The 58,694-nt window shown below is 39.5% G+C and overlaps 4 protein-coding genes across 7 annotated transcripts; 2 read left to right on the top strand and 2 right to left on the bottom strand.

Moving 5' to 3' along the window:
• Positions 1–692: 692 nt before the first annotated feature.
• On the bottom strand, positions 693–19,483 carry rab15 (RAB15, member RAS oncogene family). Of its 2 annotated transcripts, none has more exons than XM_066676836.1 (7): positions 19,393–19,483; positions 8,631–8,691; positions 8,066–8,126; positions 7,473–7,550; positions 6,631–6,720; positions 4,499–4,564; positions 693–4,293 (listed from the first exon to the last, which is right to left on the bottom strand). In XM_066676836.1, exons 1-7 carry the CDS (start codon positions 19,403–19,405, stop codon positions 4,135–4,137), a joined length of 528 nt encoding a protein of 175 aa, XP_066532933.1. In that variant the 5' UTR covers positions 19,406–19,483; the 3' UTR covers positions 693–4,134. The 2 variants fall into 2 exon arrangements, with proteins under 2 accessions (XP_066532933.1, XP_066532932.1); XM_066676835.1 differs by lacking the exon at positions 19,393–19,483 and adding an exon at positions 16,179–16,481.
• On the top strand, positions 18,638–34,500 carry fntb (farnesyltransferase, CAAX box, subunit beta). Its single transcript, XM_066676834.1, has 12 exons — positions 18,638–18,893; positions 22,599–22,663; positions 26,916–26,988; positions 27,802–27,893; positions 28,490–28,636; positions 28,729–28,812; positions 29,779–29,865; positions 31,081–31,210; positions 32,687–32,819; positions 33,063–33,174; positions 33,543–33,657; positions 34,025–34,500. Exons 1-12 carry the CDS (start codon positions 18,789–18,791, stop codon positions 34,145–34,147), a joined length of 1,266 nt encoding a protein of 421 aa, XP_066532931.1. The 5' UTR covers positions 18,638–18,788; the 3' UTR covers positions 34,148–34,500.
• Positions 34,501–35,100: 600 nt separating this feature from the next.
• Positions 35,101–45,931, bottom strand: max (myc associated factor X). 3 transcript variants are annotated; one of them, XM_066677580.1, is made up of 4 exons: positions 45,714–45,931; positions 39,308–39,415; positions 36,946–37,096; positions 35,101–36,498 (listed from the first exon to the last, which is right to left on the bottom strand). In XM_066677580.1, exons 1-4 carry the CDS (start codon positions 45,747–45,749, stop codon positions 36,311–36,313), a joined length of 483 nt encoding a protein of 160 aa, XP_066533677.1. In that variant the 5' UTR covers positions 45,750–45,931; the 3' UTR covers positions 35,101–36,310. The 3 variants fall into 3 exon arrangements, with proteins under 3 accessions (XP_066533677.1, XP_066533678.1, XP_066533679.1); XM_066677581.1 differs by having other exon boundaries at positions 36,946–37,084; positions 45,714–45,929; XM_066677582.1 differs by having other exon boundaries at positions 36,946–37,069; positions 45,714–45,927.
• Positions 45,932–53,593: 7,662 nt separating this feature from the next.
• slc10a1 (solute carrier family 10 member 1) lies at positions 53,594–58,408 on the top strand. The gene is made up of 4 exons (XM_066677828.1): positions 53,594–53,964; positions 55,423–55,624; positions 56,316–56,494; positions 58,162–58,408. Exons 1-4 carry the CDS (start codon positions 53,600–53,602, stop codon positions 58,406–58,408), a joined length of 993 nt encoding a protein of 330 aa, XP_066533925.1. The 5' UTR covers positions 53,594–53,599.
• The last annotated feature ends 286 nt before the right edge of the window (positions 58,409–58,694 follow it).

Here is a 58,694-nt window from a genome sequence, read left to right as displayed (position 1 = left end):
ATCAGTACATAACCTCAACAGTGGATAACCGCAATCACAGCAAAGTTCTACAATCTTCCCGAGTTCTTAAGTCTTCCCATAGAATTAGAGGCTACTACCGCAGCAAAGGGAGGATAAACAGCTTTTATTTCATTTAGAATCAGTGTCTTTAAAGGGGACGTCTATGATGGTGGGGAAATGCTCTGGTTTGTTTACGTTCAGAAGCCGTGGTAACTGTGGAATTGTGTGTTTTAGGGAAAAAAACACTGCTTGTATGTGGCTGAAGTTTAACCTCTCTGTAAGTTTATATTCACCTTTGAATTACCACAGAAACTCATTTGTAAATCAAGTTCTTTAGGTTTGTAGCATTTTAGTGATTACTTTCGTACAGTTAGCGCTCTCACAAATTTAGAGTCAGTTCCTTCTACAGCAAAAGTAAGTCAATGCTACCCACCTATGGTGCTGGAATAGAGCAATATCCTCACCTCAGTTTATGCTTTTCAACATTTGGCAGTCTCTTCATTGTATAACATCCTCCAGAATGCTTTTCTGCTTTGAGAAGAGAGAGAAAGCCTAGCATACAAGACTGAGATGCTTTTTTTTTAACCAACCTGGGTGAACAAAACTCTTAGTAAGAATTGTAAGCAGGAATAAATGAGCCTACAGTACAATAGTACAATACAACAGTAACATAGAGCAGAAACTATGCTTTTCATTTGTTTTTATTTTGTAAGTCACACTGGATAAGAGTGTCTGCTAAATCCTGTAAATGTAAATCTCTTAGACATCTGCATTTCATGTGTCGTTGATATAGGTCATTGAATGATGAGTGTTACACAACAAAAACCCACAAAGATTTGGATCAATTTTGAGATTGGGATGAAAAAGCCTAATTGTTCTGCCTCCTGGTGGCAGTATGTGACACTGCATATAACAAAACATGATTGATTTATTCAAATTCAATGTAACTACTTCATCCTGATCACGGTCGTGATGTTCCAGAGCCTACCTGGAATCATTGGGTGCAGGCAGGAACACACCATGAACAGGGATCCTATTCATTACATGGCATCACACACTCACAGCTGTTGAGTTTCACGAAATGCCATGTACAAATGTGCAAATAACTTAAACTCCTTATTTGTTTGAAAACAGCACAAAGACATTTTTTTATGTTGAAACTGAGAAAGTTTAGTGTGCATTTGAAAAAAAAATTGAATTTGATTAAATGAACAGGAGCCAAAATGTCAGCGCAGGGGCATGTTTAATACTGAGTGGCATCACCATTTATTTCAACAACACTATATAATAAATATTTGGAAACCGAGAAGACCAACTGCTGTAGAACTTTCCCCATTCTTTCTTGTTATAGCGTATCAGCTGCTCAACATTTCAGGGTCTCCATTACAGTGTATTTCATATGCATTTCATAAAGCACCAATTGTTTTCGGTGGGTGACAGGTCTGGACTATCCATGCCCTGTATGAAAATAAACAAGGCCTTCCCCAAAAATGACATTGTCTGGATGGCAGCACTTGTATATATCATTCAGCATTAACTGTGCCTTTACAGATGTGCAAGTAACATATGCCTTGTGCACTAATGCACACCCATACCATCATGCATTTTGCTGCCTTGTACTGAGCAATAGCAATAAAGTTGAATCTACCTATCTATCTGTCGGTGCTGGTATTTAAACTGTGAGCTTTTAACAAGCCAAACTGTCCTTTTCCTCTTTACCCCTGAGGATATGGCATCCATATTCAAAACAATTTCAAATATTGGTTATTTGAACCCCACTTCTTCTCAGTCCATCTTAAATGAGCTCAGGCCCAAAAGTAATCCATGAAAACATAAGAAGTGTTTCTGAAATTAAGTGATTTCTAGTACAGAACCATGTCTATTTTTAATTCAGCGCTCAGTCAGTCAATGTTGATTTTGGGCCTTGTACCATGTATTTAGAGATTTCTCCAGATTCTCTAAATCTTTTAATATAATGCACTGTAGATTAAGAAATTCCAAGGTTATTTGTTATTTTCATTTTAGAAACATTATTCTTGAATTCTTACTCTAATTGCTAACAGTCTTTCACAGAATTATGAAATCCTCCCCTTCTTTACTTCTCAGCCTTTCTGAGATGCTCGTTTTTAAACCCATATCACTGAACGAACCTATTTTTATGTAGTATTACACACCCACTCAATTTTTTTGTAATGCGTCCCTGGCATCAAATTCAAAATGGTCATATATTTTTCAAAATAATTTCTCAGTGTCAGCATATGAAATATGTTCAGTAAAAAAGTGTTTAAATTATTTGCACATTGTTATATTGTTTTTATTTACACTTTGCCCACCATCCCAACTTCTCTGTAAATAACTGATATATGCATCATAAGAAGTTTAAAGAAGTGATCCAGTTTTAAATATATTCCAAACAGTAGACATACAAGTTAGCATTATAGTGTATAATAATGCATTCCATACAACATACCATAATACCACTGCACACATGTTTAAGAGCATACTTTACAGTTTCAAGAGATGCATTACAGGAGTTCCAGTGATAGTGCATGTTGCTTTAACATGGGGAAATCTCATTCAGTTTGAAACGTGATACATGTGATTAGACCAGTTAAAATCTAACATTCCCAAAACAATTACAATAGACCTCTTAGTTTACAACAAATCTATCAAACATTTCAGTTTTACAGGGGTAGGAGGGGTACAGAGGGAGGTTATAAAACAGAAGTCTGCAGTTGGCATAGTCTACTGGATAATACCACTGCCTTTCATTTGTGCGGCATGGATTCCATTCACTGCTCTGACAACCCCTCTATGCCAATAAGGTTCCTTAAGCAAGATTTCTTGCTCACATACATCACTAATGTGTGTAAGAGAGTAAACTGCTCTGGGTAAGAGCATCTGTAAACGCGTTAATGTGGGATTAACATTTTATTAAACAAACAAACAAGAAAATGTCTTGCCTTATGCCCCCTCACAGGGACAAGTGCTAAATGAAATCTGAAAATTCATTATTTAACTAAGCTACGCCATGTCAAAAAAATAAATATTATAATAATAAAGAAAAATAATAATCCAATTTCAGAGGCATATTCAGTACAACTCATAGAAATACCCTTTGCCTTCTTCAATTGATGCTTTTGACAATGTTTCTCAAAAACAACAATTATATATCAGTGTAACTATGGGTGACGGTGGGTCGCTGCATTGTGACGTTGGTGGCAGAAACGCCTTGCAAGTCAAACTGAGCGCAGACAGTGCCATCTAGTGGAAAAAGGCAATAGGTGCACACAGAAAGCTCTTACACTTGATTACATTAATGTAAGTCTTTTAGACCTCTGAGGCGTTTTGTAATGGCGTCCAGACGAGCCCCGGGTCTCAATTCTGGAAATGCTGTCTATGCGGCTTTTCAAAAATGTATATAAGTTATATAGTTGAAAAACTGTAAGTTATGTCCTATACACATTTTAAGATACAAAGCATTTAACTGAGGTGCCTATACCTCACATAAATACCTTCTCCCTCCCAAATCATGCTTCACAAGGAATTCTGTTCAATGCTTTGTCTCCATTACACTGTGTGCCCTTCTTCCACAAGCTTTGTGTTAGTTACAGAGAAATTCCTCAGGTGTCTGCCACTTTCTACAAAAATAAAACACTGAGATCTAAACAACATGCTCCAGAGTGGTTTGATGTGAAATGGTTAATTCTTTTAAAAAATAAATCAATTACTGACCCATATATTCACAGCATGGGAATATGAACCTTGAAATGTGCAGGCAATGTAGATATATTTGTATTTGATTTGAATTTATTTAAGATGTAATGTAACTTCCTGGAGCAATAAGTGTTTATTCTGGAAGGTTTGTAGGATGCACAAGGGCTGAATTTGGACAAAAAAATAGAGGTTTCCCACAGAGACAAAACAGCCCGGACTCTGAAGCCTAACATAAAGCATGTCTTCAGAACGACACACAACCTCAGAGGTCTACAATTCTGTCTTCATTCGTTACAGATGATGAACTGGAAGGCACCAAACCCAGCCTCACAATGAACATTAGCAATGATGGCACTGAAAAAGATTGTCCAACAGGAACACATGGTCAGTTTAAGAAGGAAACATCCTGTCCGGTCCTCAGCACCAGCAGGCCTTTTGGTCGTCCCTGCTGCTGTCACACACTCCATCCTCATCCTCAAAGGCTGCAAGATTGAGCTTGTCATCAACAGACACCCGCAGGAGTTCAAGGTCCTTTTTATTGGCCTGCAAGACCAGCTCGGCCAATCGGGTAAAGGACTGGAGGGGGGGGGGGGGGGGGTATAAATACAGTGTCAGAAACAACATACATAGCCCCGTAGCTCCATTGCAAAGGGACAAAGGGAAGAAGCAGAAATTTACACACAGACACACCTATCTAAATATACAGTTCTCATGTTCTCAGTTCAGTCAAAGCATTGTCACAGAAAACGAAACGGAGGAAACCAAGAGATAAAACACATACCTCTGTAATGTTGTGATTTGTAAAGGCACTTGTCTCAAAGAAATCCATTCCATAGGCTTTAGCCAACTGCCATTGAATGAAAGGGGAAAAAAAAGTTAGTTTACTGACATTAGGGTTGGGCGGTATGACAATAATACTGTATGCCATGGTTTTTTAAAAATGTGGACGTTATCTCAAAATCAGGGCGGAATTTATGACGTGTGGTGTGACATATTTCTGTTCTGTGTCTTCAAGAATGTGGCTAAAATGTTCATGTGCATTTAACAGAACCACAGGGAGGGGGCGCTGTGGGAGCTCAATGACTGCTGATGTCACGGTCTGAAAACGGGTGGAGAAAAGCACAAGCCCAGTAGCCCACCGCAGGTGTAAGTTTAGCGCAGAGTTTGGGTTAAAAAAGAGAGGAAGAAAGCTGTAAACAGACAAAACATTCGACTGTGTTCACAGGCTTTATCCTCTAAATACGTGTGTTTTGAGTCTCAGTTCACTGAAAAATCTGCTGTGGTGTGCTATAACACAAGTGCCTCTTAGGGCCAGCTTATTTTCAAACTATTCTGTTCCTCTAGCACCAGTCACTAAAATTTGCTCTCTCTCAGAAACTGGTTTTTATCTTCAACACGTGTCGGTGTGCACTGTCGGGCTAAATTCACTCGAAATTCACTCGAAATTCACGGCAATACCGTATACTGCAATAATATTTTGAGAGAAATATGTGGGTACTGCCCATCCCTAACTCACATCCTGTAATTCAGTTTTAAACAACACGGCTTGTATAAGTTTCTTCCACACTTCAGTATGAATAATAATAATAATAATTCACTCAATACAGGTACATGCCAATCAGCTCTTTGAATGCAAGTGATACCAGTAATTAAAGACAAGTTGCTTTAAAAAAAGTCCAGCAGCCAATCACACGAAAGTAGACTCCTCAGATTGTATCTGACCTTTTCTCTCTCCAAAACATTGGTTAACATGATTTAGGTGTGATGCATAAAAAACGCTGCACAAGTTAATATCCCACTGTATTATCTGGGTAATAAGTAAAATTTAATGTGGAGTATTTTTATGTTTCACTAAAATAAGTAAATATTCATTCATTATCTGTAAGCGCTTATTCAGTTCAGGGTCACGGTGGGTCCAGAGCCTACCTGGAATCATTCGGCGCAAGGCAGGAACACACCCTGGAGGGGGCGACAGTCCCTCACAGGGCAACACAGACACACACTCACACCTACGGACACTTTTGGGTCGCCAATTCACCTACCAACGTGTGTTTTTGGACTATGGGAGGAAACCGGAGCACCTGGAGGAAACCCACGCGGACACGGGGAGAACACACCAACTCCTCACAGACAGTCACCCGGAGCGGGAATTGAACCCACAACCTCCAGACCCCTGGAGCTGTGTTACTGCAACACTACCTGCTGCGCCACCGTGCCGCCCTTAAGTATATATAATAAACGCAAAAGTAAAAAAAAAAAGTAGTAAAGCAATAATAAAATGATTAATTACACAGATAAGACGATGAACAACAGAAAGACAAAAACATTAAGTCTAATATTTCTTTACTTAGGATATTAGATTTACTTATAAAATATTCACCAAAAATGAAAATATTCTACAGTTGGACCCTCCGCATATGACCTGAGAGAACATTGAGCCAGTGTTAGCGTACCACATATCAGACACAGCATGCATTGTGGTTAAAATTGCTAAATGTTCAAAAAGAATGGACGTGTCACTTTTTTAGTACTTAAAATAGCTTATGAAAATATAAGATCTGACATCAGTGATTTTTAACCGTCCTCCTGACTTCTCTTGTAGTGGATAACGGAGTACGTAATCACCCTAATGATGTGTCACTGCTGATCAAAAGGTTAAAGACACCAGCTCACTCAACATTTCTTCTGAGATTAAGGGGCCTCAGGCTTGGCCCAGAGGGACTTTGTGCTACTTTTGCTGCAGTGGAAAATTATGCGATTGCATTCAGCAACAAAACCATTAGAGCATGACTCTGAGCATCCTCCTGACCTTTCCTGTCCATGAAGGTGGACATACGGTCAGTCACCTTAACGATGAGTGATGGCTGTAGAGCGAGACTGATGGTAGAAATGGTGGAGTGAATTAACACCCACCTTGTTCCCCTGCTCTGTGGCCACTTGCCTCTTCTGCTCCTCGTCCGATTTATTCCCGACCAAAATCTTTTGCACTTTGTCAGGAGCATACTGATCACAGGGAGGAAGGGTATTAGCATAAAAGATTCAGGAGAAAGCATGAGTTCTGAGGCAGAGAGGCAAAAAGACACTCGGCTAAGCTTGACAGCGGAAGGGTGGGAGGCGGGGTGTTGCGGGGGTCTCGAGGGGTGGGGGGAGTGTGTCAGATTAGAGAGCTTCTCAGCTTAGCCCTACTGGAAGTGATACAAGCTGTAAGAATATTCACTAAGCTTCCAGATTAATAGGTACACCAACCAACCCTGATTGTGCCTAATGAACACATTCCAGTACGTGAAATGCTAACATGATGCTACTACATAGTCAAACATTTTGAACACCACAGTATGGGCATGATGATCTTGGGCAGCTGCTCTACAGCATGCCCTTCTAGTTGTCAAGGCTTGTTATTTTTGCTCCTGGGCTCCCTTTACAGCTGCCAAGTGTCGTTCGCTTTTACAGCACTGCTCTGCAGGGTGATGGAGTGAAAAAGTTACACCTCCAAAAGTTACATAATGCAATTTCTGCAGTGCTGAGCCCAGAGTAGCAACAAACTCTATTCATCCTAATACAGGTGATAACTAGGGAATTTACACAGGGGCTACAGTCAGTAATTATTACACTAGTAATTGTGTGGCAGGTCTTTCTTTCAAGAAAACTAAGCCAGGCATTTGAACTGAACTCCAAGCACAACATTAATAATCAGCTTATGTTGTTGTTTTTCTTTTTATGTGTGAAGCCATGCGTGTTCTTTGGGGAAGACTCGCCTCGTCTACATCACTAGCCCACTTCATGATGTGCTGAAAAGATCGCTCACTCGTGATGTCGTACACCAGAAAGATTCCCTGAGGAGGGGAAATATATCATGACTCAAACCAATCACGATAAACCAAGAATTTGTGAAAGAAAATAAGGACAAAAGACAACAAAACAGTTGTGAAACTAGTTACTGTGAGCATCTTATAAGTGCTCTCCCCTGAGCATGAACTGTCCAGGTTACAGCATTTTGAAAAGGCAGTAGCTGACGTTAAGAAAGAAAAACATCTGTTAGCCTTCACTCTCCCAGTTTGGCAAAACCATGTAAAAAGAGGATAACTCACTGATCAACACTGATCATAAACAAGTTGAAGACAACAATGGGGGCTTTGGGTAGTGTGACAGGTTAGTAACATTAAACTGGGTTAACTTTAAATGTTAACATGACCATCTAAAACTGTGTGAATATTAAAATTACTGTTAATATTCTGCTCTCCCTAACAGACACGTGGTTAAATTACTGAAAGGAGAAAAGCAGACAGACACACGGGAGCACAATGATGTGCTTCAGAAGGCCTTTGACCTGTGGGTGTGAGAAACTCACCTGTGCTCGTCTGTAGTACTGCTTAGTAATGGTCTGATATCTCTCCTGACCCGCTGTGTCCCTACAGAGGACCAACGCATGACATGATTACTGTCTGCTTACAGGTAATAAAAGCTAAAAATTAAAAGAGCAGTAGGTCATTTTCACCAGCAAAAATGAGCACACAATGTGCGTTTCATCATTTATTCATGTTCTGTAACCACTTTTCCGGGGTTGCAGTGGATCCGGAGCCCACCCGAAGTCATTGAAACACACCCTGGACAGTGGCCAGTCCATTGCAGGACACCACACATTCACACCTATAGACACCTTCTGAACAGCCAATTCTGCTACCAGCGTGTGTATGTGAATTAAGAGAGAAGAAACCCACGAAGACACAGGGAGAACACCCCAAACTTGAATGAAACCCAAGATGGGGTGTCGATATAATTGCTGTTTCATAACATGAAGAAAAGTCACTGGAGTGATACATAAAAATATTTGTTGTAGAGCAAAAACAAAGCAGTAGCAGCCTTCCTGAAGCCAGGGTTTTGTTTTTACTGTTATTCAAATTCCCCTTACGTACCATATCTGTATTCTCACTTTGATGCCATCTATCTCTAGCGTCTTCATTTTAAAATCCACCCCTGGAAATTAAGAGAAAAACATAAGGGTCACAGACAAATGAAACTACAGCAACACATATATATGTGTGTGTGTGTGTGAGAGAGAAACCTTGACTTGCGGGTGAACAACTCATGAATTTTCATATATACGAGCCGTCGCTCGGTCGATATTTTGCATTATGATGCGAACCAAGATCTGCGTTAAGAAGCTTTCAATTCACATGGTTATCTTGCGGTGCAAGCATCTCTGATACGTGTCGTAGCGCTGTTTTTTTGTAGTATTGTACTATTAAGTGTGTAGCAAGTAAGTTAAGCAGTAGAGTACAAAAAGTAAAACGCCCTCAACCACCTCCATCTCAGCCAGCATCATCCTCTGATCTTCAAGGTAAACACACTTAATAGAACCAGTTTATTTCTTTATATTCTCTTTTATTATGTTTTTTTTTTTTTTTACATAATTTGGTATTTATAAAGTGCATTAGTAGCATTAGAGACTTAGATATTTTATGCACAATATAACAGAGAACCGTCAGCCTACTCTTTTGTGCACAGGGATTTCTCCAGCTTCTATGAACCTTCTGATGTGCTCTGTACAGTCTTCAAAGACTTTGCAATTTACATTGAAGAACATTTTTCTGAAAATACTCCACAATTTCTACATTCAGTGTTTTGCGGATTGGTGAACATCTGCCCATCTGCTTCTGAGAGACTCTAAAATGCTTGTTTTTAATAGTTAGTCATGTGACTTGCAAACTGTTCCTACACTTTTAATTATTACAACTTACTTTTCCAGCCTTGTGTTACCCCTGACCCAACATTTTTGAGATCCACTGCTCCCAACTTTGTAAATGAGCTGTGTTCTACTGTGAATAAAATGTGTGTCTGTGAGATTTGTAAACTATTTAATTCTGTTTTTATTCATATTTATTTACATTTTACACAGCATCCATATTCTTTTGGAATTGGGATTGAGTGCTGACTTCCACCAAATGCATGGCTCCTATCACTCCTGTTCTTTGGCAAAGCCATCGTCTTCCTGTTGAGGCTAGGATTATGTTCAAAATTATTCTTCTAACCTTCAAGGCCCTTCAGGATCAGGCTCTTGTGTATCTCTCTGATCTCATTTCTCTGCATTGTCCATACCTTAGGAGTCAGACCTGTGTTCAGTGCTGCTGCCCCCAAACTTTGGAATTCTCTTCCATGTTCTCTTCGTAACTGCTCGTTCCTGTCGTCCTTCAACTCTTTACTCAAAAATGTAATATCTTCTTTTTTGGATTCATTGTAACCCTCTCCTTTTCCTTCATTTTATTTATTTGTTTATTTTTAACTACGTAAAGCATCCTTGTGTTTGTGAAAGGCGCTATAGAAATTAAATGTATTATCATTAAATGTATAATTAATGACACATTACGTCATGTGAATTATCAAGATACTGCCTACCTCTACTTCTCAAACAAACTGAAATTATTTAAAAAAGGACCCCATGTATGTATTATGTATTATTTCAGCACCAGTGATAAACCATTTCTGTGTCATCAGAGGCCCAGCTGAACTGCTGAAATCACACAAAAACAAGAAGAACTGCAAAACACATTTCTGATAGTGAAAAATATGAATGCGTTTAGACCAAAGATGCTGCTCTAATAAACTACTGCTTTGACTAAACTGTTCAGAGCAGAGACTGGTCACTACAGCTGCCAAGATCTTTTAAATTCTGCTGCTTTCACATGTGGATTTGACAGTTTGCTGGCAGCATCTTTAACTCATTTTAAATCACCCTTAGTTGACCTTGTTATTGCATGTCATTGGTATTATTGAGCTGAATATATCAAACCATGTTTCCAGAAATGTTGGACATTTTGTAAAATTCAATGAGGACAATATACGTGTTAATTCTCTTGATGTTTCAAATATCTGAAAAAAAGCACAAAGAAAAGAATTCCAATGTAAATATAAACTCAATAAGAATTTAATGCCTGCAACACATTCCAAAAACTTTGGGAACTCAGGACACAAATGGTTGCTGTTTTGCAAGAGGAATTTGTGCCCATTCAGGCTTGATACAAGACTTCAGCTGCTCGATGATGCATGAACGTCACTGCCTGATGGCATGATGAGTCATAGGAGACAGATCTGGACTGCAGGCAGGGGCAGTCAAGCACAAGCACACAGTGTCTATGAAATCATGGAATTCCCAAGAAAAGACATTGTCTTAACAGCAACATACATCTCTCTAAAAACTCTCTCTAATGTTTGCCTCCACATCAATGGAAACTCCTCACATTATGCAAATCACCCGTGCCATAGGTATCGATACACCCCAATGCCATGTGAGATGTGGATCTTTGCACCTATCACACTGATAACAAGCTGAAACATGGGTTCCTTTGTCCACAGCACACATTTCTACGGTCTTCGAAACCATCTGAGATGAACTTGGACCCAGAGAAATCATTAGTGGTTCTGCATAGGACTGATGTATAGTTTCTCCTTGTGTTATAGGTTTTATGGTTGCATTTCTTGATGCAGCGGCAGACTATTGAGTGACAAGAATGTTTTGCAGTACTCCCAAACACAGGTGGCCATATTTATCAGTGTAGAACAAAAGGCTGTTTAAGGAGTGCGACCTTTGAGCCCTTAGATGGCACTGCATAAGAGTCTTATCTTAACTAGACTGGTACGTTTCTTTTTACAACATTAAAGGCTAAGCATATGAAAATGTCAAACAAATAAATACAGTGGAATTTGAGTTCCTAACTTGTGTTTATTGATAGTCAGAAAACATGTTATTTCTTACTAATTCAAGGAATAAGGTTTAAAAGACGGTGTTCGGAAACTCTAATAGGCGTCTTGCCTGTGACGTAGATGGTGGACAACAACTCTAGAGGCTGCACTTAATTTAATGCAAAATGACGAAAAGGTGTGTTGTTTTTGGCTGCAATCATTCAATGTACAGTGGGACATCTGTGCACAAATGGCCCAAAGTTCCCAAAATATCCAGAAAATGGACTACATTTGTCAACTTTAATAGGGCACTTTGGACAGGACCATCCGCTCACTCCGTTATCTGTAGCTCATTTCACTGGCTACGTAGGCAATTATGCTTGGCTACGTAGCTGCATTACGGAGGTTTATAGTGTCAGATGAATTCGAGTTCGATCACATTTACAAGAATAACGGTACCTCTAAATTTGAGTTTAGCTTATTGCTAGGCTATTGTCATGAATAATGTTGGTTATTTAGCTAGATACTGTCATAACAGTCCGTCATAACGGTGTTTTACCGCGCCGTTGTTCAGCTGTTGTCCACCAGTGACGTCACGGTTGCGTTCAAGAATTTCCGTAGCGAGCTCGGGTTTTTGCGTCAATTTAATAAAATTGTCAGTTTTAAAGCAAATTAAGCTGCTATTTTCATTTTAATTCATACTTATATATGTCAGTAACTACAATAATGTGAAATATTCATGGAGGTCCATTAAGTGGTGCTTAGCCTTTAAGTAGAGTAGATAATGACCTTAATTCTTGCAATGTTGCATTGAAAAATGTTCTATTTGAACTATATGAAAATTCCCATGAAATTTATCATAATGTGATAAGGAATTTTTTGCTTGTGTGAGCCTTTAGTGAATTCATCTTTTACAATCACCTGCTTCACCAGTGTGACGTATATTGTCTAAACCTTTGACAGTGTTTCCCTAAGAGACATTACTTTTATGAATTATTTTGTCATTTTAAATTAAAGAAATGATACAGCCTCCACCCACAATCCCATCCCCCGCTCCTCTGTGGCATAAAAATAAGTGCAGTTCTGATGGAAGCAACTAAACAGATACATTACATAAAAGCATGAACATAAACACATCATGGTTGATAATACAATATCGTACACGTGAAAGCTTCATTAACTGATAAGCCTGTTGTCATCCTCCTTTAGGCCATGTGAAGGAAGATGGGATGGTCTATCCAAAACATAACTGTTTAATCAAAGTCCAATAATATGAAAGTCTCCTTAATTGACGGTCATCTTGATGGTTTCTTCCACTCATAGAAGACCAGGCTTGTACCTCTTTAAATGGGGATAGAGCTCTAAACCCAAAACTAAAGGCCACATTAACCTTTCAAGAACATATCTGAAGCAGAGGTGATTAGCTCTTTTTACTGCAGATCAGGACCTTCCCTGAAAACAGATGCTAGGTTTGGTATTAGAAATGCACCAAATGCAATTGTATTGGCCGATTCTGATTTCTTTTTTGTTTTCTGAGAATTAAAAATTAAAACATGCAGAAATATTTTGTTCTTCTTTTAGTGGAAACGTTCTACATATAAATCTGAACTAGGTGATAGAACAAACCTTTTCTTTTCACAAACCTCCAAATAAAATAAAGGAAAAACAGCAACATTAATTGAGTAATAGCTGTGGTTTGGAGTTATTCACCAGCAGATCAAATGGTGCATCTCTATTTGGAATTGCAGCATTCGCATTCATTTTGTAACTGGTCATCCATTTCCTCTCTTGTAATGTCTCTGAGCACTATACTGTATTTAGCACTAACTGTAATGCTTTGAATGGGTAGAACTACCCAGGGACACTTAATTCAAGTAAGCAGGAGAGTTCCTGATCTAACATACAGAATTATTGTTCACATGCCTGCAAAACATCAGTACTGGAGGACTGCTTCTTTGTATGTGTGTATCTTCCTCTCACTACCATCTCTGCCCTTTATATTCAAAGCACTTAGGCCCTTGACAGCCTTGTATAATAATATATATGGCTCGCAGGCCTGTCCTACAGCTTATTGAACCATGATCTAGGGCAGGTCTCAAGACAGCTCTCACAGCAATAGGAAGAGATTAATGCTCCAGTCCTTGTGTTAGAGAGCCATATAGCTTCAATAAAAGTTATAGATTAATCAAAACAATGGAATATACAGAGATAAATATCACATTATTAGGAATAAATGCCTCAGTAGGAAGAATCCTCATTCATTTTGCACTACTACTAATCAGAAAAAATATAAAAGTTACAGTAATTTTAACTGTGGAAAGACAGCTAGTAAGTTGTTGCCAGAGAGAGTAATTTAGCAAGTGATTATAATCAGTGGAGACACCTCAGCCAACTGTGAAAAAGAACAGATCCCGTTAATCCAGCACCATACGCAAGTATCTGAGGGACTTTGGCTTCAGGCCTTTCTTGATGAACAGGCCAAGTTACCTGCTGAACAGATTCAGTGGACTGTTTTATCGATATTTTGCAGGGGGGAGTTACAAAACTATCTCCAAGAACATAACAATAAAACTTTCATTATGTGTTGTGTTAAAGGTTATTTTCTGCCTTGACGCTGCCTCCGACGTTTGCGTGGTTCATGTGCCAAAACAGCCTTAATTAATATTTCATGACCATTTTCCAACCTCTATCATTAAGAATTAAACAGGCTGATTTTGTTACTGTGACTGTAATGCTGATATATGTACATAAACTCATGGAAACTGGCCAGTTCCATGTTGTTAGCTAGCATCACAGAGAGAGGACGACCGTACGCAGCCAGAGAGAGCAAGGCCAATGGTTCTCTCTTGAACTCTGGGTCATGCTTGTCTGAGGCATCACTGGAAATTGATGACAGGGCTGTGCTTACACAGTTGCACCTCTTGGGAGATTATAAAACGATGCTTAGGAGCCAGAACGCATTTAAACATCTACTATCTGTATGAAGACGATGATGTTGTTGTTCCTGTAAAGTTTCTAATTAATATTAACCTAGCACAGTGTTTTCCAACTCTGTTCCTGGAGTCCCCCTGCACATTTAATACTTTCCGGTTTTAACAAGCCGACTTCAGCTCAATCAGGGTTTTTATTGAGCTGATTAGTTGAAGCATATGGATTAGAGCAGGGAAAACACTAAACCTGACCTCCTGGATCAGGTTAAAGAAATGCTTACCTAGCAAACCAACAGTATTGTAGTATATTACAGCATTAAAAAGACTTTTTAGCCCAATTTCAGAACTGCGGAATGAATTAAATTGCTATTTGTATTTTGTAGGCTCGCCTGAGTTGCTGTAAAAATGAAATCCAACATGAATAGCCAGTATTATTCAGCAGAGATAATAGCCTGTATTCAAAGAGAAAAATACAGACAGGAATAGAGGGTACACTTTGTTATTGTTGTTATTTATTTGTTCTACTCTTGGAAAATGTTTATCTTCAGTATAAAAATCACACATTTTAACACCGGTTACTAGCTTTTTGTGGCAAACGTCTTCTTGTTGAAAGATGTTGCTCATTTTACATGTTTCTGAAGTAACTACTACTTACAACAAAAAGCATGGAGAAAAGAATGCAGTAAACAAAATTCCTCCGGTGGCCTTAGACTGGTAAAAAGCAAGTCATGTGACAACAACATATTGTACCAAAATGATCGAGAAAGACAAATCCATGCTTCATTCTTCAGATATGCTCTTACTGAATTAAACCAAGGCCACAGCAGAGAACCATAGCATGAAATTCTCCCTGACAACCAGCATTCATTCTCGCTCCAACAGAGTCAATTATAATTGATAACAGGAGTGTAACAATGCATCACAAAACTGTGCTATTGCAACACAAAAATGCATCAAATAAAGTGGATAGCGGCTATTCAAGTCACTATAAGGCCGAATGCAAATTGTAATATACACACTTTTGAGTCACCAATCCACCTACCAACATGTGTTTTTGGGCTGTTGGAAGAAACCCACCTGGTCACAGGGAGAACACACCAAACTCCTCATAGATCACACAGAGCAGGGCTCAAACCCACAACCCAAGGACCCTAAAGCTGCGTGATAGAGACACTACCTGCTCTGTGACGCCCTCAAACACAGCTAAATGTCCCCATTTAAACTTAGGTTTCAAAACATACAATTCCCTGCCAAGTCTACAAAGACTATATATGGGAAATAAGCAGGATATATAGCTAATATTTCTGACATCATCGTTTTTGTGAGGTCCCATTGACATACAGGAGTCTACAAAGCTCACAAAAGTTTAGATTCACCCATTCACACTAAAGTTATAAGCTGGGTTTCATTACGGATTTCACAATAAGAAAAACAGCCAGATAAACACAAAACTCAATTATTTATTACAAAGCAGAATAAAAGATGGTTTAAATCTTAGAGATAGTCATATGATGGAAAATGGAACGTGTTTTTTTTAATGGACTTCAATGAGGAAAATGAAATAAACAGGCTTTCTTTAACATATGTAAATTTATAAATACAAACATTTTTTAAAACAAAAACATTACTGAAATATTATTATAGATACTGCATAGACAGTCATGCGCGTGTCTAACCCACAGCTCAAAATAAGGTTTTGATATATCACAGCTCAATACCCAAGGCATTTAGCTTCAGTGAATGTGTGAATATGGTACCGTTTGCTCCATGTGTCAACAAATGATGCCCTCCCAGGCTGAATATAACAACTTATAAGAGAGGGGATGCAGTGAAAATAAAGTATCGTTTTCTTACCGATAGTGGATATGTGTGAGGGATGAAATTCATTGTCTGTGAATCTGCATAAAAGGCAGGTTTTGCCCACTCCCGAGTCCCCGAGCAGCAGCAGTCTGAAGAGCACATCATACTGTTTGGCCATGGTGTCGTGTGGGAGCAGTTAGCTAAGGCTAATGATTCCCAGCAAAACAGCCACAACCAATGGCTTCATGACTGTACTAAAACACTCCCTTTTAAACAGAAAGAAATGAGCTAGAACCTCGGTAAAGGACTGATAAACGCCGCTGAATTAAGGGTGCGGTGAGAAAGAGATGCTCTCGAGAAATGGGCGGAGACACGAACCTCTGTTTGGATTCTTATTCGCCAGCGCTCTTCTCTAATTTCCCATTCCACCTTAAATGGTGCAGCAGTTGCATTGTGGCTCCTAAGGTGTCATAATGTAACCGCTGCCTCCTTTAAGGTAGGCCGAGAAATTAAGTAACGAACCTCAGAATATAGTATATTAAAAAGAAAAATATGCGGTGTATCTTTATATAACACACATTTACAAACTGTCCGGTTTACTGTGAATGTCAAAGCCACATATATAGCAACTAAAATAAATGACATACTATTTTATTTATTTATTTATTATATAGAGATAAAGCCTTGTGAAACAGGCCCATATGATGTTGGCTGTGTCCAAAACGGAGTCATCTTCACTGTAGAGTGCACTATTTGGGGGTTTTGCCATTTTGTAGTTATGTCCACTATAGAGTGAGTAATGTAGGGAATATTGAGTAGGGGGCCATTTCGAATACAGCTCCATTCTTTCATTACACTCTCATTAATCCTTATAATGAAAGACCTCCTCCAGAGAAAACGAAGGGTTTAACCTTGTTAAAATGTCAGCGTGCTGTTGTTTAAAAGATAAAAGACATATGATGTGTGAAATAAGCACCCAACACCACAGATAATCACTGCTGCTTAGATACTGCAGGGTACCAAAGATGATTTCAGAAAAGACTAATTCATATAGCCAGGGTTACAAATGATATGAACCTAATGGGGGCGGCACGGTGGCAGGTAGTGGGTTCGATTCCCGCTCCGGGTGACTGTTTGTGAGGAGTTGGTGTGTTCTCCCCGTGTCCGCGTGGGTTTCCTCCGGGTGCTCCGGTTTCCTCCCACAGTCCAAAAACACACGTTGCAGGGGCGACTCAAAAAGTGTCCGTAGGTGTGAGTGTGTGTCTGTGTTGCCCTGTGAAGGACTGTCGCCCCCTCCAGGGTGTATTCCCACCTTGCGCCCAATGATTCCAGGTGGACTCTGGACCCACCGCGACCCTGAATTGGATAAGGGTTACAGATAATGAATGAATGAATGAATGAATGAACCTAATGGGACTATCCCATGAACTTGCAGGGTGGGAATTAAGCTTCAGGCGAGCACTGGTGGGGATTGTGGAGATAGGGTCAGGGACTAAAACAAAACTGTATTCATATACGCGGATGAAGTTATATCTAAGGTACATTTATGAAACTAGCTGCAATTCTTTCTTGGAAATAACTTCTAAATCTGTCATTTTGATGAACAGAGATGTGTTTTTAGGGGTGTAAAGGGTTAAGGTGTGTATATTTCACTGTTTGCACCATGATTGTGGAGAAATTATGTTTTATTTAACTGGGTGCTTGTGTAAAGCTAAAATTACAATAAGGCCTGTTTTACTTGAACCTAAACTCCCTGTCTCTAGTTTGTGTATCTTTTTTACATTATTTTCAAACACCACACACACACCAATCCTCAACTTACAATAATTTTTACAACTTTTGTTGTTCTGTTAAATTACCGCTTAAGAAATAAGAGGTTTTTTGATTCTGACACTGATGATATGCAGATGTCATTCATTCATTATCTGTAAGCTCTTATCCAGTTCAGGGTCGCGGTGGGTCCATAGCTTACCTGGAATCATTGGGCACAAGGCGGGATCACACCCTGGGAACACACCCTGGAGGGCGCCAGTCCTTTACAGGGCAACATACACACACACACACACACTCACACGAGTCGCCAATCCACCTACCAACGTGTGTTTTTGGACTGTGGGAGGAAACCGGAGCACCCAGAGGAAACCCATGCAGACACAGGGAGAACACACCAAAAATTTTCTCAGCATGGGGGTGCTACGGGTCACTGTTGGCCTGTGGTCCTGGGTTTGATCCTTGCCTTGGGTCTGTGAGAATAACCACTGCCTGATTCCCAGGATAAAGTGTTTGTAAAAGATAAATTAATGAATTAATATTTTGTATTTTATTTGCACTAGGTAGAGAGTGTGTAGGCATTTGGGATTTGGCTGATTTGCAGAGCTAATGCGTTTTCTTTTACATGGTTTGATCTTTCCGACTTGCCGTAGTGGCCGAACTGTGGCCCAGGCTAATCAGCGCTTCATAACGCAGATCTACAACTCATACTGTCCCTAGAGTCCAGGCGGGTTACAGTTTATAGATCAGCGGAACCGCTCAAAAACAGAGAGAAGACGTAAGGAAGAAAACTATTAGCGCCACATATTAAAGGGGAGAAATACCAACTTTTCTCGCTAAATAACAGGCTTCTCGAGTGTGTATCGTATTGTAACCCTTCGCTGTTTTCTGTCTATGAGTATGGAGCCCGTCTCCGAGCCTCTGCGGTGCTTTAGTGACTCTCACCAGTCGGAGTTGTTTAAAGATGATGGCGTTGAGACAGTCACTTCAGTAGAGCAGGTGAGAGCGGATTAACTCTAGTTTCCACTGTAATACGACTTTAAAGAAGATGTGTATAACTAGCACCGATCTAAACGTTTCTATTAGGGCCGATAATCCAGAGGGAAACAATCAAAATACAGCTAACGGCATGGCACCTGCTAACTTCTTTAACTTAGTTCTCATTGGGATTTGGTGACCACAGTCTGCGTATATGTTTGCTGCAGTATAGTTATCGCTGGCTAATCACAGAGGAGAGTTGATGTTGGTGAATATTTCGCCTGTTCTTTTCCCTATTCCCCAGTCCACCTTAAACGCTACAGTGGTTACCGTTGTGTTGTGGCGCCGTAGCGGTGTATCGTGCCGTTAGCCGAGATTCTCCTCTTTTAACGGTTCAGCCCACAACAAATAAACCCGCCCGAGTCACTTACAGAAAGCACAGTCGCCATTTAGTAACGTAACGGTCAAGTGTCTCACACCTATGACTTGGTACACCATATTGCCAAAAGTGTTCACTCACCCATCCAAATCATTGAATTCAGGTGTTCCAATCTCTTCCATGGCCACAGGTGTGTACATCAAAGCACCTGTGCAACAAGTCCAGTCGTGACATTTCCTCACCACTAAATATTACACAGACAACTGTCAGTGGTATTATAACAAAATGGAAATGATTGGGAATGACAGCAACCTATCCACAAAGTGGCTTGTAAAATGACAGAGTGGGGTCAGCTGATGCTGAGACCCATAGGTCGCCAAATTTCTGCCGAGTCAATTGCTACAGACCTCCCAGTTCATGTGGCCTAAATGTTAGATCAAGACAAGTGCATAGAGAGCTTCATGGAATGGGTTTCCATGGCCTAGCAGCTGCATTCAAGCCTACATCCCCCAAATCAAGGCAAAGTGTCGGACGCAGTGATGTAAAGCACACCACCACTGCAGTCTAGAGCAGTAGAGACGTTCTGGGACGTCTGGGTTTGGCGGTTGCCAGGAGAACAGTACTTGTGTGACTGCATTGTACCAAGTGTAAATTTTGGTTGAGGAGGGGATTATGGTGTGGGTTGTTTTTTAAGAGTTGGGCTCTGCCCCTTACTTTCAGTGAAAGGAACTCCTTAATTCTTCAGTATACCTACAGATTTTGGACAATTTCATGCTCCTAACTTTGTGGGAACAGTGTGGGGACGGCCTCTACTTGTTCCATCATGAGTGTGCACCAGTGCACAAAGCAAGGTCCATTAAGACATAGATGAGTGAGTTTGATATGGTAGAACTTGACTGGCCTACACAGAGCCCTGACCTCAACCCAGTAGAACAGAGTGGAGACTGCGAGCCAGGCCTTCTCTCCAACATCAGTGTCTGACTTCACAAATGGGTTTCTGGAAGAATGGTCAAGATTCCCTTAAACACACTCTTAAACCTTGTGGAAAGCCGCCCCAGAAGATTTGAAGCTGATTTTGCTGAATGGGATGTCACTCAAGTTCATATGCATGCAAAAGCAGATGAGCGAATATCTTTGGCAATATAGTGTGTCTCAAAAGTTAAGAATTGATTTTCTATAATTGTGACCAACAATGCCTGTGACCACACACTGATATTCTACATTCATTGTCTATTTTATCAGCTCTACTGACCATTCTGTAGTTGTACAATTACTGACTGCTGTTGGTCTGTTGCTCTGCATGCTGTGTTAAGCCTTTCGCCCTGCTCTTCAATGGTCAAGACCCCTATAGGATCACCACAGAGCAGGTATGATATTAGGTGGTGGATCATTCTCAGTGCTGCAGTGACAGTGGCATTGTGGTGTGTGTTTTCTGATGGTATCAGTGGATCAGACACTACGGTGTTGCTTTAGTTTTAAAACAACTCAGTGTCACTACTGGACCAACCCAAAAATCCAGCCAAAGTGGTTGGAGGACTAGAGGACAACAACACAAACTGTGAAGCAAATGAGCTATGTTTGCGTCTCTGACTTTGCATACCGAGGTAGTTGTGTCTAATAGTGGACAGTGAGTGGACACAATTTAAATAAATTCAGTTCTACTGCTGTGTCTGATCCACTGGTACCAGCATAACATATTCTAACACGTCACCACCACATCAGTGTCAGTGTTGAGAATGATCCACCACCCAAATCATACCTGGTCTGTGGGGGTCCTGACCATCAGAGTGACAGATGGACAACTGTGTGTAATTGTAGAATTACATAGTACACTAACAAATAGTGATTATTAGATTTTAAGGCATTAATTTGAGATACTAAGTTACTATTATGAGATACGTCCCCATTGTTATGACTTACTAAATGGCTGTTATAATTTGTATTTCTGAGTTGTTAAAACAGGCTTCCGTACCTATGTTGTGTGGCAGCACTAAGTAATTGCATGTACGTTAACATCTCATAAACACCAGATCCACTGTCCACCAGCGTGATGCCTACCTTCTAGGGATCACTGATATCGCTGACATTGATTTTCATGATGTTTTCTAACGTTCTGTGGTGTCAGTTGATATTTTTATTTGAATCTGTAACTGACTGGCAGTATCACTGTGCATTAGTATCACTGCATACCTGTATAGGATTATCATTGTCCATCTCGTCTACCTACTGTGGTTCAGAATGCTAGAGCTGTGTGGAATATTTAGGGATGCACCAATCCGACTTTTTCAGTTCCGATACCTTTAGCTACATTTTATGTATCGGTCGATTACCCTGTACCGATCCGATACATTTGTTGAATTAATAAAACATATACCTCACCTTTTGGGGCCAGAAGAGGCAACAGATCCTAACGGCAAAGTCCATAACAGAATTATTCAACAATACAAAAGCATCTGCACTCCTAAAATTCCTATCAGTAACGAAACTTAAGCAACACACATGACAAACTTAAATATATGGCAGCCTCAACCTTTGTAAAATAAAACTGTATTAGTAAATCAATTACATCTTACTAGCTTTCTTGCCATGAACGTGACCCTATGGGCAGGTATGGCGTTAAATACAAACTAACTAACTAACCTCACCTTTTCAGAGAGACTTAAGGCTTCAGAATTGACTTAAACATTACTAATAAATGTAACAAAATATAACAAATATATACATGTAGATATTTGCACAGTATTCAAATTAAAAAAAGGAGTGAAACGTCTTAAGATACATTAAAATAAATAAAATGTATCAGCCAGAAATGAAAATTAGTAGCTTCGCTTTGTCTTATCTTTAAATATTTAGTGTAAACAATTCATTCATTCATTAATTCATTCATTGTCTGTACCCACTTATCCAATTCAGGGTTGCGGTTAGTGTAAACAATTCCAAAATTAAATCTATCAGCTGAACCTGAGAGTAAACAAATAACTTGGTCAAACACAATCAGTAATGAAACATTGTAAACATTTAGTGCAGTTCAAAATAAATTGTAGCAGCTGAAAATGAGAGAAAAAATAAGTAGCTTAAATAACTTGAACTGAAAGTGAATGCCCCACGGATTGGCCTATTTATCCAATACCCGATCCAGCTAATTGTGTTCATGTTGGGATCAATACTCTGTCCTATTATCAGATTGGTGCATCCGTAATGTCTAGAAAATAGTTTGGAAGCAAATTTCACCTTGTCGCATTTTGGGAAGCCGCCTCTGTCTGCATGTGCTTTGGCCCTGTGTCACTTTTCTGTTCTGCTGTCTCACCACCACATCTTTTTGTTTTCTGTTTTATCATTATATCCAGAGAAAAGTCGAACGCAGTATTCAAGACGTACTCAATGTTTGCCAGCAAATACACAGCTTTCCACAGTAAGTAATGTTCGACAATCTCTGGCCATTCTGAAGGACCAGAATGTGAAAATATCCTACTGCGTTACCATTGCTTTACCTGTGAGAAGTGTACATTTGCTTATGGCCAGACACAGATGATGTTCTGCTGTTCAATTTAAAATGGTGCTGGGCGATAAAAAGACATTAGTAACAATGATAAGCTTTGGTTAATAGAGCTAAATAAACCTTCATTTCTATTCCCAGTTAGAACAGCCAGCTGCACGCTTTCAGGCGCTTGTACTCATGCTATTACGGTAAATGAACGTAGGAGACCGCATGAACGTGAGAACGTAAAGAAGACTATAATAGGTTTGATTCAAGTGCTTATGTCTATGCACACACAGTGTGACAAATATTAATACTGTGATAAATATCAATCAATCAATATAGAAAAACTTGGTTAAAAAATTTGAAATCATGATAACATTTTTGGTCATATCGCCCAGCTCTAGTTTAAAACGATTAGAAGTATGATCTGTTGTCATGCCTGTGTATCAGATGAGCTTGTTCCTTTTATCACCAAGGCAGGTAAGTGTGTCCCAAATGTCATCAAGGTTAGTGATCAAACCTGATTTTTGATTTGTGTTGTTCTGCTTTGGGCCAGAGTCCACGGATAAGTTTTTGACTCTGACTCTGATTCTCTCTATCTATTCCTACCTCCTCACGGCAGAGGAATCTGGAGAATATTTAGACAACGAAGAGAACTTCAAACATTGATAAGCATGAATTACCAAATTGGAAATTAATACATTATTCTCTCTCTTGTCTACTGCTGTAAATAAATGCACATCTGTGTTTAGATATTTGTCTGTACCTGTGACACTGTGCATAAGTAACATTGGACCACTGCAATATTTTTCTTGTTTTAGATTAAAGGGCTTATATTCTACATATTTCCCTGAGATATGTTTTATTACTTTTTTGAGGGTTTATGTACAAGAAACTTATTTACATTCACCTAACTATATCTGCCCTTTTAAAGCTGCAAGATCGTCATGACGGTTACTTCATATTATGCATTACCAAATGCTTGTTGGTATTAAGTAACATTGTTTTTATTACTTTGTAGTACCATAGTAGTACTGTTAATAGGAACTGATACTTTAGAACAACTGTAAATAGTTTTCACTGTAGGTGCTCAGTACTGAGCAGCAGGCTTCTTTATCTGTAGCTAATTATTTAAGCTCTCCTGACCAGACTGTTTAGCACAAAAACCAAGACAAAGCAGGTTGAAAATACAAACTGTAAAACTGTCAATTAAGAATAATTATAATTAAAAAATGCTCACAAGTAAATCTTTGGGGTTGGGGTCAGAGCTCTGTGCAGGTCAGTCAAGTTCTTCCACACACGTCACTCCATGTTTTTATGAACCTTGCTTTGTGCACTGGGGCACAATCATCTTGGATCAGAAAAGTGCCTTCCATGAACTCTTCCCAGAAAGTTGGAATCATACAATTGTCCAAAATGCCTTAGTATTCTACACTGAGATGTCTATTGACTGGAATTAAGGGGTTTAGACCACCCCCTGAAAAACAACCCCATAGCTGTGTAACTCCTCAATAAAACCTTAAAGTTTGCGTAATGCAGTCAGGCAGGTAATATTCTCCTGGCATTTACAAGCAGCAGATTTGTCCATTAGACTGCCAGGTAGAAAAGTATGATTCATCAGTCCACAAAACATGTTTTCACTGCTCCACCGTCCAGTGGCCACGTGATATACACCATTCGAAATGATCCTTGGCACTATGCTTGGCGATGTAAGGCCTGTATGCAGCTACTTAGCAATGGAAACCCATGCCATGAAGCTTCTGGTGAACAGTTTTTTCTTTTCCTTTTTTTTTGTGCTGATGTCGAAGAGTTTTTAGAACTCTGTAGATATTGAGTCAGCAGAGCATTGGTGATGTTTATGCACCAGCTTCAGCACTCTGTGAACGCTCTTTGTAACTTTGTGGTCTCCCATGTCATGTGCCTAAACTCTTCTGCTTTTTAATAATACCACACAGTTGTTTGTGGGATATCTAGGAGGGGCGTCCTGTCACAAACTGACATATTGCAGTGGTGGCATCATATTACAGTCCCACGCTCAAATTCAGTGAGCTCTTAAGAATGACCCATTCTTTTAAAAATGTAATGGTATGGGTTTGATTTTATTCAACCGTGGCAATTGGCCTGAATGAAACCCAAGAATTTGATAATTAGGACGTGTACCACAATACTTCGGTCCATGTAATATATTTGCATGTGTTATTCTGATGTAAAACATTCCTTCAGCATGTCCAAGGTTTGTGCCTCTGTCTAACCACTGTCTGCTGACATTCTTAAAGGAATTCTCATAGCACCCTGTCTTTTGAGGCACTAGTGCAAATTAATCTGATTTATAAAAGGTCACACACATCTGTCTGACATATATTGCTCAGACTTTAATGAGTCAATTGGACTTTTTAATCAGCCACTCAATACCTCCACATTTTTTAGCACAGCCCACCGAGACTTAGTGAAGCCCCAGCTTTATCTCAAATGCATAAGAGAAACATGCATACGCATCTCCTAATATGATAAACTGCATTTTAAGTTTGTGCACCAATTACATGCATGTATTCTCGATAGACACAATTTTAGTCAATAGACAGTGCTTCTGTCTATGTTTTTAAGCAAATTTCTCATTATTCTTCTTGCACTGTCATTGTTCATTATTGGCCCTATTGAGTCTTGGTTTTACTCTGATTCTTCTTCGTGTTCCTGTTTTTGGGTCTCATTTGGTGGCTGTCATTAAGAGCTTGATAAATTTGCTTTGTGGCAAATGTTTTATTACTGCAAAAAAAAAAAAAAAAAAAAAAAATAAATATATATATATATATATATAAAGAACAGGGCTGAGTTTGAGACAGTGTGAAATAGAGCTTCATTTCAGCTGAAATCCATTTGAGATTCAGTATGTTGCCAATGGGATGTTCGTTCATCAGTTTTAGGCATGCAAATATTCAAATTAGAGGCCTTATCTTAGTGTAATGTGGAAGTAATTAAGGGCCGTTCATAGTCACACAGTGTGATGCTACTTCATACTAAGCCATAATTACTGTGTATTGTGTTCCCCAGGGGGAAGGAACAGACCAAAAACTGAAGTTAATTATAGGTCTGTTCATTTGTGTTGTAGCTCAGCTGAGGTATCTCCCCCCCAACACCACCACCACCCAATTAGACATGCCCCAGCACCTTCATGCACTGCACTTGGAGAAACACTGACTCCCTGACAGCCAGGAACCAGGGAGGTTTCATCATGACAATTTTTAATGTTAGAAACCGGAGCAGTTCAGATTTCAAAGCCTGCATGGTAATAAGGTTGTGGAAGCAACTGAACTTCTGTTAAGCCATTATCGTCACTGTGGTTGCAAACATGGTATATCCAGTGTGGTAACTTTTGCAGGAGAATGAAAAACATTTGGAAGTTAATTTATTGACGTTAATGTAGCAATGATTTATTTCAAGTAATGTGAACCACTTCAGTCAGTTTATTCATCGTGAAATTTCAAAAGAATGTTAAGGAAACCTGGCATCTTCAAATTATGCGAAAAAAAATTTAAATGACACACAAAATACAAGGTTTTGTTCTAACGACGATGATATGCTTTTTTCCTAGGCGTAGTTCTTTGTAAAATCTTACACTTATTTTTATCTATTTTTATCTATTTTTGTATTTTGTAAGTCCCATATTTTACATTTTCTAGCTGTTTCCCTGCTCACTGTTTGGCCTCTTGGTTTAAATACATATAATATTTGTGTCCTCTGTATCTTTTGAAAATAAACATTCCTAAATCATCGCATCAGGGATTTCTGATATTTAATGGCTATAGCGGTGCACTAGATGATCACAAAAACAGTCTGGTTTCTTCATATAGTGTGTAATTGCTAAGATAGGGACAGATGGATTTAAAGCATTTGCAGTATTTACCCAATCTGGCTCTTTTTCAAATGGTTCTCCTAAATGAGACGTTTCAATAGTTTGTAATAAAGGACAAACTAAATGAAATCTACTGGACAAAATGAAAGACTACTAATGTATTTAATTTTCCTGTCAGAATGGACATTTAGTACAAGTTAATCATTTTTCAAAAGAAAGAAAAGATTGTCTGATTTGTTTCAGATTCTATTTTTTCATAAGTATTTGTCCTCACCTTAAGGTTCATGTCGGTCCCAGTAAAGTTGATATCTAATCAGTTTCTTCTAATTTTAGGCCAACCTTACTTAGAGAGCAACACTACCAGTATCTGAAGAAAGGTTTACGCCATCTTTCAGATGCCTATGAGGTAAGTGATGTCTTCTGAGCAGACTGGTTACACCACTGAAAGCCCTTTTAAAGAGCAGGCATCCTGTTTAAAAATAATTATTAAACATTGTTTATGTGGATGTTCATTTGCTGATAGAATTGCCAGTTAGTGTTCTCCTCAAAGTGTGGTGAGCTGTTTATTAATATTAGTGGCAGTTTGAAAATATATATATATCTTGGATGGAGAATGTGCTGAACTAACAGCATACTCACCTTCCCTGCTTGTTAACTAACACAGTGCATGTGACAGGAGGAGACCTAGATAATGGGTAGAAAACAGCATTGAATAAACCTGTGATAAACATTATTTCACCTTGTTTTAGTGTAAGGAATGAAGCTGATGAAGATATCTCTTCATGTGATTGGCAATGCTGAAGCAAATTTGAGCCATTCAGTTGTGAGATTACCTAAAATTAATATTAACATTACTATCAAATTATCGTAATTAGATGAATTTTACGTAATTTTATCGTAAATGATGAGCATAACGTTTATTTTGCCCTAACAACAAAAACAAGATTAGTTAATTTAACATTCCTGAACATTGGTTTAACAGTTTTATTTTTATTTTATTTTATTTTATTAGCTGTATGCAATTTGAAATGCTGAAGGGCTTTTTTTGTTTGTTTTTTAAATGCATTTGTTTTTTGATGATTCAGATGTTTCAAGGTCTTTAAAATTTTATAAATACGTATTACATCACTTTTTTGCTCCTAGGAGGCCACTGCAGTTGAGTAATTGCATGTTACAGTGCAGGATCCTGTGTGTAATAATAATATTGTGTGTGTGTTAGTGTTTGGATGCCAGTCGCCCTTGGCTCTGTTACTGGATCTTGCACAGTCTGGAACTGCTGGAGGAGCCCGTGCCTGCTGCTGTGGCTTCAGAGTGAGTAACAAAATGTCTGTTAACTGATTCTACTCAGTCCTCTACTCACTCAAGACTATTCACACTTCAGTGGTTAGACCCAACCCCAGAATTGTAGCTTTTACATCTTGGAGTGTACGGTTTTAGTTTAGCTCCATTTAGATGTTCCTAAGCCTATTTTGTAACATAATATTCAGTACGAGCTTGTTGTGACCCAGTTTCTTTTACAGTTTTTATTGCACACACTGAATAATTAATATAAATAATACACACTCTAATGAGCACTTTTATTCATATATTTGAATAACAATGCCTATCTGTATTATACAGTGTAGAGGGCAAAGCCCAAAATAGCAAAACATTGAGCTTTTAATGGTATTAACAACATATCAACAGTGTTGACCCACCTTTTTTCCCCCCTCTTTCTTCTTCTCTCTGTAAGTTTTCATGATTTAAAGAAAGGGAAACTATCTCATGCCAAGTTTATTTGATTAATTAATTAAAAGCTTAATGATTTGCAATTTTAAAGTCACTCACATTATTTTGCACAGGAATGTGGTGTATATTGACAATAAAAATGTAACTTTGATTTGATGAATAACCCATTTTCCCTCTAGTGTGTGTCAGTTCCTGGCCCGATGTCAGTGTGCAACAGGGGGCTTTGCCGGTGGTCCAGGGCAGCATGCTCATCTGGCCCCCACCTACGCTGCTGTAAATGCCCTGTGCATCCTGGGCACAGAGGAAGCCTACAATGTCATTAACAGGTCTCATATCCACTGCTTACCTTCTGCACTTTTAATATACCGCATTGATCTCATAGCCATAGTAACATGTCTGTGCTCCCCTCCCCCACCAGAGAGAAGCTCCTGGACTTCCTGTACTCTGTGAAACAGCCAGATGGCTCCTTTGTGATGCATGTGGGTGGGGAGGTGGATGTCAGGTGAGCTTCACTGCCATGGTTTCAGCAGGGCATTTCAGTGTAAATGCAGGCTCCAGCTCAGCAGCTGAACTCTTATTCCACAAAGACTGGTTCAACAAAGCACTCTCACCAACCAAGTAGTTTCCTTTTACTTTCATTTCAGTTTTTTTTTCCATTCGGTCAGGTTTTGTTTTGTTTTTTGTTTGTTTTTCTTTTTTGTGGAAAGAGAACTTCCTTGACTTCACTAATGCCTTACTTAAATGATTTAAATGTTATGAGCTCAGTGCCATAATTTGCTTTTGTCACCAAGACATTTTTTTTTATAATTTATTTAATAGCAAAAATATATAATTTAATTACATTCTCAAAACTACCTGTTATCACTGTGTTAACACATTTTCCAAGGCCACAAGAACATTTTTTTATACAGACGGTGTAATTAGAACTTTTACTGTGCCGAATATGTACAGTATAACAATGGTTGTTAAAACTTAATTTATTATTTCATGTTTCTGGTTTTAGAAAACACTGTTTGAATCTCAGACCTGGTTTGAAATACCATAGTGGTTCATGTTGTAGTGTTTTCTCTGCTCTGAATCTACAGGCTAATGTTTTCTGTCTATATATATCTCACCTCATAACTTCATATCTGTGATTTTGGAATAACTAAAACTAAAATTATGCACGAGTTGTACACTATGATCAGGATTAAGAAACACTAAGTTTTAAGAACAATTTCTTGCTTCTCAGTCATCATCCATCAGAAAATAATAAAAGGTACACCACCTTTTCATTTTGGATTACCTCACTGTGCACCAGCAGGGCAGGAATATAAAGGTTAATCAGTAACAGAAAATGAGTTGTGTCCAACTCCCATTGTTTGAAAAACATCAGTTTTGAACGTGTAAATGCTATACTCCTTAATTCATTTGAGAGTGTTAAACAGCATTAACAGCTGTTGTGTTATATTTGTCTGCTGTTGTGTAGGAGTGCGTACTGTGCTGCGTCTGTTGCTTCTCTCACAAACATCATCACCCCAACGCTGTTTGAGGGAACCCACAATTGGATTATCAGGTACCTTTATTTAACTTTATGCCACTGAAAAAATTTGTGAACATCTCATCTTTAAAGGCTAAGCACCACTTAATGGACCTCCATGAATATTTCACCATATTTTAGTTACTGACAGATATAAGTATGAATGAAAAAATGAAAATAGCAGCTTAATTTGCTTTAAAACAAACAATTTTATTAAATTGACGGAAAAACCCGAGCTCGCTACGGAAATTCTTGAACGCAACCGTGACGTCACTGGTGGACAACAGCTGAACAACGCCGCGGTAAAACACCGTTATGACGGACTGTTATGACAGTATCTAGCTAAATAACCAACATTATTCATGACAATAGCCTAGCAATAAGCTAAACTCAAATGTAGAGGTACCGTTATTCTTGTAAATGTGATCGAAGTCGAACTGGAATTCATCCGACACTATAAACCTCCGTAATGCAGCTACGTAGCCGAGTATAATCTGAGACACCGAGTTTAGCGAGTCAAGCTAACGTTAACTAACACCAACTAAAACAGGCGAAGTGAGTGTCCTTACCCTGTTTACCTCCATGTTACAGAGGTTGGTGTCCTTACATGCCCATATTGTTGGAAAAGCGCCAGTGAAATGAGCTACAGATAACGGAGTGAGCGGATGGTCCTTTCCAAAGTGCCCGTTTAAAGTTGACAAATTTAGTCCATTTTCTGGATATTTTGGGATCTTTGGGCCATTTGTTCACAGATGACCCACTGTACATTGAATGATTGCAGCCAAAAACAACACACCTTTTCATCATTTTGCATTAAATTAAGTGCAACTTCTAGAGTTGTTGTCAACCATCTACGTCACAGGCAAATACATTCCACTGTATTTATTTGTTTGACACTTTCATAGAGCTGGTGCTTAGCCTTTAGCGCACATATTGAATCTTTTTGCCAGGCTTGAGTGCTGACATATCAACAAGAGGAAAATTGTTCCCAAGAAAGCTTTCATAAATTGATCAATTAATTTAGCAGTTTTTGCGAAGTTTTTCCTCTCATTTGTTATTCTCAGAACACAGGGTTTGTTTAAAATATTTCAAGTGCACCTAAACTTCTGACAGTATGTTTGAAAACCTGACTAATTGCTTGTCCTTCCTCAGAGTGGATCAGTGAAAACGAGAAGAGGCTCCCAGGTACAGCTGGGGGCTGCTCAAATATTGTAGGGGACTCTACTAATGACAACAACTATTTTGTTCTAGCTGTCAGAATTGGGAGGGTGGTCTAGGCGGGGTGCCTGGCCTGGAAGCCCATGGCGGATACACTTTCTGTGGCACAGCAGCACTGGTCATCATGGGAAAGGAACACATGCTGGACCTCAAGGCTTTATTAGTGAGTGCACCTCCTTCTGGGATTTTGTTTCTGTTTGAATATCTTCACTGGCTGGTCTCCTTTCTTCTACATGCCTTTATCTCCTCAACCTGCTTCCTGTTCCCTTTAGTTATTCTATAATAACATAACTGCTAACCTAATGGCTGTGTGTGAAGTGGGGATGGGCAGTATACACACACAGCCCTACCAAGACAGCAACACTCCCTACTATTAACGATGTCAATAATTGGAGCTGCTTGCAGTTATTTATCTGCAGTGGTTATCGTTCGCAGTCCTGTGTTCTCATTGCAACAAACAGACTGTGAATTAGATTAGTTCTCATTGGCCTAGTAGAGTAAAAAGTGGCTTTAAATGTGTGCTAAATAACTAAATGTTATGCACACACTTACTATAATGAACATCATTCACACCAATGCTTGTACATATCATTAATGTATTTCATTGTTTTTAGCCTTGTCTTTAAAATGCAAAAACAATGAATTAACACCAATTTATGTCTGTATTGGCCACTAAACGTCAAACAAAACCAGTCATTGTACGTTATGCCAGTGCCTTCTGTCATCATGCAACAGAAGAAACCGTAAAAGCTGATGGACAAAAGACAAAGCCCAAAATTTAGGCTGAAAAAATATTATTTCAGGAAGGATGGAGGACAAGGGGGTTTGATATCTGCTAATAATCTTCAAACCACAGCCTAATAGAATGTATTCATAGGAAATGTTGAAAGCCTTCACAGTCTCCAAGCAGATATTAAAACGTCAGAGTCTCAGAATCACAACTGAAATAGCCTCGAGTCGTGGGTTTCCATAGAAACCTTTTAGAGAACTTCTCTCACCTTGTGGGAAGCTCTGTATTCAACTTGCTTTTGAGCAAAACGGCATGATGTGGTTGGCTCATGTTGCTCTGACATTTTGTAAGAAAGACCACTTGACTTGTTCTCCAGTGAACACACGCTGGGTGTTAATTTGATGCAAATAAAAACACATTTATTACAGATTACCGATGATGCCTGTTTTCTTTACTAAGGCTTCAGCAGTCGAAGGTACTGTACACCTTAAGGTACAGTTAGTCCTCTACATAGAACCATTTCCGTTCCAAGACCTTGTGATCAGTCAACTGCATATAGCACTGTACTGTAATAAACAGTGGACTGGCTTTAAGAGGCGAGGTGCAACAAGTTACTGGATGGAGGAGGTGGTGGTGGCAGTGCTGGGTCAGCAGCAGGAAATGGAGGGTAAGATTCGTGCCGAAACTCATGCGTAGATCAGAAGAACTGATCTAGTGATGTCTGTGTTGTGGCTCTCTTCCTCATTGCGTCATTCTAAACAAATGGTGAGATGATCTTCCATCTTTGCAAGTTGAAGGTTCATATGTGGAGGACTTGGTGAAACAGAGCAAGCCTTCACCTAAAAGTCCCCCCACACTATCTCTTTGTGAAGTAGTATCAGACGTTTCTGTTCTCTCTAAACCTCACAGCGCTGGGTCACCAGCCGGCAGATGCGCTTTGAGGGTGGATTCCAGGGACGCTGTAACAAATTGGTGGATGGCTGTTACTCTTTCTGGCAAGCTGGTCTACTGCCCCTGCTCCACAGAGCTCTCTATCAGGATGGTAAGAGACTTTTCAGTGTCACCATTTCTGTTTTACAGCTTCCCAATGGAAACCCATAGATTACTGAGTGACAGTGCACTGTGTCATTAACAGTTTACAATTAAAACTGATTGGTTTCATTATTTAGTAGCAGGATATCAGGCTCATTAAAGTGTCACTCAGTCTGTTTTTAAACTGTTCACATGTTAAAGTAGATCATGTCACACTTGTGAAGTGTAGTGATGTGTGTGTGTGTTTGTGTAGGTGATATGACGTTGAGTCTGAGCAGCTGGATGTTTGAGCAGCAGGCTCTACAGGAATACATCCTGTTCTGTTGTCAGAACCCTGTGGGAGGACTACTGGACAAACCTGGCAAGTGAGTACAGCCCTTCACATACATCTCCACATGCACATCAACATACAACACATACACACTGTCTGTGCACTGTTTACCAAAGTATGGGTGTAGAGGGGAGTGGCACAGCAGAAATGTCTGCCATCAGTTTAAATGCAGTTCAGGCGAAAAAATACACCACCAGAATTTAAAAAAGACCTGAACACACTTTGATTACCAAATACTTCTCACAAAAATAATCCCCAAGTTCAAAGGACAGTCGCTGTTGTAAAAACTGATGGAAGGCAGGTTTTTAAACACTTGTGCCCTTGTGTCAGAGGGGAAGACATTTTTAATAAAGAACATTTAAATACAATCATGTGCACTGAGGTGTAAAATAATGTTCTCAGGTCCAGGGACTTTTACCACACCTGCTACTGTCTGAGTGGACTCTCAATAGCACAGCACTTTGGAAACAAAGATCTCCACCGTGAGCTGGTCCTCGGCAAAGAGGATAACAGACTGGTAAGACTTGTAACATTTGACTCTTTGTCGTTTCAGAAAATGTCAAGTGATTCCAAGCTTGAATATTAATGTTAAATATTTGTATCAATGGCTTTGAGAGCTTTCCACTAAACTGTCTTCCGCTACCAAGACCTGTGTGTGTGTGTATATGTATAGATATGTAAATGAAGTTATTTGAATGTAAATGAAAGCCCTGACATGGTTTATAAACGATTCTTCAAACGGAAGACGGGAAAGTGTCCACCGTTTCGTGAGCAGTGTATAATCTACACATTCCTGCCGCATGTCTGATGGGATGTTACAAACTGAGATGCTGTTGTGAGTAATTGCTTCCTTCCTCATTGCAATATTTTCTTTCTGCGATTAGGCACCAACTCATCCAGTGTACAACATCTGTCCAGAGAAGGTGGCTCAGGCCATCCAGCATTTCCACCAGCTCCCAGTACCAACGCAGACAGAAGAAACAGCGTGTGCCAATGATCAGTCATAGTCTCCTTTTGTGTCTAAAGGGATATTGAAGTCCGTTATCTGTGCCACAGACAGGACCCTGGTGTGTAAATGCTGTAATCAAAATCTGTGCTGGTAAGAACCGCACCAGTCCGACAGGGGCCGAGATACTAAAGCTGTTAACGTGCAGACGACTCCTGTCCAGTCAAATCCGAGTTGTGGTCACTCTTAAAGGTGTTCATACGCAGACCTCGGGTGAATTCTTGATCTTGCACGTGGCTAGACTCTTTAACATGTTTTAGTGATGTCGCCCCAAGTCTAAATGGTGCTCACTCTTGGCTGATGAAATAAAGGCTTGAACAGCTTTTGCTTCCATTTCTGATTCCTGTTTGTCATGTTTATTTAGTCATATCTGTAATTTTCTGCTTTATATTAGCTGAAGTTTATCAAACCGAGAAAAACAATCAGCTCTAATACAACTGCATCAGGTCATTTCCAGGCTGTATTCTCTCAAACACAAGTTAGGATCATAAAGGACTGACCCTTTAAAATTGGGGATCCAGAATCATATCTACGTTTAACTAGTCATTGCTGGCAAATAATGAGTAATATTAGTTTTCTGTGGGAATCCTGCTTTTCCCAAGATAATTTTATAGATGAAGGATAGTTGAATGTAAAGAGATGAAGTGAGGAACATTTCACTTTTCATTTCAAGGTGTGTGAGGTGTTTTTAGTCAACACGTTTATGGAAGCATTAACTGGGTCAATTCCTGTGCTCTACTAAAGGAACAGGTGGCAACAAATCATATCAAGAATTTACTATATCACCATTTAAAAATTACTATGCTCAGTTATATAATAGTCATCTTGGAAATCCTTCTGGAAATTGAGCATCTCATTCACAAAACACAACCCGAAACTGGGTAAAGAGCAGTTGCTGCACCTCAGCTTTGGTGTGAGGAACTGTAAAAAGCCTGACAGAGTCCCACGCATGTTTTAAAGGATAAAATAGTTTTATTTATAGTCTCATAGTAAAGGTAGGCCTCAACTTGCAAGACAATTGTTGGCAGTATGTACGACATACCGGTAATTTCCATGGAATGGAATCAAAGACCTATTTAGTACGTACTAAGAGGAAAATCTGTGATAAACAATGTACATATCTCCTACACGCAAAATTTAAAGGTCGGGGTCAGGGCAGGTCGTAGGTCAACCTTGAATCAGCACTTAAATATGAACCTGGAATTCACAACACTATTTTTTCCTTGCTCACTTTGAAAAAGAGGCGTATATATTTTGACATTCTCTTACTGTGCCGTTACAGGGGAAAACAACATTTACCAAACTGATATATTCCCAAAAATAGCAACAAACATACAAACTGCCATATATATATATATTTTAGGAGGGTATGACAAATGCAGAATAAATGCATTCCTTTATAAAAACCTTTTTTTGTTTTTTAACCAGCTAAACTCCTTCACTAGATCAAGCTAAAAGTACACCACAAACCATTTCCAAAATCTTTCGAAACAAAATTGGTCACCTATGATCTATAATAGCTCAGTGGAGGGATTTCTTAATATTCATCCGTATTAACTTTGAAGTAGGTTCACATTCTTTTGTGGAAAAGTACAAATATTTAGAAAGTTTTACCACTTCTTTGGAACAAGTTTTCTATGGTGCATGTAAGTACTAAACAGGTTCTTTAAAATATCTAACAAGAGGATAACAAAACAAAACAAAAAAACCCATCTTAGCAGTGCTTGTACACCGCATTTGCCCCCCTGATTTACCTACTGAAGGGGCTATAGACGTGGGCACACAAAAAAGCATTGAGTCCTTACATCACAAAGCTGCCTCATTTTAGGTTTGGGTTGTTGTTGTTTGTTGCTGCCAAGATGTGGGTGCCTTAAACACCAAGAGAGACTTGAGGAAGGAGGGAGGACTAGAGAGAGAAAGACACGAGCTACGTGCTGCCTTTCTAACGTGAGTCCTCCTACCAGAGTGGGTATCTCTCCTGTGGCCTGGCCCAGCATCGAAGATCATTGGAGGGTGGGGCCTCTGGTAAGTGCACACAGAGGAAGAGGAAGAAGCATGGGAAGCAGAGGAGGTGGAGAGAGGTTAAAAATCACAGCCAGGGCACTGCAGGGCCCTCCACCCTCCAGACTAGGACAACCTGGAAGAGTCTGCGGAGGCGGTGCCCTTAGCTGGCCTCCGCACGGTGCTTCTTCCAAGGGGGCGGCGCCTCAGGTTCGGACTCGGAACTGGAGTCAGAGCCTCCGTCAAAGGCAGACACGGTACTGCCCTTGGGGTTGGTGTACAGGCTGCTGTCCGAAGACGAGTAATTAGGCTGCAGCTGCGTGGTCCCCTTGACCTTCTCCAGTGCACGAACTGTGATGAGTGTGAGAGAAAGAAGAGGAGTTTAACTTGTGTAACCAGTCACACACACAAAAACATAGGACTTCGTATGTGCACTCCATCAGAGGTATTCTACTCCAGAACATTTCCCAGTTCTGGATAATCACTGGTAGTTGCGTCTGATTTTTTAATGTGGCAATCTAGAATTATACTGGAAACCTGGATCCAATAAATAAAGTGAACACAATTTTTTGTGTGTATGAAAGTATGAATCTTAAATCCCAGCTAATTAAGGCAATCCTGATTTCGTTTTCACTTACAATCCTTCAGCAGTTCAGGATATTTTTGGGCCAAATGGATTCAGCCTTCTAGAACAGATGCATAGTGTGTAGTTTGGCACAGTGCACCCAGAGCAGATGACAAATGTGCACGTGGTCTGGGAGCTGATGGAACACTCGCAGCGAGCCTCACACTACCCACCTTGCTGCTCCAGCAGAGCGTTCTGCCTCTTCAGGTCGTCGATGTCCTGCTGGTGCGTGTGGTTTTTCCGTCGCATATACTGGATGTACTCTGTGGCTTTGTCTAGGATTTGAGCTCGAGACGCCTGTTTGACAGATTGCTGTGAGCAAAACTAAAGTATGATATAGGGTTACACTGTCCTTAACACACAGTTAAAGATAAAATTACACTGTTCACCTCATTTTACAGAAACAAAAACAATCACTCCCCCAGAAATGTCAAAGTTTGAACATGTCGTCTTTGGTGTCAAACAGAAAAACTATTGGCTTCAAACAAGGGAAAGTGTAGCTTATCCAGCAGAAGTTTACAGGTTGAAAATGTAAGAGTGGGAAGTGTCGTAAAATGTTTCTCAGTAAACGTGAGGTTAGGGGTGGGTGACATAGCAAAAATACAACATCATGATACTTCCAGATACAGTGGAACCTCTACTAACGAATGCCTATACTAACGAACGCCTCTACTAACTTACCAAGATACGAACCGGGCATTTGAATATTTTTTTTTTGTCTCCACCAACGAACCATGACTCTAGAAACGAACCCGAGACTCCTCCGAGCCGGCGGCTGGAAATGTCCACTGACCTCAAAAGGCGAGTCTCCCAGCGCCCAGACTTGAGTGAGCTTTTAAGATTAGCACATTGTAGCTTTAGCAATTTAGCATTAGTGTAAATAGCAGACACTGAAATTCGTGCTAAGTTAAGCCATATCTACGCTTCGTCTCCCCACATTTGAGAGTGTTGTAAACACATATCAGTGCAAAAAGGGTGACTTTCGGGGCGGGGGCTGGAACACATTAATTGCTTTTCCATTATTTTAAATGGGGAAAATTGACTCGAGAAACGAACTTTTCTACTTACGAACCAGGTCACGGAACGGATCAAGTTCGTAGGTAGAGGTTCCACTGTACTTTCATGATACATAGTAAATACTCAACAAAAACACACAACCTGATACACTGATCATTACTACACCTTTGCCATATTGTGCTGCTCTACATTTAGTTCAACATGCCTTTTTAAATCCTGACCACATCAACAAACAATACATTCAAAACATGAAATATTTAATGTAATTTGTCTCAGTAACAATAAACATGATATTATTACCCACATCTATCACTGATAATTATTTCATTTTTTGAGCTTTAATAAACTGGAACAAAATGTTAAAAAATAATATGAAATATTTTAAGTACCCTGCAGCACTACATCCCTTGAGAACCTCTTTTTAATTTCTTGTGTTGCTAAAATATTCTAAGAGGATTTTATCTTTATAATATATCTTTTAGGGCTACAACAACAGATGGACAAAATCAATAAAAAAACTAATCTCGCTTGTTGATTAAAATAAAGAGCCAATTTTTTGACTCAGGACAGGTTTGATCTACACCTCAGTGGCATCTGTGTGCCTTGTCTTTACTGCAGGCAATACAGGTTCAAAAGGAGAGCATTTCAGCTCAACAATGTAATTTCCTGCAGAAAGAGGAAGGGGTGGGTGAGGGTGGGAGTGTTCGTCTGTGTCACAACAACCACAGACACTAGGCATAGTGCAGTTCTATCTCCATATGTTTTCAAATATTTGTAACTGTATTTAATTTATAAACAATGGCAAACAAAATGTAAGCATTGGCTCATACATTTATTTACAATTTTACATTTATTTATATTTTAAAACAGAATATTACCCTAAGGCATGTAAGAGCCCATTTATACCAAATGCACATGCACCACTTGTTAATTTATTCTTTAAAAAAGTGCACGGTTCATTACATTTAGTGGAAATGCTGCATTAAATGTTAATTTTTCAAGTATGGTGTCTATTATTTTCCCCCAAATATATCAACTTATCAATTAACTGGGGGGGAAAAGCCAGATTAATCAAATAGTTGCAGCCCTATCATCTTTATACGGGCCTCTCTTAGTCATTAAACTTCACACTGAAGTTGTACATGGACACTTCATGCACCACCTCACCAACCACACAAACATGGGCCTATGGGGGAAGGTAAGTTGGTTTTGGGGTCAGAAAGACTACAGTAGCCTCAATGTCAGACATGTCGAAACAAGAGGCAGTGGAAGTCCCCCATAATGACATGAGGCCTTGTGCTGTGCATCAGTGTGCCCTCTCTCAGCTCTTTACCTAACTCCTGCACTAACCTGCCACCGTCAAACAGAGAAATTTAACTATTATCTCAGGTCAGTATTCAAATCATTACAACTGACAGTTCCATCGGTGTCCCACTATGAGATGAAACCGGTTCATTATGTCCTAAAGCTTCCTAATACATAAAACAAACAGAGCATTTATGAGTTGCTTTTACCAACCTTTTCCCCCTGCAAGGCAGGGACAGAGTCCCGGAGACTGTGAAAGCTGTCTTTGATGTGGTCCCTACGTTTGCGCTCCAGCGCATTGTGGTGTGCCCGTTTGTCTGCCTGCGAAGAGAGAGTCACACCTCGATATTAATGGCACTTTATAACTGAGACAACAATATGTCATTTGTACAAATGTACGAGCAGGTTTTCAAGACTGAAACGTACCCTCAGTGAAAAGTTAACTTAAAAACTAGGCTTAATTTCTGCCCAGTTATGAAATAGGTGTCAACAGCAAAACTGAAATAGTTTACATGTAAAAAGGGTTTGCTTTCCAAAACTTATTTAACAATCACAGAAACCTCTTCTCTGTATTAAACTAAACAAAGTGAAATTGTGCACTACTCTTTAGAGCCCGAAAACCTGGCTACTAAGCTTAGTTTAACAATCCTTGGACTACTGCATGGAATAAACAACATGGCTGCCAGAGTCGAGTCTCTCGAGGCTCAAACAGCCGCAGCTGTAAAACCTGTTTCACGTCCAGTGACTCATTAATGGAAGCCTCGTTTGCATCTACACAAAACAAAACAAAAAAAAAGACTACTAGATATCCACATACTCAAGTTCAATGATACAACAAACAGGGATTATGATAGTTATATTCTCCATGTGCAAGGGTGTGGACCTTAATTGGCAAACCATGAGTCAAAAGGATTTAATAGATCCTATTAAGTCCATAGATTCTACTCCTAGTTTCATGTAAGGAATGACAGAGTTAGGGCTTATTGTTCCAGAGGTTTCAAAGAAAAATGGTTAATTCTAGAGACATTCAGCAGCCTGTGGAATGATAGAAATAGGCACCAGTTACAATACAAAAAAGCTGTTTCTGTTTAGATAGCATCTTTGCTTTGTGAATGATTCCAACAATTGGGTTGTGCAAGCTGCTACGAGAAGCTAGAAGGGTTGTGTGTTTTTTAGACAATGCTGGTAAAGACAAATTGGAAGTCATTTTGAAACAAAAGGGAAAAAAAGCAAACCCTTTAGGTACTAATTTTCCCTTACAATGCCCTGCATGTACTCCATTGACGTCTTAAAAGAAAAAAATCTTTAGACCAGAACCTTATTGGAAATCTAACTCTAAGTCAAAGGTACTGTTATTGTTTTTAAATGCTTCAGACCCCAGGTTTCCATCACTGCAGTTCTGAATGGGTACAATTCCCTATAAAACCACTATTCTGATGACAATATGAGTTACACTGTTGACTTTTCTACAAGTAAATCAAAATGTAATGTACATGACACTCTAACAACATGTTTCAAAGCCTAAAAAAAGAGTCTGAATGGATATCTCACTGGGTAAGAGTATTAAAAAATAATAATAGCAATAATAAACACACACACGCACACACACACACACACAAAAAGACAAAAAAAAAACCACACACACACCACTTCCTCACAGCACAAAGAGTTTTCCTTGCTGGAGAAGATAAAAGGCGCTTTGGGGGCACCACAGACATCTTGACTCCAATCTTGTTCAGTGATTCCTCAAAGCTAGTCATAAACATACATCCTGGTTGAAAAACACACCTATACACAACTTATATTTACCAGCGTACACACTGAAAACGAGAAATTGCTTTAATATTTTTATGTTAAACTGTTCTTTTAAAACAAATATCCAGCAATAACTGCAAGGTCTTAAGCTACGGGCACAAACCAGAACTTTAAAGAATAAAATCAAATCACTAACAAGAAGGTGACTGCTTTTAAATGGGTGTCATATCTAGCAGGTAATATTTATTCCCTATCACTGAAAGACCAAAAAGCACTGTTTATTATACTAAAAAAGCCACTTTGTATTGTGTGAAAGAAGCATTATTCTCCCAAACCTCAAACACAGTGAGAACACGCTGCAGATGAGGCTAGTACTGGACAAAACAATAGAGCTTAAATAGGAAATTTGTAGTACTGATTGGTATGCCATTCTTGGTGCTATACACAGGGGAGTGTACGGTTTCCTGCATATCATCAGGGTGTCTCCTGAGAAAACCTGTTAACTCTGCACGCATGTCTAATCTTCCCTCAGCAGCACATGACCAAGGGTATTGTATACGTCTAGAATGGTGAACGAAAGTCTACTCAAATGAAGGGCATAACTCTTGGCAGATTCTTGGAAGTCACTGCTGTTACATAAGAGGTTAACTGAGTACACTTTGCACATGATGTTGACTGATATCAGATAAAGACTACCTACTTCATACCTACTTTGGACACAGACATGGCAAGGCACATGTCCCATAGCACCAGACCGTTCACAATTTCCCCATGTTTATACCTCTTCCGTCACTGTCATTGGCGACTGTGTACTTTTACAGGACTCCAGCCGACCATTTCTGACTGTGGTTATTCTAGTGATGGCCGATTTTCACGACTAATTTGTTTAATTTGAATTAGCGTTTTCATGCCGTGTTCGGCATGTAATAATCTTTTTTTTCCATCATAAATATTTATTTCATCAAGACATGTTTTTAACTGTCGCGTGCTGGTTTAAAATGTAAATCTAAAGCCCAAATTTGTAAAACAAATGGGGTTAGAGACAGCATATCAGAACCAACACAGCACAGAGAAAGACCGAATTTAACATTAGCACACAAATTATAAAATATAAATAATACTTATTTATAACTGAAGGAGTTTTGCACTTGCTGTTCCAGCAAAATTACTCTTTACTCGTGTTACCTGGAGGAAGAACGAGATTTTGCCCTCGGATTAAATCACTACGAAACAATTGCTTGTATGAGCACATCTCTCTGGTGTGAAATGCGTGTCTTATGTGCAACTGTGGACAGAAATTGTGGTAATTCCATTGAGTCAACATTCCATAAATCATTCAGGGACACGGCCAATAAACAATCATCAACACCTGAAAAGTTCAAGCGATACAACCTTCAAATAACGTGGTGTATTACACTTCAAAGGGTTATGTGCAACAGTTTTCCTGAATATAATGGTTTAATTTTTTCATAAAAATGCAAAAATTAAGCTTGCTGTTTACTGTTGTTAAATGCAAATAGTTATTTTAGACTTGTTTTTGTTTGTTTGTTTTTCAAATGTCAAATTTGCTTCAGTCCTTGGAAAGGACATTAAAAAGTAACCATTATTTGCAAAATTTGATGTATGTTATAGATGTGCTGTTACTATTTTAGACCTCTACAGTCTCTTCAAATAAAGAAATTGAATTAAATTGTGATTTTTCTGTTGCATTATGTAATCGAGAATCATTCATAATTTTCATTTTTGTGAAATATCACCCAGCCCTATCCAGTGCATGTGTAGAATATTGTACACGTACATACCGTGCAAATGTCAGAGACCATATATCATTTATTTATCAAAACATCAAGTACAAATTCTACACAACAGAAACCTCAAATTATATGTCCAATTAAAAACAGGTTTCTCCATTTTGTGGATTTTCAGTTTACTACATCATCTGAACACAGCAGCTGTCCTTCACACTGAGTGAAACATGTCTAATGGATAATGAACATGAAATGCCCTTGTGCAGAGCAGTTTGTCTGGATTACATTTACAATAACCTTTATATTTTGGTGTAATATTGAGAGAAATAAAAATTAAGATAAGCCAGGTGTAGTCCTGTCCAGACTTCAACAACTACAGCTAAAGTGACTTAGTTATATGTGATTCTAAATATCTAAGGAGACCATGCTGTGGGACATTCTAAGTTTTGTTCAGTAAAAACTAACCGCAGTGATTTAAGATGAGGCAATGCCTTTGTCCTTAGTGATCAGGCGCTCTCCAAGTCTAAAATCCCAAAACAGAAAAGAGCTCTCTCTCCAACAGGACTATCAGCTCACATCTCGCACAGCCCTTTTCCGTGGGTCACACCATATTCTTCAGGATTTTACAATGTAAATTTACAACACTTGAAATAACCCAATGCCATTAATCATATTTCCTTTTTACTGAGATACACGGTCCAAAAGTGTCCAGACACCCATCCTTTATGTTGCTCTTTAAAAGGCTCATTGTTTGTATAATCTCCACAGATAGATGAGAAGGTGATGCTCTGGGTTATAAATGAGCCTCACCATTGGCTGCATGATCTAAAGTAATAAAGCACAGTTCTAAAGCACTAAGACGAGCTGGAAAGGTGGTGGTAATCTGGAACTAATTATATCCAAGCTGTGTATTGACTTAATGGTTAAATTTTTACATGATATTTTGAACAAAATTGAATTAAGGCAAATGATGACTACAACCGTCTTGTTGCACAACTTACTAATATCCAAGCTATGCAAATGTATTCAAGGCCATGATCACTAGAGTCTCCATGGTGCATAGGTGCAGTTGTGCCTCATGAAGCACTGTTACATGCCTCTTCACTAACGCTTATGAGGCTGAAAGCACTCAATTCAGGAAATGTTCCAATATCCGGTGTAAAGACGTCCTGAAATGCTCTTCATTTCAGAAAGAAACTGTGGGAGGAGCAGGTGTCTACAAGCTTTTGGACAAGCAGTGTATGGACAAATCTGATTCCCTATTATTCAGACCTGCGGCACGAGACGTGGTGGACACACGCACGCCGAAATTAGAAGGGATAAAGTTAGCCAGCGCAGACTCTAATGTGGACATGATGTGCTGATAGCGGTGATCTAAAGCCCCAGATTAACCAGTCCTCCTCTCACAGCCTCAGTGGCCTGCTGAGCTGCTGTGTGAAACAGCACTGGTTACCTATGGGCTTCGGGACCAAAGCCTGAATCTAAGAGACTGTAACCAGCCGCTCAGGAAATGTGCCCTGAATCTGCCCTCTTCTTCATGTGGCATTAAATGCAACACGTTGGTGTTGAGCACAGTAAGTTAAGTTACCTACCCGACAACACAATGTCAAAAAAAAAGAAGGCATTATCGCTGTTAATGGCTAAAAGAGGAGTATTTTCTCCGCTTACTACACACCACAGAGTGAAAGCTCGATGATTCTTCCTGCAAAAACAAACAAAAGAACAGAAAAGAAAAAGAACAAATGACGCTAACGTTAAACTATGTTGGGCTGATAAACATCTGACTGTGCTGGTATCTACTCTTTGGATTTAGTTACTTTGTGCTTTAACCACTTTAGTAAAATCAGGACTAGAGAAGCAGACCCTCTCATGTTAAAGAGCCCATATTATGGAAAACTGAAGAGTCCTCACTGTATATAAATATAGTTTACTCCTCCATCCATACAGTGCATCATGTTGTTGGAATAAAAAAAGAATGAAAGGAGGTCTTCCACAAAGCAAGGTTCCTCAGCTGAGTAGATAACTCATGTCCATCTGCTCTCTTCCTATTGGACAAGGCTTAAATTATCTGGCTAAACAGAGAAATCTTGCATTGTGGGACAACCACCAGGCATTCCTGTGATTTTTAAACAGTTCTGAAAAATCATTTACTTTATATGGTGCCAAGATTTCAAAATACAGCAACATAAAAGCAACACGACACTACTACTTCTGTAGAGTGACCTGTTTGTAGATGCTAGGTGTTGTCTCAACAGTGGAAGGGTGTATGGAAAACAACATCCAGCTCTTTGTCATTCACTGTATTTGTGATGTCATGAAAACCTGTCTACTGCCTGTAATCTCTACGAGCGGCCTCTTGCGCCCAGAGCAGCTTAGCTCCGCCCATCTACGCATCTGTTATAAGGAGAGTTTCAGACTCGGAATGTCAGCCAATCAAAGAGGAACTCATTTACATATATCAGCCTTAAAGGCACAGTCTGCTCGATTCTTATGGATAAAGACAATTCATGTATCAATACATTATGAGTGAGGAAGTGTCCTCGGAGAAGCAGAGTCAGTACAGTAGCAGTAAACTGTGCGCTATGTGCTCTTTAACGCGGGCTGATTTTGCGCTTGTTTTGAGCTCCTTTACAAATTAACTGTTGACGTGGGGCTAACATTAGCTGCAGCTAGAGCGCTTAGCTCCAACCTCTGTAAACTGAAAACCTCTCTCTCTCTCGTTCTCACAAACATTCTGTATGTTTCTCCACCCCTCTCTCACTTAGTTTTGCTCTCTATTTCTTTTCGCACTCTATATGTTTCTATTTCCTTCTCTCGGTTTGTGTATTTCTTCTTTCTCCTTCTGTCTCTCTCTCACTCCCACCCACTCCCCGTGTCTGTCTGTCTCTCTCTCGGTTTCTCTTTCCTTCTCTCTTGGTTTGTCTCTATAATATATTGACCTTATTTCTCTCTATATATCTCTATCTCTTCACCCACACCATGTTTCTATTACTCTCTCTCTCTCTCTCTCTCTTCGCCTCTCGATCAACCCCCCACCCTCTCGACCTGCCACGGCGGAGGAAAAACACATAAACAATAATAAGGACCGAGGGGCGCATGAATATCGCTGTACTCACGTCACTGTCGACCTCGATGTCGTCGTTGTCGCTCATTCTTCAGTAGAGATAGTGCCTTAATCTGAGCGGGGCTAGTCGTTAATGACCGACATGAACAGGACCCGAGTGCCGCGGACCGCCGAGAGAAACGCACGACGAGCAACGGACGAAACTCCGCCGCGCGTGACTAGCCTACACGCGGACCCCTAACACAAACGGCGATTCGTGCGCAAGGCATTCTGGGAGGTGTAGTCCTCTCGGCAGTGCGTGCAAACAATTTTAGCATTAATGTACGCGTTTCTATAAAGACTTTGAGTTTAGTCTGTATGTGTGTTCACCTACGTTCCTGTCTGTAATCTAAATTATTCCGCAAAGACACGATAAGTTCCAAATTAGTTTGAGTTTATTTAATCAATGGACTACAAGCCCCACATAGCCGCCCAAAAAAGGGCTGCGTCCCATACGCAGATTTTATCAGCGCTTGATTGTGGGATTTGTAGTCCTGTAGACAGCTCAGGTTCCAGGGCCCTGGTCAAGAAAAGTGGAGAAATGATTGTTACATTTAAGGAAATAATAAGACATTTTAAGACTAAAAAAAATATTATTTGTTAAACACAAGTCCTATGAGATATTTTGTAGTGACCAAATGAACATTTTTAGGCTTCTCAGAGCGGGTCTCCCAGATGGTGACAGATGTCAAGGCCACTAGGTGTCAACCAAAAACAACCCAAAATAGCTGTTTCATAACATGCAGAAAAATCTGTGGAAAACATGACAAATTCTGAGGACAGAAAAGGGTTTGTTTATGGGATATTCCAACAAGCTCAGGATCGAGGGCGCTGACAAAAACACATAAAGTGGAAAAATTTTTAGCTTTTTTAGTAGAATGACTCCACAACACGTATATATGTGTATAATAAAATTAATGAATTGTGACATACTGCTGTAGTGGAATGCAGGTGCACAATGATTTTAAGTGGTTTATACAGTATTATACATACATTTGGGCACTCTGTCTGAAAAAATATTTTAAAATCTTCACAATGTACAAATCTGCTTAAGGTTCCCTTGTATATATTAAAAAACATTTGGCATTGTTCTGACCCTTTAGTCCATCTCTCTTATTATTATTATAGCATTCATTCATTCATTGTCTGTAACCCTTATCCAGTTCAGGGTCGCGGTGGGTCCGGAGCCTACCCGGAATCACTGAGCGCAAGGTAGGAACACACCATGGAGGGGGCGCCTGTCCCTTTATTATTATAGCAGTTACTGTTAATTAATATATTGAATAAACATCAAATGAAGCATGAGCAAAATCAACAAATCAGATCTGTTCCTCATTTTTGCATATGTTTGTATGATTCAGAATTTTTGGTTCTTTAAATTGATTAACTATGATATGTTTAAGTGGATGTGTGTGTGTGTGTGTGTGTGTGTTGCCCTGTGAAGGACTGGCGCCCTCTCCAGGGTGTGTTCCTGCTATGCGCCCAATGAGTCTGGGTAGGCTCCGGACCCACCACACCCCTGAACTGGGTAAGAGCTTACAGACAATGAATGGATGATTGAAATGCTTAGATTGTATGTTAATAGTATGTCTTTAAATTTGCTATCAATATTTATTTGTTAATTTAAAATCATGAATATTTACAAAAGAAAAGAAATCATTCCAACATTGCCATTGCTTTGACAAACAACTGCTTTTCTGGTGTGAAAGAATATATGGTTTTTCAGTACAGATTTGATGATGATGCAATATGCATTGCCACCAAGAAATAACATCCTCTGGTCAGCAAATTACAGGCCTGACTTCTTATTATAGCCATCTGCATAAGATACATGAAGGACATAGCTGTGTGTGAAGCACACTGCAGTGGACCTGGATGAAATCCAGGGCAATGCGTGAAAAGAAGGGACGTTTTTCTCCATTGTGAATAAAATACTGCTCTGTACTGCCAGTATCTCTCATTCTTAGTGATGCTTTACAGGTTTCCAGTGTGTACCAGCTGGTAGTCAGTCGTCCTAACATAAAAACAAATAGTGTATTTTCCCTCCTCCAACAAAATAGTGCAGCAGATAAGGAGCTTACACAGTGGATTATATGAGCAGGGGGATCAGTTCATTGGTAAAAACAAGCGTAGCACCACATCCGCTTGGCCACAAGATCAGAGGATATATGGAGTTTAGACAAACACTCTTCACCAGCATCAGGCCTCTGGTCAGCATGTTAGTTATGTCACACACTGTCTGAGGTCTGTAACCTTATAATTTTCTTCTGCAAAATGAGCAAAAGTGGACAGCTAAAATAATGAAGTTTGCTTTGATGAGAAGCTAAAATGTAGTGTTTTTATTTACCACTCTCTGCTCAGAATAGGTCCATGCACTTCATTGACCTCTGGTCAATGCCTATACCAACCTCTGGCAAAAAAAATAAAAGCCCAGTACAGGCCTCTGCAGTGACCTCTGATATACTTGTCCAATATAGGCCTATACTGACCTCTGGTTAAGGTCTATACTATTGTCTGACTACAAACTGTACTGACCTCTACCTAATACAGTATGGAGGTGAATGTCCTAACCTCTGGTGAGGAAAGGCCAACCAAGACTAAACCTTTATGGCTTTTAAAAGTACAGTTTAGCAAAATATCCCAAGTATGTTTTTATGTACATAGCACCATTCCCACAAGCAGTTGTAACTCTCAATGATTCTAAACAGAGAATAAGTAAAACAGTCATAAAATCATTGTAAGTCATTAGAGATTAAGAGGAGAATGCATAGATTAATAAACACACATCAAAACGTCTGTAAAACAATAGAAAAGAATGTTATGAGACCCCCCCAAAAAAAGAGACACTGAGAACAGTAACACTGTGGCAGCAAAATAAAATCCAAATTATGCTGGGAGCATAAAACAATGAGTGTCAACAGCAGAAAATGAGAGAAAACACATAAAACCAACTGAACCCAGACACATATATCACCATGCAACAGGAATCACATCAGAAACACATAAATAAAAGAGAGAGTACACAGGTGCATCATGGGTGTCCAAAAGCCACCGGCTCCACACTCACCCTCCATTTTCTGCTATACACACACACACAGAGAGAGAGAGAGAGAGAGAGAGAGAGAGAGAGAGAAAGAGAGAGAGAGATAGAGAGAGATAGAGAGAGAGAGAGAGTGAGAGAGAGAGAGAGAGAAATAGTGAGAGAGAGAGAGAGAGAGAGAAAGAGAGAGAGAGAAATAGTGAGAGAGAGAGAGAAAGAGAGATCAGTAGGTTCTGAACAGCATCCATGGCAAAGAGAAAAACACAGTGCTATACGTTGACCCATGATGGAATTGGGCTTCTTAATTAACGAGTGTAAACACAGCATAATGTAGACAATATAAATAAAATTAATTCAAATCTTCTGAATTCAAATGTAAAGTAAGATCAAAGCCACAGTGAAGGGATTATCTCCTGATGATGAGTACTGAGACTGGAGGGAAGGGGAGAGATTGGGTGGAGAGTGATGAAGAGGTTAAAGGTCACAACACTAAACAACAGCTTGTGTGTGTGTATGTGGCACAGCTTGGTGCTACACACAAAGACAGACAACCTGCAGCTCCCTGCCCCCACTCGCCCTGAGGGGTCTCTATCATTCTCTCTCTGATCTGACTGCTGTATATTGAGCTGTAAGGGTCAGTGTATGGTAGGGAGTTCGGTTATTGATGCCTGCATCTCTAAGCTTGTCGTTCTGATTAGTAAAGCTACAAACACTCTCAGTGATGCCCTGTTGTAGAGAGTTTTTTTTCCACAAATGTAAATATAACAGATTATTAATTAAAAGAAACAGTATTGTGTTACGTGTATTTCCATGTGGTGGCATTTAGATAAAAATGAATATAAAATAAATAAGACAAGTATTATACACATGACATAACAAATAACACACTGAAAATGATGTCAAATAAATCCATATATCCATGGAAGCTGAAAATCAAAGGTGTATAAGTGAAAAAAGAAAAAATGTAAAAGGTATTTTAAAAAATTATAAAAACTCATTGTCTGCAACCGCCTATACAGTTCTGGGTCCCAGAGGTTCCGGACCCTACCTACAGGGTGCAAGGCCGGAACACACACCAGTCCTTCGCAGGGTGACACACTCACATCTGTGGACACTTTTGAGTCACCAATCCACCTACCAATGTGTGTTTTTGGACACGGGGAGAACACACCAAACTCCTCACAGAGCTGGGCTCGAACCCACAACCCCAGGCCCATGGAGTTGTGTGACAGCAACACTTCCTGTTGTGCCGCTCTCCTCACCATAACAAACCGCCCTGTCCTACTGTATTTAAATGAAGTTGTTATTTAAGGGGGGGGGGGGGGGGGGTAATAAAGACAACCTCATGTCCCAGTTGATAAGACCAGGACATAGTTCCAAGAGTTCAACACCACAGACATTTACGACTCTGATAATTGTCAGTCAGGTTTCAGAGCATGTGCTTAAATAGCGCTCTGTTCTGAATTAATCTGAGCGGACACATCAGGGAAAAGGGCTTCTACTCAACAGGTAACTAAGGCCTCTTTCTTTCTAATTACACAGTTTGATTTGTCAGCACTTAGATCAATACACTTTTTAAAATTGGATTTTAAGGTAATTTACATATATATATTTGAATATATCTGTAAAACAAAGTCTGTTGTGTGTAGAAATGCATGCTTTTTGATACAAGGGGAATCTTTAATCACTTAAAAGAAGATTCTGCTGCATCTACACAACACAGTCCATTACCAGAGGCAATCATTTCTACAACTCCTTCTCCCTGTACTTAGTAAAATGATCTAAAACTATACTTAGCAAATACATTCATAAAAGTAGTCTATTATACACGTGAGACTGGTTTTCTGTGCTAGTCAGCTGTATACAAATATGAAAGAAGGAGATAACATGTACACAGAATAGTCCTTTAATGCTCAATATTTACACATTATTATGCATTATTCTGCAACTTTCATTCATATCTGTTGGAACAAAACCTTGCCCCATTGAATGGAAATCAAGATAGTATTCTCTGCAAATGCAGTTTTAAAATATTGTGGCAGAATGGAATAATTGGAGGTTATGATTTAGCAGCAGTTAGTTATGGGACATTTAGGGTTAAAGGGTAATGCTAACAACTGGTACTCTCAGTGCTCTACTGTAATATAACTTCACATATCTCAGAAAATCTACTGTAAAATGAAACAGACCTTTTACACCAAGTCGCTGACCTTTCCCACTCCCCCGAGTGCATTAAAAACACGTCAGATAAGTTCCTGTCATGACACAGAGCATAAAGAAATGTTATTTGCATTTCATTTCTCTAAATTCGCAGAGTCTGGGATTTTCACTGCAGTGAAACTGTTTCTGAAAATGCACTTGGATGTAAAATGCAAATGTCTGTTTTGCTGCTAGCTGCTCTCCAGCATAGCTGATTAGCCATGCTAGCAAACAATACTAGCTCTATACACATCAAAGCATGTGAGTCAGACTTCTGCATGGAGATGTTTGTTATGAAGTGTTATTCAGCTCAGCTGCTGTTGTGAAACTCACTGCTCTGTGCTGAGTAGGATGTGGTTACTGGGAGATGAAAGATTTTAGTTGGCTCTAGAGAATCAGAGGTACTGTGAGGACTGATGGGAACTTGGGCCCAAATTTTGTGCACAATGGTACAGAATAAGCAGTAAAATTTAACTACATTTATCCTTCATAAGCTTCAAGATAACCAACATAAACCTAAAAAAAACAACTTTTTTTTAATATATAATTCTTCCAACAAACATCAGTGGCCACAGAGGTGTCTTAGTCAGTTTTAACACAGTACAGACACTTGCTGGAATAAGCCTTCATTGATGTTTATTTAGGCTTATGACTGTTTTTATTAGAGACTCAGCAGCCACATGTATGATGACCTTCTGTAAAGTGTTACTAAACTGAGAATTCCTTAGCATATTCATATAGAGGTTGCAATACTATCTCATCTAACAGACAAAAAACTATATAAGTCCTGCATTTTTGAACTTCACCTCTACATGCTGCATGTGTAGCATGTGGTCAGTTACCACAGACAATCATTTAAATATTATATGTTTTTTAATGTCAAGGAAATTATTATCCATCACAACAGATCACATGCTGCAGAAAACGAAGCAGAAAACAATGCTGACATATCGTATTAATATGATTCAGAATCTGATCTGCGGACAGAGTTGGTAAAAAGTCAGTGCACTGCTTTAAAACCACAACCCTCATGTAACACATGAACACAGTAAGAGATAAGAGAGGAAGATACAGATAAAGAAAGAAACCTTTTTCACATCAGCTTTTTCCACCCAGCACCAAATGTGCAAATGCATATGTGCAAATTTGCAATTTGTCATTGTACAATGTACAATGAAATGTTTCTTCCGCATCGAACCCTGTTATGGCACCTCTGTGGCAGTGGAAACACACACACACACACACACAATAGTGCACTACAGGCAGTGAACACACACCTGGAGCAGCAAGCAAGACACCCATGGTGCCAGGGGGAAGCTCTTAGGGTTGGGTGCTTTGATCAATGGCACCTCAGCCGTGGAGGCTAGACAGCACTGCTCCTTCACTCCCCTGCACCCAAACTTCCTACCAGTTGTGATGTTCCATTCCCAAGCGCACTTCTCTAACCAATAGGCCTCGGCTGCCCCCTGCACCACACACTTGCACGCTCTAAAGCCTCACAGGTAGGTTTTAAAACTTGACTTTACATTTAACTGTATATTAAGGTTATTTCATTCTACAGGGAGCTGGTGGCCGATTTTGTCATGTCGTGTTTATGAGAATTAATCATCGTAATAGTGTGTTACCTTTTAGGAATCTGAGAAAAAAGTGTTGAGAAAATAGCATTATATGAAATCATTCAAGGGTTTTGTTTTGACCTGGAGATCTTTCTTGAGTCACCGTGAACCAGAAATGGAAGCGGATAAGAAGATGTATGTATCTTTCTTGAGTGCTAGTACACTGTCTGTCTAAAGTTTGGGAACACCTTAATGGATGAAATCTTTTAAATATTGCTTGATGTTGTGTGTTATGTTTCAGCTCAAGGGGAATACACACAGACACTTTAATTCAGCGTAATTAAATGTTTAAGATAATTCTGAAGTGAGTGTGAGTGGTTTACAGCAAATAGTTTACAGAGCTGGTGATAGGAAAGGGAGCCAAAGCTGTTACATTAACTGCTTGTGAATATGGCACCAGGTGGCATTTGTTTACGATTGGTTTGTGATAAGATTTTAAACTACGATGTATGTTCTGTTTATGGAGGAGTAGACAGAGGGATGTGCACATTCATGTTCCCTAAAGAAAACTTGTTTGCTCAGATTTACCACTCTTGTCATTATTTAGATAACACATGAAAACTCAAAAGACACACAGCAAATTCACCAGTGTTAAATCAACACCATTAGTGTAAAAATGTAAACGTGTCAACGCTCTCAGTGTTAATTTAACACTAATAGTGTTGATGTAACACTGGTGAATTTGCTGTGCACATTAGTTTCACTGGCAGAAAGAAAATGATAAAGTCTATAAAGGATTCTCTTCATTATTTCAAACCTAAAAACATTAATTAAAATAATTTTAAATATCAAAGTGTCAAGAAACCAGAGCAACATGAATATTATGTTATTCATTGCATAATTTATCAAAGATACAGTGTTACTAACCCCCATTCTTAATAATGCCAAAATCTACCACAGTGCTAATCATGTGCTTGTGTGGAGACTTTTTAACCTGCTTAACACGAGTGAGTGAGTGACTATGATGACATCAATTATTCAATAAGCCTATTCTTCTTCTCTGTTTTTTTTACAGTGAAAATAAACCTCCAGAACAGACCTATAATGGAGGCTGCCCTTAACCAAAGCAACTTTACCTTCATGAATGCCTCTGCAGATTCTTCAGATGTGCCTGATCTTGTAGATAAAGCCATCAGCCTGACCACTATAGTTGCCCTCTTTATCACCATGGTTTCCCTGGGCTGCACCATGGAGATCTCAAAGATAAAGGCCCACATCTGGAAACCTAAAGGTGTAGCCATTGCTGTGGTGGCTCAGTATGGCATTATGCCCCTCACGGCATTCTCCCTGGCCAAGCTGTTTCAGCTGGGCTCCATGGAGGCTGTGGCAGTGCTGGTATGTGGCTGCTGTCCAGGGGGAAACCTCTCCAACATCCTGGCCCTCGCTTTCAAGGGAGACATGAATCTCAGGTACATTTCTGAATATAAAAAAAAAAATACAATAAATGAAAACTATAGATACATAAAAAAAAATCATGACCCAAGGAAACCGAGAAACTGAGATTAGTGTAACAGAATCAGTATGTGGAGGAGTCATGGTGCGTCGCTGTCACACAGCTACAGGGTCCTGGGGTTGAGTCATCCCTCAAGGGTGCTATATGTGATCAGTTTTATCTTGTGAAGAACCACCTCTGTCCTGATCAGAGTGGTTTTATACAGGGTGACATACACATGGCTACTGAATGTTTTGAGAAAAAAAAAGTTAATTAAATGCTATGACAGCTGCAGTCACTACTATTCAACCCAGTTAATCAATTGGGACTGGTGTTAGGGCTCTGCACCACTGCAACACTAAAATAATATATCTTTAATAAATTTAGAGTTACTGAACCTATTCCAGGGGCTATAAACTAGTGTGTTGATTGTTTAATGCCTTACTAAAAGTACTACATTAGATCTTCCTTAAATTTATCACCTGCCTGTGTGTATAAAACTATATACAGAAAGCATCCTGCCTTCTAGTCAAAATATACCACAGGAAACTCAGTAAGACAAATTACCGTCAGTCAACTCACCTCAGAAGGGCCAATGTACCTTCTGAGTTTTGTACCTTCTAAATAATTGAGTGTCAACTAGGTGTAAACGAGACATAAATCAGATAACAGATAGTACATCTGTCTACAAAGTCTCAGCGTTTTTTATGTAAACATCAGTTAATGACACTTCATTGATGAACAGTTAGACAGATTGTAAGTTGAATGACCGCTAGGTAACTGATAATTGATAGAGAAATTGATAATAATAAAAATAAGCTGATATACCGATATATATCACAAATATTACACTTTTAACCATCAGGTCGTTCACCCTATTTAATAGATACCCACTTTCCAAAAGAACAGGTGTGTCTTAAGGATAGCCACCATTCGCAGCTCCTGGAGATGTCTTGCTGAACATATGTCCTTAAGACATTTATGAGGTTAATATGATAAGCACACAAGGTCTCACAGTGTGAGCTGATTTATTAGTATGGTGTGACGTGTTGAATTACACAAACCTGATTTATACCTAAAAAGTGGTTTGAGTGTGTCGCCCTGTGAAGGACTGGCGCCCCCTCCAGGGTGTATTCCTGTCTTGCGCCTAATGATTCCGGGTAGGCTCCGGACCCACCGCGACCCTGAACTGGATAAGGGTTACAGATAATGAATGAATGAATAATTCATTAAATAATATCTTATTACAATTCCTGGCATAATCCTGTGTCATTGCACCCAAATAGTTATAAATACATGTATAATGCATTATAAAGGAAACATATATAAATACTCCACCCAACCCCGTATTGGAGCTGTTTGAATGGTTACAGAAAACCTAGTGAGTGAGACTCTGTGTGATCACATGTTTGTGTGGGATCTCCCTCTGTCTCAGTATCGTGATGACCACCTGCTCTACAGTCCTGGCACTGGGTATGATGCCCCTGCTGCTGTATGTTTACTGCCGAGGCTTCGGCCTGGAGACAGCTGTCCCTTTCACCGGCATCACAGTCAGCCTCATCCTAACCCTGCTGCCCTGCGCCATTGGCATCTTCATCAACCACAGAACCCCACAGTACGCCAAGATCATCACCAAGGTGGCCATCAGCACAGTTCCTCCTGCAATTTAAACAGAAACACACACATAATAAACTTACATTCACACTCATACACAGTCCCTGTCAGACTGTGAAAACAAAAATAAATAAATAAATGGTGAAAGCGCCAAGGACAGTAGCCAATCAATATACAGTAACTTTTTAAAAATAGTTTTTCTTTGTTACATATCCATGTCTATGTTATCATTTGCATCCTTCATTTATTCATGCATTAATTCATTCATTACTTCATCTTCTATAACCACTTCATCCTGTTCAGTGTGGCAGTGGGGAAGCCTACACTGAATCATTGGGCACAAGACAGAAACACAGCCATGACGGGGCACCTGTCCATCACAGGGCATCACACACTCACCCAGACACACCTATTTTCCTTGGGCAATCCACCTACCAGGAGAAGTCCCCTACAGACACAGTGTGAACTCCTTACAGACAGAGACATTAGCTGCGGTTTCGAACCCACAATCCTGATCCCTGAAGATATGTGGTAGTGACACAATCTGTTGCACTACCGTGCTGCCCCATCCTTATTTAACATCATTTTTTATATGGTGCCTACACAAACAAACGTGTCTCTCACACGAAGCAGGACTTATGGAGTAGAAAAAACTAAAAGAGGAACAGAAAGAAGGGGAGTCAAGTTGCTTCAGTGCATTTTCTGTCGTTTCAGGTTGGGATGAGTGTACTGCTGTTGGCTTTTACAGCGGTTGGTATTCTGGCCAGTATCACACTGGGCAGGACCATCCTGACTGTGACCACACCTCCTCTCATGATCACAGCCGCACTGATGCCACTGATTGGATACATACTGGGATACGTCCTGTCTATCTTCTTTAAACTCAATGGACCGTAAGTGAAGCATTTACCATGTGTCTAATTACCATTGAACATTTTGTTGATATATATATGTACAAATTTCCTACAGTTAATAAATGAAAATACTGGAAGCGTATGCTCCAATTTTATGTATAATTTTATCTCCAGGAAAAATGTTACATTTAAACCTAGGTCTGTGACTGAGAGTATCTTAAACGATTATTTTCCTGGAGATAAAATGATATGCTGACATACATATCCAATATTGTCATCCTGACAGTTGTATTATAAATGGCTCTCTGTACATCCGTGTATACGCACTTGTGTATTGTTTTGTACAGGCTCTGCTACTGGTCCCGCGTGAATCATTCTACACGTCATGCAAAGATAGCAGACCTGTGATTGGTCTGTTTGTGTGTCAGTCAAATATCTTTTCCTGGCAAAGGCAGCAGACTCTCCATAGAGACTATATTTAAGCTCTATATCAACCAGCGTATCCAACTTTCTCTCGTGAAGTCAGTTGTACAAAGGGACGTTTTTTCAGTTGTACAAAGGCTGCTCATGTTCAGCTGCTCTAAATCGGCAGAGTTCATTACGCTTTTTTTCTAAGATTATAAAATATGAATATACATTTAAAAAAAGTGATTTTATTATTTTATTATAATAGTTTTTGTGTTGGCGACTACTGACGTGCAGACTGACCAATTAAATGTTTACAGAGAAGGTTACGACCAATAACAGTAGTTCTACAGTCAGACCGTCCAATCAGAAGATTTTAGGCTACTTCACCACGCCCCCTTCTCACTCAAGCGAACCAATCGGGACTAGTTTGTGAACGAAACTTCTCGAAGTTCTATGTAAGCTCTAGAAAAACAAAATCCCGGACGTTTGTGAAATTCCGCCCGGACATTTTTTAAGTCTAAAAAAGAGGACATGTCCGGGTAAAAGAGGACGTCTGGTCACCCTAGTTTTGTGTGTGTGTGTCAGTCAGTCGGAGCTTAGGGCCGTGTACCAAAGCAGCGCCATACACCCTACATAGTGCACATCACAGATCCAGTAAAAGTAATAATAAAAGTAATAATACAGACAGTAATTAGGCATTTGTCTGTAGTCCCTTATTCGCTAAAACAACACGAGTGAAAAAAGACGATTACTGAAGCTTGTATATGATCTGTGTATGAATAAAACACTTATATTCAAGCAGAAGATCAGTTAAACGCAATAAGAAGTGAACGTGCTAACAGTTTTCCATGTGGCTAACAGATTTTTAACTGTCTTTTTCTTATTATTATGCTTCATTGTGGGATCCTTTATGCCCTCGAGGCAATGAGGCAGAGGGCTTATCTGCTTCTGGTTGTTTTAAGTGCGAGGAAAAAGCTGTGTATGAGATAAATTCATCTGGCTTTCCCATTTGTTTACATTAGCGCCGCACTCTGAAACCATCCAATCTGTCCCCAATATGGTGCCCATGCCAAAACACTTTTAAAAATTATGTCACTGCAACAACTGGATGTGTGGTGTTGACACACATTTATACATATTGTGTATAACAGAGCAAGCATTTATGGTCCTACTAATGGTGCTTCAGCTCTACACACTACACACACTGTACATGTACATTTAGGACCATTCAACATATGGTGCTTAATAACACAGTGTCAATATTCAGATGATAAGCACTTATCTTATTTAACCCCCAGTTCTAGGAGGACAGTTGCCATGGAGACGGGCTGCCAGAACCTCCAGCTGTGCTCCACCATCCTGAAGGTGGCCTTCCCACCTGAGCTCATTGGGCCGTTCTACCTCTTCCCCTTCGTCTACATCATCTTCCAGGTCTCAGAGGCACTGTTTTTTATCATCCTCTTCAGATGCCACGAGAGACTGACCTCCTCAAAAGAAAAAGTGGTGTATCACCAGGGCCTCCAGGACCTTCAGTCAAATTTGTGACATCCATAAGGACACAAACATAGCAGCCAAAGACTCAAAGCTTTTAAAAGTGTCTTGCTATAGGTTTTCTACATCAGATCAAGATGTAAATACAAAATGCTTGTGAACACATCATGCTGAAAATGAATAACTTACAAATAAATTATTTGTTTTACTTAGTCTTCACCCCTAATTTGTCAACATAGGTAGAAGTCCGTTACACTGACACTACATGTCTATTAAATATGGTTTGCATGCAAGTAAACAGTAGAGCAATAGAGTAGAGGAGTTTGGGAAAGGAAGTGTC

This window comes from Hoplias malabaricus, chromosome 7 (genome assembly GCF_029633855.1).
Source record: "Hoplias malabaricus isolate fHopMal1 chromosome 7, fHopMal1.hap1, whole genome shotgun sequence".
NCBI classification, from domain to species: Eukaryota; Metazoa; Chordata; class Actinopteri; order Characiformes; family Erythrinidae; genus Hoplias; species Hoplias malabaricus.
This window is presented reverse-complemented; position numbering and strand designations above follow the sequence as displayed.

Bases quoted from the DNA above. Each gene is read 5' to 3' on its own strand.
- rab15 (XM_066676835.1), bottom strand. From the start codon at position 16,302: ATGGCCAAACAGTATGATGTGCTCTTCAGACTGCTGCTGCTCGGGGAC. The intron at 8,692-16,178 runs GTAAGAAAACGA...CTTAATTTCCAG, and splicing joins CTCACACATATCCACTATCG to GGGTGGATTTTAAAATGAAG. The intron at 6,721-7,472 runs GCGAGTCTTCCC...CCCTGTGATCAG, and splicing joins GGGCTAGTGATGTAGACGAG to TATGCTCCTGACAAAGTGCA.
- fntb (XM_066676834.1), top strand. From the start codon at position 18,789: ATGAGTATGGAGCCCGTCTCCGAGCCTCTGCGGTGCTTTAGTGACTCT. The intron at 18,894-22,598 runs GTGAGAGCGGAT...CATTATATCCAG, and splicing joins CAGTCACTTCAGTAGAGCAG to AGAAAAGTCGAACGCAGTAT. The intron at 28,813-29,778 runs GTGAGCTTCACT...GCTGTTGTGTAG, and splicing joins GGTGGGGAGGTGGATGTCAG to GAGTGCGTACTGTGCTGCGT.
- max (XM_066677580.1), bottom strand. From the start codon at position 45,749: ATGAGCGACAACGACGACATCGAGGTCGACAGTGAC. The intron at 39,416-45,713 runs GTGAGTACAGCG...CTCTCTTCGCAG, and splicing joins ACATCGAGGTCGACAGTGAC to GCAGACAAACGGGCACACCA. The intron at 36,499-36,945 runs GTGGGTAGTGTG...CACTCATCACAG, and splicing joins CGCTCTGCTGGAGCAGCAAG to TTCGTGCACTGGAGAAGGTC.
- slc10a1 (XM_066677828.1), top strand. From the start codon at position 53,600: ATGGAGGCTGCCCTTAACCAAAGCAACTTTACCTTCATGAATGCCTCT. The intron at 53,965-55,422 runs GTACATTTCTGA...CCTCTGTCTCAG, and splicing joins AAGGGAGACATGAATCTCAG to TATCGTGATGACCACCTGCT. The intron at 55,625-56,315 runs GTGGCCATCAGC...CTGTCGTTTCAG, and splicing joins ACGCCAAGATCATCACCAAG to GTTGGGATGAGTGTACTGCT.